The sequence below is a fragment of the Coenobita brevimanus genome, chromosome 39 (assembly GCF_032717465.1).
Source record: "Coenobita brevimanus isolate Jiangsu-jjx chromosome 39, ASM3271746v2, whole genome shotgun sequence".
Lineage (NCBI taxonomy): Eukaryota > Metazoa > Arthropoda > Malacostraca > Decapoda > Coenobitidae > Coenobita > Coenobita brevimanus.
The window spans coordinates 3,653,254-3,725,342 of NC_136992.1; the positions used below are offsets into that span (position 1 = coordinate 3,653,254).

Sequence of the window (72,089 nt, forward strand, 5' to 3'; positions counted from 1 at the left end):
ATCTCCATCATACTCTATTCTATCCCACCTACCAATTCTACCCAACTCCTCCCCACTCAACCCCACCACTATCCTTTTCCACTCCTCATATCCCCACCATATTCAAGCCTAAATAACCTGTTTTATCCCACTCCTCCCAGAATAGTCCCACCATTATCCTACTCCCTCCAGTCTAACCCCTTATTTTCTACCTCACCTAATAACCCCCTTCCTAATCTGTCAATCTTAACACATTTCTCACTCCTTCCCACCAAATATTACCATCACCCCACTCCAACATAACACCACGACGCTCTACCTTACCTCACCTGTCAGCTTAACCCCTAAATCCTCCCCTCCCATCCCCACTATTACCCCATTACACCTCACTCAACCCCATCATACTCCACCCTGCCTCACCTAGCAGTGTTACCGCACTTCATCCCACTCAACCCCTCCTTTACCCTATGCCATCGCAACCAACCCCAACATACTCTACTCTGTCTAACATGTTAATTTCACCTCACTCCTCCCCACTCAACTCCCACATTTACTCAGTATATCTCTATCCAGCCCCACCTACTCTCTGTACCCTACCTTAGCTCTTAGTATTACCCTACTCCCTCCCCAGTCAACCCCATCATTACTCCATAAAATCCCACCAAACCCCACCATCTTCAAACCTACCTCACCTCTCAGTTTTATCCAACTTTTCCACATTCAACCACACGATTTCCCCACCCCTGCCCAGACATCACAACCATACACAGCCCCAACTCACATCCCACTAGCCGCATCACAACATGGTTTTAGGCCGCTACACTCCACAAACACTCTTCTTACAGACCTTACACAAAGGGTTTGTTGATGGCATCAATTCAGCTAGGCCACACACAGACCACTCGAAGTCACGCTAGACATCAGCAAAGCTTTTGATGCCACAACATCACAAACAAAATATTCAACACAAACATGCAAAATAACACAAAAAGATGGCTGGCAAACTATTTAGCAGGTAGATGTGCACATGTAATATTTGCTGGTCAGTCATCGATCATCAGAATCTTCACAAACGGCGTCCCTCAAGGATCTGTTTTGTCCCTTACACTCTTTAACCTATACATGCACGACTTACCCTCACCCCACACACCACAAATACACATAGTTTCTTATGCAGACGACATAACACTTACATGTACACACCAAAAGGCAAACACAGCCGCACACATCCTCCAACCTTGCCTCAACACACTATACGAGTGGTTCACCACAAACAGATTCACAACAGTCCCAGCCAAAGCTATAGTGACCCCTCTCACAAACTGGACAGCAGAAACACTTCCCTACTACACACACACACACACACACACATACTATACACGACACACAAGCACTCAAAGATAATTTACCATAGTTAGTCATCTAAAACAATTTTCTTTGATAACTAAGAATTACCTTTTCTTTTTGTTAGAATGGGAAACAATGACTTATACCACTGTCCATATTGCCACACACAATCCAACTATTATTCCACTCCAGCCCACCCATTCCCCCCACCATACACTATTTCACTCTACCTGTCAGTATTACCTCTATCCTTTCCAGTTAACCCCAGCATTACCCTCCTCCAACCCACCCAACCCCACCACACTCTACTCAGCGACACTTGTCAATTTTACCTAATTTCTTTCCAATTAACCCCACTATTTTACCTCTCTGAACTACCCATCTCCAACATACTCTACTCTATCCCACCTGCCAATTCTACCCAACTCCTCCCCACTCAACCCCACCACTATCCTTTTCCACTCCTCATATCCCCACCATATTCAGGCCTAAATAACCTATTTTATCCCACTCCTCCCCAAATAGTCCCACCATTATCCTACTCCCTCCAGCCTAACCCCTTATTTTCTACCTCACCTAATAACCCCCTTCCTAATCTGTCAATCTTAACACATTTCTCACTCTTTCCCACCAAATATTACCATCACCCCACTCCAACATAACACCACGACGCTCTACCTTACCTCACCTGTCAGCTTAACCCCTAAATCCTCCCCTCCCATCCCCACTATTACCCCATTACACCTCACTCAACCCCATCATACTCCACCCTGCCTCACCTAGCAGTGTTACCGCACGTCATCCCACCCAACCCCTCCTTTATCCTATGCCATCGCAACCAACCCCAACATACTCTACTCTATCTAACATGTTAATTTCATCTCACTCCTCCCCACTCAATCCCACCTTTACTCAGTAGATCTCTATCCAGCCCCACCTACTCTCTGTACCCTACCTCAGCTCTCAGTATTACCCTACTCCCTCCCCAGTCAACCCCATCATTACTCCATAAAATCCCACCCAACCCCACCACCTTCAAACCTACCTCACCTGTCAGTTTTATCCAACTTTTCCACATTCAATCACACGATTTCCCCACCCCTGCCCAGACATCACCACCATACACAGCCCCAACTCACATCCCCCTAGCCGCATCACAACATGGTTTTAGGCCGCTACACTCCACAAACACTCTTCCTACACACCTTACACAAAGGGTTTGTTGATGGTATCAATTTAGCTAGGCCACCACACAGACCACTCCAAGTCACGCTAGACATCAGCAAACCTTTTGATGCCATCCCCAGCCACAACATCACAAACTAAATATTGAACACAAACATGCACAATAACACAAAAAGATGGCTGGCAAACTACTTAGCAGGTAGATGTGCACATGTAACATTTGCTGGTCAGTCATCGATCATCAGTACAAACGGCGTCCCTCAATGATCTGTTTTGTCCCCTACACTCTTTAACCTATGCATGCACAACATACCCACACCCCACACACCACAAATACACATAGTTTCCTATGCAGACGACATAACACTTACATGTACACACCAAAAGGCAAACACAGCCTCACACATACTCCAACCTTGCCTCAACACACTACACGAGTGGTTCACAAGAGACAGATTCACAACAGTCCCAGCCAAATCTATAGTGACCCCTCTCACAAACTAGACAGCAGAACATAGTCATATTCCACACCTCACCATAAACACTTCCCTACTACACACACACACACACACACACACACACACACACACACACACACACACACACACACACACACACACACACACACACACACACACACACACAAAATCCTTGGTGTAACATACAGTCATCAATGTCATTTAAACAACACATCACAAACATTAAAAACAAATTAACACCCAAAGGTCACTTGCCCATACAACATTAGGACACAACAAAGAAACCACCACCACAGCATACAAACAATATATACGTTCACTGATGAGCTATACAAACCCAGCTTGGACTTCTAACCTCACTGAAACACACTACAACACCCTAAAGACTAAGGCCCTAATAATCATAGGCTGCACAGCTACTACACCTACAGACCACCTACACCAAGAAACCAAAGTGCTCAAAGTCAAGGATCATCTAGACATGAGAGGCACACAAATGCTTGCCGCAGCATCCACAAACCCACACATCCACTACATTACATGGCAGCACATCCACACACACCAAGGAACATCAAAACAACATTCAGCACACGATATCATACACAAATACCGGTACTGTTATCCCTCCTCCCTCGTCCGCTTCAAACTAACTTCCGGATGCATATCCATGCTTAAGTTATTAGCCGCTCCATTCAGTTACTCAAAGACAACACACAGTTGTATGCACGGCCTCCTGATTTTCATCTTTCTGCATCGTACCTCCCTCGTGAAGACAGGGTCCACCTGGCCAAGCTGAGATGTGGGCATCATCCAGCCCTCTTGAGTTATCAGAAGAGGTTGGATACTCCGTCGCTGATGCCTGTCCAGGATGCAACACAGCACCCCATACTATTAAGCACATTATAGAAGGCTGCAATGCGCATATTCGCCTGCGCCAACAACACAACGTACACTCCCTGGGAGCTCTGTGGGAAAGCCCGGTCTCAGCAGTTGCCTTCCTTAGGGACCCGGGACTGTTCAGTCAGACTGCCTAGGGAACAACAACAACAACAACAACTACTACTACTACTACTACTACCACCCCACCTCATCTGTCAGTTTAACCCCGCTACGTCCCATTCTACCCCAACATTACGCCATTATACCCAGCACAAACCCACCTCACTCCAACCTACCTCAGCTGTAAATTTATTCCCATTCAACCCCACCTTTTCGCCACTTTACCCCACCTAACCCTAGTATGTTCTACCGTCCCCCACCTGTCAATTTACTCCACTCTTCCCCACTCAAACCCACCGTTTCCCCATTCTACCCCACCGAGCCCTATCATACTCCACCCTACCTCAGCTGTCAGTTTTAGGCAAATTTTCCCCTCTCAACCCCACTACTACCCCAATCCACCGTACTCACACCCACCTTACTTTCTTTACCTCACCTGTCAGTTTTACCCCAGTCCTTCTCACTCAACCCCACTATTGCCTCTTTCCATCCCGCCCGACCCCATCAAACTCTTCATTAATTCACCCGTCAATTCTAATCCCGATCGTCCCCACCCAAATCCCACTGTTACCCAAGCCTATTTTACACCCATCTACACCATACTCGCCTCTACTCCACTCAATCTCTCCTGTCAATCAAACCCCAATCAACTCAACCATTACACCATTTCAACCCATCCAACCCCACCATAATGTACTCTTTCCTCACCTGCCCATTTTACCCCATTTCTCTCCACTCAGCCCCACGATTACACTCGTTCCACCCACCCCATCCCCAATTTACCCTACCTGATCTCACCTGTCAATTTTACCTCACTGAACCCCTCCAATACCTCATTCTTCACAACTCAACCCCAGCACATTCTACCTCAGATTTATCAATATTACTCCATTTCTCCCCACTCAACCCCATCATTACACCATTCCTCCCCACCCAGCCCCACCATCCTCTGTCTTACCACCTCACCTGTCAGTTTTACCCCACTTCTCCCTATTCAGCCCCACCATTACCCCACTTCACTCCTTGCAACCCCACCATACTCTGCCTTACCTCGTAATTTAATCCCACTCCTCCCTCTCAACCCCACTATTTTCCCACTCCACCTCACCCAACCCGGCCACACTGTACCCTGCCTCACCTGTTAATGTTGCTCCAGTGCTCCCTACTGAAACCCGACACTATCCCATTCTAACCCAGCCAACCCCACTATACGCGACACAACATCATTTGTCAGTATTACTCCACTCCAACCCCAACATTAACCATTTCCTCCCCACATAACCCCACCTTACTCTACCCCAATTCGCCTGCCTGTTTTTTTCCATACTCCATCCTACACAGCCCCACAATTTCCCCATTCCACTCAACCCAACCTCATCAATTTAATTCCACTTCTTCCCACTTAACCCCATCATTTTCTCACATCACCTCACCCATCCCTGCCATACTCAGCTGTGCGTAACCTGTCAAATACACTCCAGTACTCCTAACTCAACCCCACCATTTTTCCACTACACTCCACCTAGCTCCACCATACTCCACCCTGCCTCACCTATCAATTTTGCCCCTCTTCACCATTCAGATAGGCTGTTACTCCATTTCATCCCACCCAACCTCACCATACTCTATGCTACAGAAACTATCACTCATCACCAAAACGCCCATTCCACCCCACCCAACCCCACCAAACTCAACCTCACCCCACCCAGCCCTGCCATACTTTGCCCTACCCAAACTCTAAGTGTTATCCCATTCCTATGCATTCATTACCACCAAAACGCCCATCCTACACCACCCAACCCCATTCCACCCCACCAAACCCTGCAACACGCTGTCCAACATCACCTCTCAAATATACCCCATTCCTCCCCACTCACGCCCACCTTTACCCAATTCCACCCCACCAAAACTCACAACACTTTACCCAACCATATTCCACTCAACCTTACCTGTCCATTTTACTCCACTAACTGCCGTTCAACCCCACTATTTCCCTATTCCAAACACCCGATCCACATCAAACTGTACCCTACTTCAGCTGTCAGTTTTCCTTTCACTCCACCCCATTGACTCACACCGTCACCCCATTCCACCCCACGCAACCCCATAGTACTCCACCAAACCCCACCTGATAATTTTGTTTAACTCGCTCGCACTCAACCTCACCAATACTCTACTCCACACCACTGAACCCCACCATACTGTTACCTACCTTACCTGTCAATTTCACCCTAATCCTCCCTACTAAACCCCACCATTACCCAATTACACCTCACCGAACCCCACGATACCATATTCTGCCCTACCTCACCTGTCAATTGTAGTCCACTCCGCCATTCAACCCTACGTTTCCCCATTCCACCCCACTCATCTCTACCATACTTACCCTAAATCAACTGTCAATTTTACTTCACTCCTTCCCGTTCAACCCCATTATTATCCCATTGCACCCCACCCAACCTCACCGTGCACTGTCCTGTCTCACCTGTCAATTTTACCTCACTGTTCCAATTCAACCTCACCATTACCCCACTCCAACCCACCCAACCCCACTGTATTCTACCTGCCCGTATACCACACAGGTAAATACAAATAGGTAAACACACACACACACACACACACACACACACACACACACACACACACACACACACACACACACACACACACACACACACACACACACACACACACACACACACACACACACACACACACACACACACACACACACACACACACACACACACCTCCTTCTCCCATTTCCAAGCAAGTTTCACATCTATTCCTTGCATTCAAACCCACACTCACAGTGTTTCCTTGCTGCTCCTTTGCACACGTCTTCTCTCCCCCCTCACTTCAAGTCAACCTTCCACACATCTCCCGCCCTTAACACCCACACCTAGCTATATGTCACTGCTCCTGCTATCTCCCCCCCACCACCAACACTCACACCCACATACCCCATCACTCCCTTATCTTTCCCCCCTCCACCCACACCCACACCTCATCAACATTGCCCTCTCGAGTATAATCCCTCCCTCCTCTTATGCTCCCACTCCATACACCTCACCACGCCCTTCCCCCATTCGGACCACTCCAAGCCTGCCTGCCACACATCTTCAACTCTCTTCTAGACCTCGTCTACCATTGATTCCCGATCATTTTTCCTTTTGGCCCCAGTCATGCACTTTAAGCCATGACAAAAACTCCATTACATTTTTTTTTCTTTTTTACTGAGGTGGGAAGTAAAATGGAAAATTATGGGAATAATTACTGTGTCAGTAACGTATTACTGTACAATAACGAATGAGTGTACCGAGGCGGGTGTCTTGTCCCGTTTTCTATCAACAGATGGCAGGATCACCTTGTTTACATTCACGGAGCTGACTCGAGCCACAATATTATGATCATCCAACTTACTTTTTTTTTTTTTTCTTATCAAACCCATGTTAGACGACATTATGACGTCAGAAGATAAATATGATACTGGCCATTAATCACATAAAACCATTTTTTTTTTTAAATTTAAAAAACGTCTCTGAGTAAGCTTCATTATCCACATCCAGTACTGCAGTAGAGTACAAAACTTTGTAGCTGAGTAAAATGCTCACTATTTCTACACAAGCTTCTACTCATCTTTCTCATATTCATTAAAAAAGGAAGCACTTAAATTTTACACAACATATTTTCAGTGTAATGTTCAGATAAAAGTACATTAACTTACCAAAAGAAGATAAACAATCGGAGTACGTTTCCTACCACAGCACAACAAACGCCTCCAATAGCAGACTGACTACCAGCTAGGATGTTCAGGGTTGGTAGTTTGCTTCATGTTTGACGGATGCATTAGAATAAGTAGCAGGTACAAAACTCACCTGCTTATCAAGAGTATTTAATACCGCCTTCAAATTACCTTACATATGGGTTGGCTGTGTTTTTATATAGCCAAGAATCCAACAAATACTGGTTTCGAATAGTGTAAAATACAAGCTGGCACAATTGCAGATTCGAGATCTGACAGGTATTTGATTGCTTTGTGGGCCTGATGACCCCAAAGTGGACACAACTGAACTGGACCAGACCGGTCACGACAGGTCTGAACCGACCGAACATAACAGGACCAGACTGTATTGAACCAGATCAGTTAAAACCGAACCAGACAAGACCGGACAGGACCAGAATGGTCCAGACACAAAAAGACTAGTACACACTAGACAGGATTACACGTGCATGGAGTATACTGGACACGGCAAGACTTGACACGACATGACACGACCGGACCGACATGGCACAACCAGACTGGACTGGACCGAACACGACTAGACCAGACACTACAGGACTGGATCTAACTGGACAATACAGGAGTAAACGGACAGGACCAGACCGGACACAGCTGGAACGAAGCAGACCGGACTGGACCTGGCCAGACTGGACATGACTGGACTGGACCGGATACTACTCGACCTGACTGGACTAGACATAACTGGATCAAGCCGGACTGGACTGGATAGGACACAACCAGAATGAACGGGACTGGACCGGATCAGATTGGATATGCTTGAATGGACTGGGCTGTGCATGACAGGACCGGACAAGACAGGATCCTACTGGATATTACTGGATTGGACCACACACGACTGGACTGAACCGGACAATACTGGACTGGACATGACTGGACCAGACACGGCAGAACCGGACACGACATGAAATGACCAAACCGGACAGGACTGAACATGACTGGACCAGACACAACTAGACCGGACCAGACCGGACCGGACTGGACACAATCAAACCAAACCAGACCAGTCAGCACTGAATCGGACCAGACCAAACACGACCTGTCTTGACCGGACTGAACATGACAGGACAGGGTTGGACTAGACCAGTCACGATTCAACCAAATCTGGCCGGACCGGACATGACCGGACCGGATTAGATCGGACACGACCGGAACAGACACGTCTGGACTGGACCGGATACGACTGGACCTGACTGGATACGATCAGACAAGACTGAACTTGACTATACTGGACATGACTGGACCAATTCAGGCTGGAATGGACCAGACTGGAGCGAACTGGATATGGCCTGACTGGACTAAACCGGACCAGACTGGACTTGAAACCTACATGAATGGACCGGACCAGACTGGAGCGAACTGGATATGGCCTGACTGGACTAAACCGGACCAGACTGGACTTGAAACCTACATGAATGGACCGGACCAGACTGGACAAGTCAATACCTACCCAGACCAAACCAGACATGATTGGACCGGACCAGACACAATTGGACCAGTCACTTCAGCACTGGACCGGACCTGGCTAAAACTGACTGAAAAGACGGACCAAACCAGACAAGACTGGACCGAACACATGACACAATCAGACTGACACGACTGGACTGGACTGGACTGAACTGGACACGGCTGGACAAGACACGATCAGACAGGACCAGACTGGACACGACTGGGCTGGACCTGACTGGACAGGGCAAGAGACGACCAGACCGGACCGGACTAGACAAAACTAGACTGGAGCAGACCAAACCGAACATGACTGGACTGGACTTGACTAGACAGCACTGGATACAAAGAGACCAGACTGGACTAAACTTAACCGGATCAAATTGGACTGGACTGGGTAGGACACAATCAGACCAGACTGGACAATACAAGACCGAACCAAAGTGGACCAGACACAACCGGATCGGACCGGATCTGGTCGGACCGGACTGAGCACCACCAGACCAAACCGGACTGGACACATCTGAACCAGATCGTGCCGTTCTGGACAGACACAGACACGACTGGACCGGAGTGGACCGGACACTACCCAACCTAACCGGACTGAACGAGACAGAACACGACAGGACCAGACAGGATCGGACTGGACCGGACTGGACCAGACACAACAGGACCAGACTGGCCCAAACAGGATCAGACCTGACTGGACCGGACCAGGCCGGACTGGAACAGACACGACGGGACAAGATCGGACTTGATCGGAGCAGACACGACCGGACCGGAGCAGACATGACCGGACAGGACCGGACTGTACTTGAGCAGACACGACTGGGCAGGACCGAACCGGATCGGTTATGACCTGACTGGACGTCACTGGGCCGGATCGGATGGGACTAGACCCGACTGGATTGGACAAAACTGGACTGAACCAATTTTGACTGGATAGGACATAACCAGACACAAAGCGGACTGGACTGGATCTGATACGACTAAACCTGACTGGACTGGACATAACCTGATCAAACTGGACTGGACTGGACATAACCTAATCAAACCAGATTGGACTGGATAGGACACAACCAGACCGAACAAGACCAGACCGGATTGGACTGGATATGCCATATTGGACTGGACTGTGCATGACAGGACAGGACCAGACAAGATCGGACCAGACATTACTGGATCGGACCGGACACAACTGGACTGGACACGGCTGGACCGGACCGGACCAGACCGGACCTGATATGACCATCACGACTAGACCAAACCTGACCAGACACAACTGGACCAGACTGGACCAGACAAGATGAAACCTGACTGAACCGGTCCAAGCAGGACAGGACAGGGTCAGAGAGGACAGAAATAGATTGGGCCAGACACAACAGGACCAGACAGGACCGGGCTGGACAGGACTGGACCTAACCTGACCTGACCAGACACGACAGGATCGGACCCCACTGAACACGACCAAACCAACCGGACCAGACACCACTGAACCAGACCGAACATGACAGGACTGGATCGGATCAGACATGACTGGACCAGATCGGACAGGACTGGACACGGCTAGACCGGAACAGATGGGACACGACCGGACCAGGCACGACTGGACCGGACCAGACCGGAGCGAACTGGACCACGCACGATCGGACCATACCGGACCAGACACGACCGTACCGGACTGGACAGGATAGGAAACGACCGGATCAGACCAGACTAGACTGAGCTGGACCGGACCGGATGAATCAATCAATCAATCAGTCAGTTAGTATATCTATCTATCTATCTGTCTATCTGTCTATGAATAGATACTAGGTCTGCTCAGAAAGTATCAGACCTTAGGCTTTAAAAAATAAATAGCTAACCTGTTGATCTAGGACACTAATCTCCCTCAAAGTAGGCCCATTCTGACTTGAAACACGTAACCCAGCGTTCTTTCCACTGCCTGAAGCATTTTTGAAAGTTGATTTTCGGTATCTCCTGCAAGTACTTCGCCGCATTAGCCATGATCTCTTCCCTCGTCTGAAATTGGGAACCCTTCAACGGAGTTTTGAGCTTGGGGAATAACCAAAAGTCGCACGAAGTCGTGTCTGGTGAGCAGGGAGCCTGCCAGACTTGCGGGATGTTGTGCTTGGCCAAACATTCCTGAATCAGTTGAGAAGAATGGGCAGGGATGCTGTCATGGTGCAGCTTCTACCTTGCTGCTTTCCAAAGGTTTGGTTTCTTCCGCCGAACTGCGTCATGACGATGACGGATAACATCAAGGTAGTAATGTTCGTTGGCTGTCGACCTTCTGGTGCGTATTCGTGATGCACAACATCACGGTAGTCGAATGAAAACTACTATGTGAGTGCATTTCACCTTGCTACGTACCTGTCGTGTTTGTTTTGGCCGAGGCAACCCTGCATGCTTCCAGTGGGACGACTGTGCTTTGGTTTCTGGGACGTACCCGTACACTCACATCTGAATACCAGTGATAACAATCTTCAGAAAGTCTGGATCGCGATTTGCACACTGCAACATGTCTTGAGCAACGTTCATCTGAGTGAAGATATCATGACGAATGCGATGAAGCGCCTGCAGGAGATACCGAAAACCGACTTTGAAAAATGTCTCAGGCAGTGAAAAGATCGCTGGGCTGCGTGTGTCAAGTCAAGAGGGGCCCTTTGAGGGAGATTAGTGTCCTAGCTCAACGGGTTAGCTATTTATTTTTTTAGAGCCTAAGGTCCGATAACTTCTGAACAGACCTCGTAGATAAACAGACAGATAGAAAGATAGGTAGATAAAACTTAATTGTCAAACAACAGTGACAGATGTTACTGAAACAAACATGACTTAGCTTCATCAGGAAAGCAGAAGTGTCGACTATCTTTCTGGGTGGCTTTCTTTCTGACCTTCCTCCTGGCTGACTTTCTGGGTAACTGGCTTCCCGATTGGCTTTCTGTTGGCTTTCTGGGTGGTTGACTTTCTGGGTGGTTAGCTTTCTGTGTGGCTGGCTTTCTGTGTGGTTGGCTTTCTGTGGGGATGGCTTTCTGTGCGGCTGGCTTTCTGTGTGGCTGGCTTTCTGAGTAAACACACTAAAATAAACGACATTCTTAAACTGGATAAAATCGTTGTTGACAGCATGAATAAATGAGATAAAGACACGGAATTAAATTGCTTCAATCGATAACACTTCTTTGTGACAAGCGCCATACTCCATTGCGAATTTCTTGGTACAGCTAATCATTCAAGATGGAGAGATGGCAATTTTAGGTCAAACTGAAATGGATAGACTACTGTATGGGATAGTGTACGTGAATGAGGTGGAGGGAGAGAGAGGGAGAGGGAGAGAGAGGATGACATGAAGGAAAGGGACGGTGAGACGTGTGTGTGTGTGTGTGTGTGTGTGTGTGTGTGTGTGTGTAGAGAGAGAGAGAGAGAGAGAGAGAGAGAGAGAGAGAGAGAGAGAGAGAGAGAGAGAGAGAGAGAGAGTTGAAGGGATGGGACGGGGAGGTATATAAGTGAGTAGGGTGAGAGGGAGAGAGAGACAGAATGAGGTAGAGGGACAGGGTGAATAGGTATATGAATGCCAGTGGTGTGGGATGGAGGGAGGGCAGTCTGATGGTGGAGGGTAGGGCGACGTGGATGCGATGTCTGTGGCCACCCCTTACGAGATTAAGGCATCTGGCTATAGACAGGTGGATATAAGGAACACCTGTGATTACTGGGTGTCATCAGTCTGCATTCCATGTTTAGACTGGGACCGTTTCTGTGATTTTGGCTTAGTTTGAGAGTGGTAGGAAAGTGCGAGACAAAGTTTATACAATAAATCTTTCTGAAGGATTTGGCTATAATGAATTCATTATTGCCATTTGCAAAAAACAGTTTTGCACTGTTCACGGGGTATTATTAATTATTCAACATGGCTACCGGACAAACAAACAGACCATGCTGTTTGCTGTATAAATGAAAATTGTCTTTTTATTTTATAACTTTTAATCATCAATAATATTTTTTACATCAAAACATGATTTTACTTGTATGATACACACACTAGGTCATCAAAAAAGGAAAAAACAAAAAAATGGAAGATCAATAAATTCAACGCAACATGTTCATGTAGTGCATTAATCATCACACAGTAGTTTTATCTTCGTCAGCCAAGACACTTTCATCTTTCATATCTTTCCCTTATGCTACAATTACATGCAACAGTACATGGCAGCTTATTCTTCTTGTATTTGCAGTTACCACTTCTGCAATTCATGGTGCAGTTGCGGCTGATTAATTCTCAGCAGGACTCGGGCACTGGGCACAGGGACATTAAGGTAGGGACTAGAGCATCCCTCGTAAGTCTCCATTCCATAGTCCCGGTGAGAACAGTACAGGATGCTGCTTGTCAGCCTGTTCCCGTACCGCTGCTTGATAGTGTGCCCGCTTGATGTGGAAGAACAAAGCATCATGTGTTGGTGGCAGCGTCTCCAAGAGGTTGAACCTGAGCAATGAGGGCTGACCTAGGGCTGTCCACAGATGTACTTGTGTTGCCTTTGTAGACTTTGCAGATGAAGACTTCTGCATCAGCACAAGCTTGGTCAGTGAGATCACCTTTGCCCTGGGTTGACAGGAGGTCGTGATGTTCCATGAAGATGTTCCAGCAGGATTTCTTGGTATGGACAGCTAGGAAAGAAGTTGTCAGAGCCTGTTAATGAATGAAAGACTGGCAAGGTGCTAAGAACACGGTTGTTAAAGTGCATTACAACTGAGTGAATCGGAATGTATTTCGGTGTCTTGGATGTGCCCAATTTCATCCAGACCCTTGAACATGACACTTTTGCAAAGTGAGCCAGCAGGAGAACCAGCACATCAGTGTCCCGAGCAGCAACTATAATGCTGGAAGCTTGGCATTTACTATCTATCTATCTATTGCCAGACGCCTCAATCCCGTTCGGGGTGGCCACAAACAAATCGCCTCTATGTAGCCCTGTCCCTCGCCATTTCACTGCCCTGCTCCCAACTCACACACCCCTCTCTCATATACCTCTCCACTCCATCCCTCCATCTCATCCTCGACCTCTCCCTCCCTCTCCCCCCCTCCACCTCACTCACATACACTCTCTTCGTCAGTCTTTCACCCTCCATCCTCCCCACATGGCCAAACCACCTCAGTGTATTCCTTCTAACGCTTCCTATCACATCCACATCCACACCACAACGCTCCTTTATATCTTCATTTGTCAGTCTGTCTCTCCATGTGACTCCAGAGGCTCCTCTTAAATAACTCATTTCCACTGCTCTCACTCTTGACTTGTGTCCTTCCAACAACGTCCAAGCTTCACTTCCATACGTTAGAGTTGGTATCACAATACTGTCATGCAGTAACTTTTTCACTTCCATGCTCACTTCCCTGTTTTTTATCACTTCTTTCAAGGAGCCAGTAACCTTTCTTTCCTGCTGTACCCTTTCAAGCACTTCACCCTCCAAACCTCCATCCTTACTCATCACACTACCCAAGTACTTAAACGTACCCACATTTTCCAATTCCTCACCATCCAACCTCGCTGTACATTATACGAGTGTCAGCTTCCTCGTGGAGTGCTTCCAGCTCTTCGGTGTTGATGTCAGGGATAGAGGACTCGACCTGCTCTTCATTGTTAAGGCCCCCAGTAGCAACAGTGGTCTTTTTCCTTGGTGCCTGTACGATCAGCTGCTGCGATAAGAACCTTGCCAGATCTACTTTGTTTTCTTCAAGCATGATGAAATTGCCCCATGTTTGGGGAAAAGGAACATTTCTGTCTTGCATATCTCTTGCAGGCATTACTTGGCTTCCCTGTCTCCCTCTTGTGCCACTCTTAATTGACAGCTCATAGTACCTGTCAAAGACAACATCTATCGGGCTGAATGCAGCGCCACTCTGTAGCACAGATGCAACAAATGTGTCGGCCAGATCCCCAAAGGTCTTAGCCTTAGGTGGTTTTCCAATAGCCATCACGCGTGCCTGGCCATCGATGGTGAGGGTGGCTTCCACACCAAGGTCTGCTGCTTGCAGGCTCTTGGGGGAAGGTGTGTTATCAATCAATGCCTCTGACAGGAGTGACTTTGAACCTGATCGGAGATCACCGTTCATTTCAACAGCTGTAGTAGCTTGTGTTTCTCCCACTATCACTTTTGCAGACACAATTTCTTCCATTACATCAGGGACATCATGACTGGTTTTCTTTGAGGGTATCATCACAACCATATCTATGTCTGCTTCAAGGCCTCCTTGCCACGCTGCTACTTGTGTGACATGAAAGCTGTTTTTGTGATCAAAGTTCAAATCGTTCATGTCAGTATTGTCACACGTGAAGTGAACAAACTGGTTGGCCACAAATTTTGGTGGTGTCACAGCGCCTGTTTCAGGGTCCATTTCATTCAGGGTGCTTTCTGCTAAGGCTGTGTCTAGTTGCAGAATATTGCTGTAGCTGATGATGTATCTAGCACTGTGGAAAAGTTTCACAAGTTCTTTGGATCTTGTTGTCTGATGCAGTGCACTTCCAAGACTAAGGTGCTTCGGTGTCCAACGTTTGCCGCCACTGAGGTTGTACACAGTGTCTTGTGCTATGCTGAGTATCCTTGTCTGGGTACTGGTTTGTTTCTGGCTTGGGTCCTCACTGTCAGGATATTCATCTGGGTCCTCTTCCAGTATATTCTGGCTGCCAGACATGAGTCTCAGGAACGTAATCAGGCTTCCAGAAACGGGAGAGATCATTTTTTCCTCGTTAACGACAAATCCTTTACAGATAGGATTGGAGAGGATGTCAGATCTGAGTTTCAGTGCCACGTCTACCATCTCAAGAAATTCCTAGCTGGGCTGGTACTGAGGTATGTGTAAGGGTTCTTCTTCATTAAACACTAATTTCGAAAATGGATTGTTTCCATACTCTATGGGAACAAGCAGAACCTGCCTTTCTGGTGGTTGCAATATGATGCAATCATAAAAGTCACTAATCGGATGCTGAGGCTTGACTTTGAAAGTTCTTCTCCTCCTGAGAAATGACCGGGATATACTTTTGCTGGCAGTTCACACAGTAGTGTTACACTTTCGACAAATCAAGTGCTTGTGCTTTTTTGGCTGTTTCCTTGAGCTCCATAACCAACACTGTCTTTTTCACATATCTATTGCTAATTTATTGTCTTTCTCATGCATTACCTTTAACACTGTCCTTTTCACACATCTGCATTTTTTACTCCTACTCATTCATGCACTAGCTATCGTTTACACTCTTTCTCACATATTATTTGTAGTTACTTTTACTCATATACACTGACTTTCGGACTGACCCACTTATACTACAACACACACACACACACACACACACATACACACACACACACACACACACACACACACACACACACACACACACACACACACACATATACTATGTATATACAAACATACCCCTCCCTCATACACATGAGGGCCCTATGAGGTCATCGTGGGTGGTGACATACCATACTCTCAGAGCAACATCATCATCATCATCATCATCATCATCATCATCACCATCATCATCATCATCACCACCACCACCACCATAACCATCATCGCCACCACCATCACCATCATCACCACCACCACCGCAACCACTACCACCATCATCACCATCACCACAACCATCATCATCATCATCATCATCATCAATCCAGCCACCCAGAATAGAACCTTACATGAGCCTTTCTTACAGGATGTAGAAAATAAAAACAAACATTGAATATTATCGCTTATACCTTGGGATATTCCCAGGTAAACATCTCACACCTGGTCTGTTATCTGGTGTTGACGTTTTCTTTCGTGCTTGGAAGAAGACGGAGAGGAAAAGAATGAAGAAGAAAAAAAAGATGATGAAAACAATAATAATAATGATAATATTATAATAGTAATGATGATGATAATGATGATAAAGAGGAGATGGAGAATAAGAATAGGTGAAGAAGATGAAGAAGAAAGAAGATAAACATGAAAAAGAAGAAGAAAGAGAGAGAGAGAGAGAGAGAGAGAGAGAGAGAGAGAGAGAGAGAGAGAGAGAGAGAGAGAGAGAGAGAGAGAGAGAGTGGTAATAGGATCTCATTAATCCTTTAGTAGTTGGGATAATTATTTTCTTTTCCTGGTTAATGACAGACGATTTTATTCAGCTGGGAGTGGGTCATAGCAGCCTGAGTCTTAACATTACGGCAGGTCCGTATATAACGCTCCTCTTTATATCCTCCATGCGAATTCTCGTGTGTTGCGGGGACGGATCTGTCAGTGTTACTAGTGTCTACACTACACTACATCATTACCCGTCCCCGCCCCGGAGAGGCTCGGGAACGGGTATTGTTTTCACTTGGTTTGTCTATTTGTTTGTCTGTCTATCTGTCTGTTGACAACTTTACGCGAAAAATATTAGTGCGATTTTGACTAAAATTACAGGCATTATGGGCTATGACCTTCTGATCACCTGATGATATTTTGGCCTAAACTGGGCCAAGGTCCAGGCTGTAGGCCCAAAAATGTAGGAAATAAAAAAATATTTTTTTCGCCATAACTCCTTTCAAATTTCGTCATATCGACATGAAACCAAAACATAAAGGTGCATCTTTCAAACCTGCATCCTATAACATGCCTCATTACATCAGGGGGGTCACCCCCTAGATAGCGGTAGGGGGGTCAATGTCAGGTGGGTCGAGCCTAAAATTTCAAATGGGTATAAAATCTTCAATTTTCACCCGATTTACTCCAAATTTGGTATGTGACATCATTGACTAGATATCCTGTTGTGTTTAGACGTCATCACTAAAATGACTACCGGGGACTGGTCTGCTTTGCTTTGGCACCACTTCTTGTTTGCTAATTTATTGCTCCGACTGCCACACTTACTCCCATACCGGCAGACTGAGCCGTCCTCACAACATATAAGATACCATCATCGGGGTTTGTGGTGGACTGCTATGCTACACTATACTGTGTCAAATCTAGAGAGAGAGAGAGAGAGAGATCAAGGGGGGATTAATCCCCGAGCTAGACCTCATCAGATCATGTAGCCCTGCTAGGGTTAGCAGAGAGCGCTACCCCTCCCAGCACAGCAGCCACCGGACGGGGCGCGAACTCGCAACCTCACGATTACGAGCCCGACACCATACCACCGAGCTACCGCGCTCCCCAGAGAGAGAGAGAGAGAGAGAGAGAGTCAATGCCTTTCCCTATTAACCTTTCCAGTCTAATGATATTTCTACTCGAATCATTGTACAGGCGTACGCAAAAGGTGGCTAATAATCCCTTACCATCACTTCCTCATATTCCTCATTCCTCCCTAATCGAACGAGAGTAGCCTTCCATCTCATACTCTTACCGTGTGCCTCATAGTGCTGCCACATAAACATAATTCCCCTAACACCCTCCATTGCCACAACCGTCGAAAAAGTATCCACTAACTTTTGCCCATATCTGTACGACGATTTTATTCAGCTTTGGAGGGGTTAGACACAACCTTCATTAACCCTTTCACCTCAACATATCATTATTAGGTTGTGTAAAATCGTCTGGTGGTAGATTAAGTAGAGGAAATGCGTCATCGGGCTAAAGGAGTTGTCTCGTTAACAAAGAAATGCAGAAGAAAAAATATAAAAGAAAAAACTAAGCAAAGAAGTAACATTTGGTGCCTGTGCGTGAAGGCGTCCCCCTCCAACACCGCAGGGGATGGTGAAGCCTACGTCCATCCCATCCTGTTCCAAAAATATCTCCTGGGCTGAGTAAAACCGTCTGAAGGCAGCAAGAATAAAGGGAATGAAAAACCACGACTTGGCAACCCTTCCCCTCCCCCTTTCCCCCAAGGCCTTAGGTTATATAAAGGATGAGGTCTGGGTTGGTCCTTCAGTTCTCCTTCAGCTTCATCATAAGTCGCTTGGTACAGTCCAGTCCTCCTGCCTCCCCCATACGAATAAGTCTGTCCACCGTCAGCCAGCATGAGGAGCTACTCGGCCCTCTGCTCCTCCTGCCTCCTCCTCCTCCTCCTCCCCCTTAGTAAGTACAGTCATAAGCAAATGTTTGGTTACACATACAGTCGTGTTCACAAATTTGTACAGCCATATATCAAAACGTTGTATTTTACCCAGTATCACATTCACATATTTATACAGTCGTGCTCAATAGTTCTCTTACACATACAGTTGTACTCAACAGTTCCCTAACACATACAGTCGTGTTCAATAGTTCCCTAGCACATACAGTAGTGTTCAATAGTTCCTTTATACATACAGTCGTGTTCAATAGTTCCTTTATACATACAGTCGTGTTCGATAGTTCCCTCAAACATACATTTGTGTTCAACAGTTCCCTTACACATACAGTCATGTTCAGTAGATGCTATACAATAGCCATGTTCAGTAATTGCTTTTCACATACAGTCGTGTTCAATAGTTTCTTTACACATACAGTCATGCTCAATAATTCCCTTACATTAATAATCGTATTTTTTTTTTTTTTAAGTTTGCACACACAGTCGTGTTCAATATATATATATATATATATATATATATTATATATATATATATATATATATATATATATATATATATATATATATATATATATATATATATATTTGCAATGAGACAGATAGCGGAGAAGGCTTGTAGGAAGGACCATAAGGTGTTTAAGGCATTCGAGGATCTGGAATAAGCATATGACAAAGTGAGAGGACACACAAGGATTGTGGAAAGTTTTGCGCATGTACGGTGTAGATTGTAAGCCGCAACTCAGTTTTTTTAATCGAGGAGAAGATGCACTTGACAGATTGGTGATTATTGGCTGAATGCAACATTACTTCATAATCTAGCATTATTAACTGACAACAAATATCTGGGAGGGAAATTTGGGTTAGTAAATATTTTTTGGACATGTTGCATTCAGCCAATCATCATCAACCCGTCAAGTGCATCTTCGCCTCAATAAAAAAAAAAAAACGGAGTATAGGTGCCGTCATGAGTTTTTATGAAGGTAGTGAAGCATATGTAAAGGTTAATGGGCATCTAAGTGAATTGTTCACGATCGGTGTGGGCGTGCGACAAGGTTGTGTGATGTCCCCATGGTTGTTCAATATATATTTGGATGGGGTGATGAGAGATGTAAAAACACGAGTAATGGACAGGTAATGAATGGTGATGGATGGAATATCTCAAATTTGCTGTATACTGATGATGCTGTACAACTTGCAAATACCGGACAAGAACTTGGTAGATTAGTGCAGAGTTTTGCTGATGTCTGTGAGAGTCGTACCTTGAAAGTAAATACCGAAAAGAGTAAAGTGATGGTTATTGAGAGAGAACGTGACTCCCAGTGCAATGTTGCAGCGAATGGCGATTGACTGGAATTGGTTAGATAGTTCAAATACCTGGGTGCAGTGATAGAAAAGAGAAGAAAAGTTGCAAAAGAAGTGGCAAGTAGAGTGACACAAAGAAGGAAAGTAGCTGGTGTCGTGAAGGCCTTGATAAGGAAAGGAGGCTTGAGTGTTGCAGCTGAGCGAGGCTTACATGAAGGAGTGTTAGTGCCATCTTTAACATATGGATGTAAAACAATGGTGTGGCATGAAAATGAAAAGTCAAGCGTGAGAGCAGTGGAGATGGGACAACTGAGGAATGTATGTAGAATAAAGAGTGGATGGGATACGAAATAATGTGATTCGTGAAAGATGTGGAGTGAGGAAGTCAGTGGACACCAGAATCGAGGAAAGTGTATTGAGATGGTATGGTCATGGGAAGATAATGGAGAACAATAGAGTGGTGAAAAAGGTATATCTGAGCGAATTTCAAGGAGGGAGAAGGCGAGGTAGGCCAAGGAGAATGTGGAGAGATATGGTGGATGAGTGTGTGAGGAAGAGAGGTTGGAAGTCGGTGAGGCTAGGGAACTGACAAGAGATCGAGCTGGCTGGATGAATATTGTGAGGAGAAGTGTATGATCAGGGATTTGGCACTCCTTTTAACGTGACAGCGTCCGGATTGACTCTATCGGATACGTTTATATGAACCTACAGAACGTGGTGAATGTTTTTGGCGTATCTGATTGAGCCAGGATTCCGGAGGCTTGAATGATGAGTGAATGGAAGCGTGACCCACTGGATCGGCAAATTTGTGCTGACTGGACATTGCTACTCCTCACCCTGCCCTACAGTGGGAAAGGAAGTCCGGATGATGATATATATATATATATATATCGCAGTGTGGATTGGCCATATCTTGTTAGTTCGAGGTCAAGAAGGTGGAAAAAGGACCTCATTTTCTTAAGGACGTGTAGGGATAACGGCCAAGTGCCTAATTTCATTAGAATAAAAAAAACAATATATATATATATATATATATATATATATATATATATATATATATATATATATATATATATATATATATATATTCTATCATCACCGTTTTTATTAATTAAGTGGTGATTGGTGTAGGACTCTCAGCAAAGAAAGAACTTTTATTGGAAAATAAAAAGGAAAACTGTGTAGTGAAGGTAGACACACAGTTCAGACATCACTCACTCACTCATACTCATTTACTCACTCGGGACGAAAGCTGCAGGACTCATAGCCTCATTTAACCTCCGACTTACCCAAGAGAGTCCCTCCTTGCAAGCTCACAAGCAGTGATTCTTCACCCCCCTTCCCTCCAGTACCTCCTAACAGGAAAGATTGACTTGCTGCAGCCATGAGTTTTACGGCCTTCCCTATGGTCTCATCCCCAGGTTGACTTATTCAAACATCCTACAAGCAAGATCAACCTCAGGGAAACGAGCAGCGTGCCTATATAATTGGCGGTGCCATCTTCATATTATGCGGGTAATAGGCCTTGAGTCAGTCGTACACAATGCTCACTCGTTACGCACCCAGTCATACCAAAAATATTACATGATCCTGCAGTGGCAGCCTACTTAGTACCAAACGAGTCTTCTGGCGCTCCAAGGCACTTTATGTCCTTACCTCACAGCCATGATGTAAGACGGGGACCATTAGCGCCTTCAATATGCGGATTATCATAAAACACAAATACTGACAACTCCAGATTTATGCGACGATCTGATATCATCATATGATATACCGTTGTTATATATATATATATATATATATATATATATATATATATATATATATATATATATATATATATATATATATATATATACATATATATATATATATATATATATATATATATGTATATATATATATATATATATATATATATATATATATACAGTATCTCTCTCTCTCTCTCTCTCTCTCTCTCTCTCTCTCTCAACATATACATACCTCTTCGAGAAATCTATTCCAAGGTTAATAAATTGTCTAGCTATAAAGATGTATGGGAAGATGAAGTGGGTGGGGGGTGTGGATGAGGGAGGAGTGGGGTGAGGGAGGAGTTGAGATAAGAAGGGGTGGCGGTGAGGTAGGGGAGGGATGTGGTGAGGGAGGGTTGAGTTTAGGGAGAGGCTGAGTTAGGGAAGAGTGAAAAGAGGTGAGGATAGGGAAGGATGGGGGTGAGGGTAAGGAAGAATGCGGGTGAGACTGGGCTGAGATGGAGGAAAGTGGGATTGGGGTATGGATAGATTGGGGTGTGGGAGGTGTGCCGTGAGGAGAGGACCCAACAGTGAATCCTGTGGCACTCCATACATAATTTCCTGCCGGATTAATTTTTACACTGTGATTTTAACCCTTTCTGTTAGGACTCACTGTTAAAGTCACGTAAACCAATAGTCCACACCTGAGAGCACCGTCATTGAAACCATGCGCCTTAGTTTTTACAGGAATTTTCTGTTAGGAACTTTACTGAATGTGTTTTGAATATCGAGAAGCGCAGTCTCATCGAATTTGGTCTCGTAGATAATCAGTATATTGTTAAAAGAATCTAAGATACTCATGAGGTAAGGAGTGATCGTCTTGAAGTCTCTGTAAAGAATCTTTTATGAGATAATTTGTTTTTAAGTGTCAGGCAAAATTTTCTCCGAGAATGGCTCCAGCAACTTGCAAACCAAAGCTATGAAGCTAATTATATGTCAGTTTCCTGGCTGAGATCTGTTGCCGTTTTTAAGTGTCTGAGTTTCGTTTGGTGTCTTGCCACTCCTTAATACACTCAAAATTACCTCTTAAAGACTGTGATATTTCGTTCTATTTTTCCAGTAATACTCGCAGAGATATTTTACTTGTCCAAGGTATTTTGTCGAGCCAGTGCCAGTATCTCTCTGTCTATATCTAGGGATCATGGGGAAGCTCCAAGACAGAGTAAAATATTAATAACTCTCTCTCTCTCTCTGCGTCCATCTCTAGGCGTGGTGGAGGGGTACCCAGGAGGGGTGGAGTACCAGTTTCGCTACAACAGTCGTGCAGTGACGGGGCTGCCGTCCATCAAGCAGCAGTACGCGGCGATGGGACTGCAGGCTGACCTCACCATGCAGGTCACGGAGCGAGGCGAAATTATCCTGAAGGTAAATCCACTACACACATACAAAGGCAATATGGCCCTAGTGTGAGTGGAGTGTGACCCTAGTGTGTGCAGTGTGACCCTATACTCAGTTTTTTTTATCGAGGCGAAGATGCACTTGACAGATTGATGATTATTGGCTGAATGCAACATTACTTCATAATCTAGCATTATTAACTGACAACAAATATCTGAGGGGGAAATTTGGGTTAGTAAATATTTTTTGGACATGTTGCATTCAGCCAATCATCATCAACCCGTCAAGTGCATCTTCGCCTCAATAAAAAAAATGGAGTATAGTGTGTGCAGTGTGACCTTAGTGTGTGCAGTGTGACCCTAGTGTGTGCCGTGTGATTCTAGTGTGTGGAGTGTGACCCTAGTGCGTGGAGTGTGACCCTAGTGTGTGCAGTGCGACCCTAGTGTGTGCAGTGTGACCCTAGTGTCTTGTGTGACAATAGTATGTGCAGTATGACCTAAATGTGTGCAATGTGGCTCTGGTGTGTGAAGTATGACCCTAGTGTTTGCAGTATGACCCTAGTGTGTGCAGTATCATTTAGCGCTTGCAGATAGCTAAGGAATAATCAGTTTGACTACCCGTATCCTGGGTTTCCTCTAACTTGGCCTAAAATTTCCATTTCTCCATCTTGACTGCTGAGTGATGACCAGGTTAACTCGAAACTATAATGCTAGTTACGAAGTGCTATGGCAGGTATGTAGAGCCATGGCATTATGATTTTCTCCCATCCAGCTATATGAAATAAACTGTAAAAGGACAAAAATTTGTGCCAAGTTAAAGTGAAAATTGGTATAGCAAAATAATATAGCGTTACTCTGACGTTGACAGATGAGCAACGTTGGTATTGGGTATTTCAATGACGAGCTGCACTGCGACCTCAGCGCCCCAATACCCATCCAGTACCACCCCCTGAACAACGAGGACATCACCAAAGCCTTCACTCTGCACCTCAATGGAACAAAGGTACACAATGGGTGGGCGTATTATGAAGGATAAATTATACTGTTTGCTTTTCCTTTTTTTTTTTTTTTTTTTTGCAATAAATAAATCCCCATAACAGTGAATTGTTTGTAATCAGATGGAATTTTGCTTGTTCATATTTTTTTCCTTCATTTTTAATCACTAGCTTGATTGCATAGTTGTTTGGCTTTATGGGGAAGATGTAAAAAAAGAAATAAGCAAGCAAGGTTACAGACATGTACAGTTCAAGAAGTTATATGAATACGAAACATTACTAGAGGTATTCATAAAAGATCTTAACCCATTTTTAGCTGATCAAAATCCGTTGCAGTGATTTTTTTTGTTTCTTAGATCCGATGTATTTCATATCCACTGTGTGCAGATGACGCTGTGTTGCTTGCTTATAATGAACAAGATCTTTGGATATGACACGCGGCTTTGTGAATATGTAAATGGTATTATCTTAAAGCAAATGTTGATAAGAGAAAAGTGATGGTTATTGTAAGAGAAGATGCTTAAAAGTGTGGCGTGGTAATGAAAGGAGAGAGATAAGAATTGGCGAATTACTTTATGTAAAGGGCCTCGGTACAAATATAAAAATGAAAGACGGATGAGTAAAGGAGGAGGAGAGTAGAGAGGATCGAGGATGTAAGGTGACCAACGCACTGAAAGCCTTGTGACGAAACTGACTCTGTAGGGTCTCAGAGGCTCGTATGAAGCCATAGTTATGCTTAGTTTAACATATGGGTGTGAAACTTATTTATGGTGTAGCAAAAGTAAAAAATGGGAGGTGAGAGCAGTGGAAATGGGGCTGTTAAGGAACGTTCGTAGAGTGTGCACAGTAGAAAGGAAAAGAAAGTCATGAAAGACGTGGGATAAGGAAGTCCATGGATAACGGAGTAGAAGAGAGGTGCATAGATGGAATGGCCATATAGAGAGAACTGCAATAAACAGGGTGGTTAAAAGGATAAATGTGAGTGAATCTGGGAATCTGTGAGTTAGTCTGAAGGTTGGGAGGAAGTACAGTAGGCAAAAAAGAGGTGGATGGATGTGGTAAATACGCTTGAAAGAAAACGGGGAGTATAAACTGAAGAAACGAACTGATAAGGGAATCCCCACCTCCTCACCATCACTCTTACAATTACTGGCATCACTGTCGTTGTTATCATGACCACCATTAACTGTGCACGTAACCCGCCTTCACATGCCACAGCTTAGACACATGGGCACGCCCGTAGAGCCAGCCTGGGTCATCAACATCAGGAAAGCAGTGGCCAACATCGTCAGTATCCCTCCGCTGCTGGTTAGTTACACGCAAATACAACTTCTTTATTTGATTCTTCTGTGTTTTCCTCTGTTTACTAACTTCCATTCTCTTCTTCTCTCTTCTTCCCTCCTCTCCCCTCTTTTCTCTTCCCTTTTCTACTCTCCATCGTCTAGATCTCTCAGCTAGTAACATTCTAATTTATTCTTATTCTTGCTCTCCTGTCCTTTCCTTTCGTCATGTCTCTTTGTTTCTCCTCTCTAGTTTGTCCTCTCTTCTCCTCTCCTCCCCTCTCTCTTTTACTCTTCTCAGCATCAAGATTCCTCCTCTGCATGTTAGCAATACAGTCCTACGGTCTCTTGTTTCTATTCTTATTCTCTTCTTATTCTCATTATATATTTAAGTTAATTTTCATTCTACTTCTGTTTTTATAATTATTTTATATGTTTAATCTCAGTTCTTATGCTAATAATAAAAATTGTAATTATAAATCTCATCCTTCCCTCCTTTCCTCGCTCCTCTCATATCATCTTGTCTCATCTCCACCAACTCTGTTCTTTTTTCTCTTCTTTTCTCTTCTCTTCCCTTCTCCTCTCTATTAGGAATGATGACGATGATAATGATGATGATGATGATGATGATGATGATGATGATGATGATGATGATGATGACGTATTTGCTTTCCAGGGCTACAAGACCAACCAATTTTCCTTCATGTTAAAGGAAGACACGATGGGTGGAGAATGTGAGACATGGTAAGGCATGGAAAAGATATTTGTACAATAAACACACACACACACACACACACACACACACACACACACACACACACACACACACACACACACACACACACACACACACACTCAACTATTTTCCAAGATCCGTCTGAAGAAAATAAACAGCTGGCAAAACACAGTGGGATCTTTACTATACTCCCGTCACCTTAACTTGGCCCAGATTTTCGTCCTGTTGCAGTTTATTTCACTTAGTTCAGTGGATGAAAATGACAGTATTGCGGCTCCACATCCTCTCCATAGCACTTCCTCATGACTAGCATCGTATTCTAGAGTTAATCCATTGCTATAACTCAGCATTCAAGATGGAGAGAGGGCAACTTTAGGCCAAGTTAGAGTAAAAGGAGTATATATGTGTGTCTCGGTTCAGATTTACCCATGTATGTAAGTTCGTCAAATGATGCCTCTCTCTTTCTCTCTCTCTCTCTCTCTCACTGCATCCTTAATATTATCCCTTCAGTCCGAGGACATGTTTTTAAAAGTAGTGAATGGTGCTGACAGACGATTTTACTCAGCTTGGGAGAGGCTTTAATGAACCGCTAATCCTGCCAGAGCTAAATAAAACCGTCTGTTGGCTGAATGCAGTCGTCTTTTTGGTCCCTCCTAAGCTGAATAAAATCGTCTGTTTGGTCTCTCTTAAGCTGAATAAAATCGTCTGTTTGGTCTCTCTTAAGCTGAATAAAATCGTCTGTTTGGTCTCTCTTAAGCTGAATAAAATCGTCTGTTTGGTCTCTCTTAAGCTGAATAAAATCGTCTGTCTGGTCTATTCTTTGTTAAATAAAATCATCTGTTTGGTCTTTCCCAAGTTGAATAAAATTGTCTGTTTGGTCTCCTCTAAGCTGAATAAAATCGTCTGTTTGGTCCCCTAAACTGAAAAAAAAATCGTCTGTTTAGTCTCTCTTAAGCTGAATAAAATCGTCTGTCGTTTCTTCTCGGCTGAATAAAATCGTCCGTTTGGTCTCTCGTACTCCAAATAGAATCCCATGTTTGGTCTAAGCCTAATAAAATCGTCCGGTTGGCCTCTCCTAAGCCGAATAAAACCTCTAAGCTGAATATAACAGTCTATTTTGGTTTCTAATCTGTATAAAACCGTCTGTCTGGTCTCTCGTAAGATGAATAAAATCGTCCGTGGTCTCTCCTAAGCTAAATAGTATCGTCTGTTTGATCTCTTTGTTAAATAAAATAATCTCTTTGGTGTCTTCAAGGCTGATTAAAAGCTCCTTTAAGTCTCTGTTTGGCTGTATGAAATCGTCTATTTTGCCCTCCCTAGGCTGAATAAAATCGTCTGTTTGGCCTCTTCTTTGTTAAATAAAATCAACTGTTCGGTCTCTTTTAAGATAAATAAAACCGTCTGTTCGGTCTCTCTCCTAGCCTGAAAAAAATAGTCTGGTATCTTCAAAGCTGAATAAAATAGTTTGTTCGGTCTCTCCTAAGCTGAATGAATACGTCTGGTCTCCCTTAACCTAAATAAAATCGTCTGTTTGGTGTCCCTAAAGCTGAATAAAATCGTCTGTCTGGTCTCTCTTAAGTTGTACAAAATCTCCTGCCTGGTCTAAGCTGAATAAAATCGCCTGTCTGTTCTCTCTTAAGTTGAATAAAATCGTCTGTTCGGCCTCTCCAAAGGTGAATTTAATCATCTGTTGACTGCATATAATCCCTCCTTAGATCAATCACAGGTTAAATAAACGTCCCCTTAAAATCGTCTGACTCCCCTTCCTCTTACAGGTAAATAAAAATCGTAAGAAAATCGTCTGACTCCCCTTCCTCCTACAGGTACTCGCTCCTGAAGCTGTCGGGGTACCAGGCGATTTTGGAAAACCGGAGGCAGGAGGCGACCATAGAGGAGGATGCGCAGGCGACGGCACAGGCGGGAAGGTGGGTGACGGATGGATGGATGGATAGATGGATGGATGGATGGATGGATGGATGGATGGATAGATTATAAGAGTGACAGGTGGCTGGCTGGATGGATGGATGGGGAGATATACTGATAATTGGACAGATAGACATACATATGGATAGACAGACTGTTTGGATGGATGGATTGATGGACAGATAGACAGAGGTAGATGGATGGGTTGATGGACAGATGGATGGATGGATGGATAGATAGATAGGAAGATATATAACAGATAGATAGAAATACCGACTGACTGATTGACTGATAGGTAAGTAGATGGAGAGATACACAGATGAATAGAATCTGATTAATTGACTGGTCGAGAGATTGATGTATGGATAGATGAGTGGATGGACTGATGGTTAGATTATATACAGATTGATAGACAAATTGATAGGTAGGTGAATGGTTAGAGAGTCATATTAACTAAATGGGTGGATGGACTGATGGTTGGATGAATGGGTGGATGGACTGATGGTTGGATGAATGGGTGGATGGACTGAGGGTTGGATGAATGGGTGGATGGATTGATGGTTGGATGAATGGGTGGATGGACTGATGGTTGGATGAATGGGTGAACGGACTGATGGTTGGATGAATGAGTGTTTTGACTGAAGGATGGATAGTTGGATGAATGCGTGGAAAGATTGATGGATGAATGGTTGAATGAATGGGTGGATGGGCTGATGGATGGATGGTTAGATGAATGGGTGGAAGGATTGATGGATGGATAGTTGGATGAATGGGTGGGTGGACTGATGGTTGGATGAATGGGTGGGTGGACTGATGGTTGGATGAATGGGCGGATGAATTGATGGATGGATAATAGATTGAGAGATAGATAAAATGATGAATTACAAGTCTGATTCACTGACAGATTGACAGATATGTGTTGAATGGAAGGTTGATGGATGGACTGCAGATAGATTGATAGATAGATAGATGGATAGAGAGAGAGAGAGAGAGAGAGAGAGAGAGAGAGAGAGAGAGAGAGAGAGAGAGAGAGAGACAGACAGACAGATCACAGATATAAACACCTATAGATAGGTTGACAGGGACAGAAAGACAGATGGACAGATAAATAGATAGACTTATAGATAGATAGCTAGATAGATTAACAGAAACAGATAGATAGACAGACAGACATATAGACAAACAGATAGACAGATTGATAGATAGATAGATAAAAAGACAGACGAACAGATATGAGTAAACAGATACATAGGTAGACAGAAGACAGACAGGCAGATAGATAGATAGAGATAGACAGATGGTGGGTAGATAGGTAGACAGGCAGATAAACAGACGGACAGATAGAAGGATAGATGGTCTGACTCACTGACTGATTGACAGCTGGATGTTTGGGTGGATGATGGGATGGACTGATAGGTGGGCTATAGATAGATCAATATAAAAATAGACAGATGGATAGACATTTTGATTCAGTGACTACAAGATGGACAGGAGGAAGGATAGTGACTGGATTGCTGGATAGACTGTAGATAAATAAGTGAAGACATGGATCAGGGACAAATATAGGGATGCTGAATAGTAGGCTACACTATTTGTTGTTTATGGATGGTACGGCAATAATTTTCCAAGCAATAAGGCAACTTCAACAGCCATACTCTTTTTTCTTTAACTTGGTATCAGTTCACATCTCCCCATCTTGACTACCGAGTTGTAACATTAGCTGAACACTTTAATATGATGTCAATCATGAAGACGTGCTATGGGAAAAAAAGGTAGAGTCGTAGCATTGTCTTTTTTCTGTCACTTAGCTACGCGAGAGAGACTGGCAAAAGGACGGATATTTTGGCAACGTTAAGGTGAAAAGAGTATAATATCTAAGTCTGGAAGAGTTTGTGCGAGGAGGAAATCGAATATGAATGCAAGAGACAGAAAGGTGGTGAGATGTATCAGAGAGATAGAACACAACGGAATGAGAATAAACCGGAATAGGAGGAAAGTAGGAGACAGTGAAATGCTTTATAGATATGATAGTGGAAAGAGCATCAAATGGAACTCGGTATCTGATCTGAAAAGGGACAGAATTATTAGGGCGTTGAGAAGTGTGTGGAAGGAAAGAGGGTGTTTGTTCAAGTGATGATGGATATTTTTAAAGGAACAGTGGTGATGACGGTGTTGTATCCGTATGAGGCAGGGGTCCTGAATGTTAGATACCGAGAAAGGGTGGAACTGTGGCAAATAAAGTACGTGTCTAAATGGTGGAAGTGTCGAAAATAAAGTCCTTGTCTAAAGTTTATATGTGGGGTGAAGTGGTCTGACAGGGTGTGAAATGACACTGTAAGAGAGAGCTGTGGAAACAGACACAGTATGATGGATAGGACAGATCAGGGTGGGTGAAAATGGTATGGCCGTGTGAAGCGAATGGGAAATGAAAGACTGATAAGGAAGATACAAAGATAAGATGTAGAGGGAGTGAGAGAAGAGGGCGACCGAGGAAAATTAGGAAGAATGACATGAAAGAGTATTTTCTAATTAACAGAGAACTGGCCATCCATGAGGGTGAGAGAAGTGTGAAAAAGTTGAAACAGAGGATATTGGAATGAAGTAGTGAATGCAGGGATAATAGGCAGGAACTGAAGCGACTTTATTTAACCGAAAATCAGTAGAGCTTGGCTGGGATTGGCTTAGAACTGATCTGGTGCAGGCCAGTGCAATAGACAAGTGATAAAACGAGTGTATATAAGTAAATAAAGATGCTTGCTCCTCTTTCTACCGCCACCCCGCAGGAAAGGGTAACAGTATCTTTATTTATTTGTCTGTTTATTTACGTATGTGCTTTTCATTTAGTTATTTTCTCTCTATTCCAGTTACACCTCCTCCAAAACCAGCAGCGGAGGTGTGAAGCAGCGTCCCGGCTCCAAAACCTCCTCCAAAACTTCTGCCCCCCTGACCTCACCTGTGGCCGGCATCAAGCGCGATTTGTGGACGATGACCAGATCTGTTAATTATGAGTCCTGTCGTGGCGGCTTCTCCTTGAGGGTTAGTAAAAGAGAGAGAGAGAGAGAGAGAGAGAGAGAGTAGTACCATAAGTAGTTGTAAAAGTTTTCCGTAACGCTCCCAGTTGTTATGGTATATCGTTCTGTTATCCAGGGTGGTCCGTAAATAGCACTCCACTGGAAACTCACCCGGCGGAATCTCCTGTGCTGCGGGAACGGTTCAGTCTGCTGGTGTGGACGTGGGTGTGGCAGTGGGAGTAGGAAACGAAAAAATGATACAGGATAGACATTGATGACGCTGACTGAACCTACCTGCATCCCTCAGTTTGTTGATGTGGGCGCGGGTGTGGCAGTGGGAGTTGGAAATGAATAAATAATGCAAGATAGATATCGATAACGCTAAATGAGCAGTTCCCGCAACACACGAGAAATGGCTTAACGGAGTGGAAGAGGGCGTTATATGTGAATCAAACTGTATAATCTGTCTCCCCAGATCCACGGCAACAAGGCTGCGGGCGAGTCCATAGAGCAGAGTTCAACGTCACAGTACCTGGTGAGGGGGGAGGTGGGGGAGTTCAGGCTGGAGAGGGCGGTGGTCACAGGAAGCATTACAGTGTTCCCAGACCCACGTGACCAAACACACTTCATCACAGCCATCACTAACCAGGTATGTATAGCACACTAACTTAATTAACCCCCTAATGATTGGGAGAACTCTAGTGTCTTATTCAAGCTAAAAACAGACAGTTATCTTCAACTAACAATGTGTGTGTGTGTGTGTGTGTGTGTGTGTGTGTGTGTGTGTGTGTGTGTGTGTGTGTGTGTGTGTGTGTGTGTGCAATTACAACAGCAAAATATTGTAACTTTTCTCATCATCATCCTCGGCCATACTAATTATCTCATGTTGAGTCTTTTACTAATGACGTGGCCTAAAACTACCATCTTCTCTATCTTATGGTGCTGGAAGGGGACGCCTTCACTTGATGGCACCAAGTTAACCAAACGGCTCCTCTGCCTAATTGCATAAACAGTCTTCAACTCCCTACTTCTGATCGGAGGATGGTGGATGCAAGAGGACAGCTTTACCCCTCACTTCACTGGGTTCACATTCAGATGGGCCTAAGGTTGATGCTGCTACTACCTATCATTCTGAGTGTTCACCTGTAACAAGAGATTAACACTAGAATATATTGCTAGTCAAGAAGAAGCGCTGTGGAAAGGATGTAAGGACGGCCTTACATTGTCACTGAGCTGTAACAAGAGATTCGAACTATATTATGCTCTTAGTCACGGAGAAGCACAATTGAAAGACTATAAAGATACTGTAGTCTACTGTCTTATTCTGCCACTGAACTTCAACAAGAGATTAACTCTCGAATACACGTATTATGGTGTTAGCTAGGAAGCAGGGTTATGGAAAGGATTTAGTGCCAAATTACTGTACTATATTACCATCGAAAAGCAGCGGAAAATATGCTGAAGAGAAATGAATATCATCCCGAGTTAGGCCATGTCCACATCAAATGCTTACTGACGCGGGTGGGGGTGGGCGAGAACATCTATGGGTTACAGTGAGGCAGAAATCCCGCCCGCACCAGCAAGCTTTTGGTGTGGACTCGACCATAGGTTAGACGAACTGTAATTGATATGCTGTGTTCTTGTGACAGACACTGGAGTTGGTGGCCGTCAGACCCCTGCGAAATGAGATCCGCCTCGGCTACAAGCGAGCTGCAAGGTTTAACACCTACTTCTCTCCTCAATACCTGCCTGACGGGGTAAGTACAACTCCTTCTCGGCCCGTATTCTCTGCCCCTATTCCATATCAGTTACTTAATATTCTCGTAGGCTTGGAAGGCTGTCTACCAACTATTCCCCAACAGTTTACTTAATATTCTCGTTGGCTTGGGAGGCTGTCTACCACCTATTCCTTGCCAGTTTATTTAATATTCTCGTAGTCTTAGAAGGCTGTCTTCCACCTATTCCTTCCCAGTTTATATCTGCCTCTGTCACGTTAGTATTTACTTTAATATCATTCATACGATGTCGACAGCAAAATTATAGAAGGAGCACACACCACAAAAAACTAAGCGTCTGCCTTCTTGACCCCCGTGCTGGGAATAAAGGGTTAAGTTATACAGGGCAGAGGAGGAGGATAGGGCAGATATAGGGCACGGGAGGTGAAATAAAAGATAGTGACAGCAGACAGAGGAATGGTGTAGATCAGAAGAAGGATATGAAGTATAATACAAAGACGGCAAAACAGAAGAAAGTGTTAGTTAGGCAGTATGGTGTAGGTTAGGAGGAGGCTAGAGCAAACACAAGGCACAGACGATGCAACAGAAGACAGTGGTAGTTGACAGTGGCGTGGTGTGCATTAGGAAGAGGGTACGATAAATGTAAGGTACAGACGATGCAACAGAGAACAGTGGTAGTTGACATTGGTGTGTAAGTTAGGATGAGGGTACGATAGATTCAAGGCACATACGGTGAATTCAGTAGTAGGGTGTAGATTAGAAGAAGGTTAGGAGAGACACAAATCACTGACGGTGAAGCAGAAGATAGTAATAGTAGGCAGTGACATGGTGTAAGTTAGTAGGGTAGAACAGACACAGAACACAGACGATGAAACAGAACACGAAGAGTAGACAATGGTCAGCTTTAGGTTTGCTTATTTCAATTTTGTGGACAGGATTTGATCTGTGTGTCCACCCCACAGACTCAGTGGCAGTCAGTGGGCCTCGGATCCGTATTTTAGGTAACATAGGAGGCTTCGTGGCACCTCTTCCTTACTGATTTATTTTCCATCTTTATCGTTTTAATATTGGCACGGTTTGGATCAATAAATTATAAGAGAATATTGAAGTGTCATGTGTTGAATAACTCATGAAGGAAGAGGTGTTACGGGATTTCCAAGTGCTGCGTAGAGTACGACCCTTGAATAAGCCCTTTGAGGATATCTATTAAAACAAAAGTAATATATTTTTACAGTATTGAGAGCACACCAGCTAATTTTGCTCACTGTATTATTTTTTCTCTCTGTGTCTTTTCTCTTTTGTGTTATTTTTCTCTTTTCTGCCTTTCTGTCTCTTCTTTTTTTCCTTCTTTCCTTTTGCCACTAAAATACATACTCTAATTATATTGTGAAAAACTTGATAATTGCATGAGTAGTGGGAGCAGCTGCAACCCCAGGCACATAAGTACGTGAACCCAGTGGACTGCAGGCTGGAGTTATCATTTTCCTGCAGTCCATGAGTCTCTTCTGGAGGGACAGGGAAGGAAATAGTGGACGTTTGTATAACTAGGCAGTGGGGCCACCTGGTCATATCGGTGCCACCACGTGAAGGCGTCCCTCTCTAGCACCAACTGCATGAGTGAAGACAATGTATAATTCATAAGGAGATTCTAAGCTACAGTAACTTTATACACATAACCCCTGAGTTTTTACAGACAAGACATAATGTAAACTTTGTCCTTCCTCTTATTCACGCCTTCTCGGGCCGGTCAGACTGGCGTACTCAGTTTGTTTCCTCCTTGTCCCTGTTCACCATGCAACACAACCGCAGGCAGACTGAATCTGATAGTGTTGTGCTTTGCCAGTATAGATTCTTTAATAACTCTCGTGCAGTTGATAGCCAGAAAATCCAAGCCCGTATTCTCGTCGGTTAAGGAAGCTCCCAAACACCTCTTCCTAAGCGACTTATTTGCTTATTACAGCTTACTGTGCTCCGTGATTCATAAATCATTCTAATATCGCCGTACTCTGCCAAGATAACGGGCAAAAGGATAGTAACTAGACGTATCCAAAACTAAATCGCTAAGGAAGAGATCCTTGGGAGCCTTCTTAACTGATGAGGATACGGGTAAATTCTTCTTCTTGACCTTGACCTCTGACCCATAGGAACCCGGACGGAGACCCAGTTTGACAGAAGCGCTAACAGGTGTACCCTTGACGCAGGAGACGCTCAGTAACGCCCAGGTAAGATTATATTGTGTGAAGGTAAGGCGTATCCAGGAGAGAGGGAGGAAGAGTCGTTGCTGAGTAGGGATAATCCTTAAAAGTGGAAAATAAGCGTCACTACTAGGTTAAGTCTTTGAGGGTCGTGGGAAGGCAGGTTGTTACTGAGTAGGGACAAGTATGGAGATAGGATAATAGGCAGTGATGCTTGGGTAAGTCTCTCATAATCCAAAGTAAGGTTGTGGGGAGGGGTGTCGTTACTGAGCAGGGACAGAAGCACCCACAGATGTCTTAAGATATTGATGCTCAGGTAAGATTCCAGTAAGGTGCTCAAGTACAAAGACAAAATGCATGAGGGTAGGTGGGAAGAGGAGTCGTTACTGAGTAGGGACAACTAATATGCCAGGAGGAGACTGAGGAGCGCAGGATATAATATGGTGAAGGAAGAGTACATCTGGCACAAGATCAAGATGCATGAATGTGGATGGTGCGTAGCGGCAAGAGGGGTCGTTACTGAGTAGGGACAGAAATACATTGAAGAGTTTATGAGGATGTTAATAATAATAATAATAATAATAATATTAAAACTAATAATAACTAATAAAAAACAATTACAATAATAATAATAATAATAATAATAATAATAATAATTATTATTATTATTATTATTATAATACCTTCACTAAAGCTTCGTATCTTTAATTTTCTTCTTGCTTCTGTCTTACAAATTGTTAATCTCAGGAGAGTTCTCTAGTGCTGAAAGAATTAATGAAGGTTATATAAGATGTCTCACAAGATTTTGGAGACTCTTAAGGAGGTTATTCTAGGCCCATGTCAACAGAGGTCATGGAAAAGCATTATATTTAGGTGAGGCACATAACTTTTTAGACCGGCAGTGGCAAGGTGGGTTCGAGTTCCACGCAGATTAGGGTGCATTACGGTACGGTGCTATTACAACCTGTCTTTGATATGTCTGTGTATGTATGTATGTATGTATCAGTCACTCAATCACTCAGTCAGTCAGTCAGTCAGTCAGTCTGTCTGTCTGTCTATCTATCCATCTATCTGTCTATGTACTAATACTCTACCACCACAACCACAACCACCACCACCACGACCTCCACCACTACTACTACTACTACAACGACTACTACTACAACAACTACTACTACTTCTACTACCACTACTGCTACTACTACTACTACTACTACTGCTACCACTACTACTCCTTCTGCTACTACCACTACCATTGCAGGATCTGGTAGTGTCCTATGTGAAACTCCTAGCGCAGTCTCCGATTGAGGAGGCCCCCGCTACACATACCCTGGTGGGCTATGCAAGGAAGGCGGTGGACATCCTAGCAGACTTTACACAGGAGGAGATCGACGTGGTGGAGTCCAAACTACCCAAGGATGGCGAGCGGACCGACCCTCATATGCTGTGAGTATGCGGGAAATATGTTGAGGTTATATTCTACTATACTACGACTATGAGGGAAATGAATCGATGTTATGTTCTGTTTACTCTTAGCTTGGCCTAAAATTGCCCTCTCTTCATCTCGAATGAGGAGTAACAGTAGTTTAAAAGTAGAATACGATGCTATACCCCTCTTTCTCTAACTTGGCCTAAATTTGCCCTCTGTTCATCATCACTGCTGAGTTGTAGCAATAGATTAGCACTAGAATAGGATGACAGTCATGAAAAAGTGCCACGGAAAGAATACAGAGCCGTAACAGTCTTTTTCCACCACTGAACTACGTGAAAGAAGCTGTAAAATGACGGAAATCTGTACCAGGTTTAAATAATTATAGTCACGAAGAAGTTATATGGAATGGATGTAGAGTCATAGTATTGCTTTTATCTGTCAAAATAAGTTGTGAATAGAAGGGGAAATGTTGATATTAGGGTTTTTTTTTGTCATCTGAGGGAACTGGGTCACTACTACAATTCAAATACTAAGTCGTAGTTGCAAGAAATTCCATGAGCTTTTGTTATGAGGTAGGAATGAGTCTCCTTGGTTACCAGCGAAATCTACCCTCCAATCTAATGACGCTCGGCCATCAACTGAACAATTAAAGGTTGGATTATTTATTTTTCATTTTTTTTTTGTTAGAGTCATTACTCTACAGTAATCTAAAATGCGAATATGACTGACCTGAAGGAGTTACACACATCTCTCTCTCTCTCTCTCTCTCTCTCTCTCTCTCTCTCTCTCTCTCTCAAAATCGTTCCCTCAAAAGCAACTGAGGACAAATCCTGAAAGCTTGTGCATATAATTAAACCTTATAGTAAAAGAAATTTTTTGACCCTGGAAGGCAGAGGTATCTGGGTTAAGGTCAGCCACGATGTTGAAGTCATGCGCATCCACACAAGATGCGAACGGTTGCGGGTGGAAGCTTTACATTGCTGAATCTAATGCATGTGACCGCACTGGAGGATGGCGGGTGCGGGCGGGAACTTGAATGCGTCGCAGTGATGTAGAATTATCCTCCGCAACCACCCGTGTCAGCAAGCAATTGCTGTGGATGCAGCCTTAAAAGAAAGTCATAAAAACGATTTCCTACAGAGCCACATGACTGAGTTTCCTGTCAAAAATATCCTTATATGCAGGCCAAGTCAAACGCCAAGGCCCCCCCAAAATAAGAGGCCATCCATACACTGTGATATGTGTTCAGTTGCGTGCTCACCAACTCCAGCTAATTCCTTGAAGGGGGTAATAATTGGAAACTGTTATGTGTGGAGTCTTTCATGAATCGTCAGGGTGAGGCAGTTTTGGCAGTTATACCCCTTTTATGTATACTTAGCCCAAAATTGCCATCACTCCATCATGACTACTTAGCTGTAACAATAGTTGAACGCTAGAATATGGTGCTGTTTGCTAAGAAGTGCCATGGAAAGTATGCTGAGTCGTACCATCGTCTTTTTCCACACTTCACCTACGTGAATTAAGATGGAAAAGGACGAAAAAGGGCCAGGGTGAAGTAAGGCAAGTGTAGTGTTACCGATGACCAGATCAGAACAGTGACCTTGATTACCTACTAAGGTCATGGTAAAAATTTATTCTTCTGTGCAGAAGTTGTAGCAGCCGTGGCTCAGTGGGTCAGAGCGCTCCGCTCTGACCGAAGGGTCGGAGGATCGAATCCACCCAAGGGTCATTGGTAGACACACAGTGTAGAGATTTGAGTCTCTACACTGTGGGTAGACATGAGGAAGTGCATCCGGTCATAAAATGCTACACGCTCCAACCCTACCCAGGGGCAACGCCTTAGCCCTTCGGGAATGCCTGGTGTAAAACCAAATTCTTCTTCTTGGTGGAGAAGTATATGAAAGAGGGAGCTGTGAGCTGCAAAGAGGGCAGTCAGATGGCAGAGAACAGGATTATATGGACGCAGTTCGTTTATGGCCACTTCATACAGGATTAAAACATCTGATGATTATCTCTCTCTCTCTCTCTCTCTCTCCTTTATATATATATATATATATATATATATATATATATATATATATATATATATATATATATTACACAGTGTCCCCGGAGTTAAGGCAAAAAACTTTAGGAAATGATAGATGGTGGAATTCTAAGCAAAAAATGTTATATGAACATGTGTCCAAATCTTAACCGTTAGGGAGCTACAATTACTGATGTCCCTATGGGCAAATTATGATGGAGACCATTTTCGCCCATAAGGTCATCAGTAATTGTAGCTCCGTCACGGCTGAGATTTGGACACGTGTTCATTAACATTTTTTGTTTAGAACTGCCTCAGCTATCATTTCCCAAAGTTTTCGCTTTAACTCCAGGGACACCCTGTATATATATATATATGTATATATATATATATATATATATATATATATATATATATATATATATATATATATATATATATATATATATATATATATATATACTCATATTAACGCGATAATGTGTAAATGTTGAATGTGTAAATGCTGAATGTGTTAATGCTGCGCGTGTTCATCCTGACTGTGTTAAATGTTGTTCTCTGCACCCAGGTTCATTCTGCAGCACCTTGTCATAGGGACGGGCACTGAAGCGGGTGTTAATTACATCTTGAACAAGCTGGAGAAGAGAGATACCTTCAGTATTGACGTCTACCATATTTTGTACCTGGATGCTGTCACTACCATCAAGAATCCTGCCATCATACCACGGTTACTTGTACGTACATGTGAGAGAGAGAGAGAGAGAGAGAGAGAGAGAGAGAGAGAGAGAGAGAGAGAGAGAGAGAGAGAGAGAGAGAGAGAGAGAGACCCAAGTTGAATGAAACTGTCTGGTTACGGCAATGGATTAGCTTTTGATCCTGTTTATCTATTAATAATTAATCAATTAATTAATTAATTATTCAATAAAGCTTTGGAGTGGCTTGTCATCCTCACAGGGGCAGCCTGACTTTCCTGTCTAAAATTTTTCATAAAAGTTCGGCTAATATTTCATCTCCTGTACTTCTCACTCTCCTCTGTCAGCGAATATTCGTAAGGTAGAATACACTTGCTATGAGTCTGTACCCATAGATGCTGCTCATTGATGTGATATATCAGGGAGAAAATGAGAGACATGCTCCAAGAGTGAGGCAGAGGCATCGAATTTTTAGACAAAATTTTGTCCCTGGCTATAAGTGTGAGCAAGCCTTTTGGTGTTCTGTGACCTTGTCCTTACTGGTCGTGAGAGTGACGAACAATCCTTAAGTGTGACGCAGACGCAGTGAAATAACAGACGAAATATTGTACCTGACTGTTTAATCCTGTGCTAAGAGAGACCTGGGATGCTTCTCTACCTATACATGATTCAGAATCGGTATATAATGAGCCGAGGAGGACAGTGACAGATGCTCTAAGTACTGTATATCATCAAGCAGACACAGTGGAATAGCCTAAGTTCAGATAGAATTGATATATTTCACTGTCCATAAATGATTCTCTTTGATATGATGTGACAGGGTGGAAAGTGACGGACATGTCGTGGGTATCAAGGAGTAACGCCGGAATAATAGGGTAATTCTGCCTTGTCGATATACAGTAATCCTATTCTGAGAGGGGCTTGATACGATTCTCTGTAAAGTATTTTATTTACTATAATGTGTCTGAGAGGATACTGACATAATAAAAGGCGATCTTTTCTCCTTGACTGTGTTTCATAAGCTGGGAGAGGCTTGATATGTTTCTCTGTCCAAAGCTAATTTATGTGTTAGGAAGGAAAGTGACTGATGTGCCTAAGGCATCAGGCAGATGCAGTGATGTAATAGCCAAACTTACGTATTCAAGAAGATGTGATGTGTTTTTCTGCCCATAAATAATTCTCTTTGATATGATGCGTTGGGGAATAAAGTGATGGCTATTGGCTAAATTTCAAGTAGATGCAGTGGAGAAATTTTGTCTCGCACCGTATATTGCAGGACCTGATTGTGAAGCCGCCCAACACCACAGGAAGTGCGCGGATTGATGACCCTTTTGCGGCGATGAACATAGCCAAGTTGGTCCATGATCTGTGCCTCAGCCCAGACAAGGAAGAGTCCATCACCTACACCCCCTGCGACACCCACCACACTTGTGACGCAAAACTTGTCCTCAGTACTTTCCTCCCGGCGCTCAGAGAAGACTTGCAGGTACGTCAAAGAAGGAGGCAGAGAACGAGATGGAGGGGTAAGGTACTGTCGGCATCAGTACCAGCCCTATCACCTCTCCTGTTCTTCTCCCCAAGCACTTTGAAAATCAGTCTAGTGAATCCTCAACAACAGACACTGATGAATTCATTTGTCCTCAGATAGGCGTCATAAGCGTCGTTTGCTGCAGGTTCACCACACTGATTTTCAGAGCCTGTGGAAAGAGAGAGAGAGAGAGAGAGAGAGAGAGAGAGAGAGAGAGAGAGAGAGTATATAATGCAAGGGAGGAGCACGAACACCTGCGACACACACACACACACACACACACACACACACACACACACACACACACACACACACACACACACACACACACACGTTCTGTCCTCACTACTCTCAAAGGGTCTTAATCTAGTTCTGTTAATTTATCCATAACCAGATTCCTTAATCCCGTAATGGGTGACTGCAGACAAATCGCCTCCATGCCGTCCTGTTCTCTGCCATTTGGCTGCCCCTCTCTCCAAGTCAACTCCCCCCCCTCCCCTTTCTCATATATCGCTCCACTCCGTCTCGTCCTTCGCCTACCCCCCATCTAATTCCCTTCCACCTCACTCACATGTATTCTCCTAGTCAGTCTCTCATTCGTCATCCTCTCCACATAGGCAAACCACCTCAGAGTATTTCTCTTAACGCTTTCAGTCATATTCACATCAATACTACATCGCCCATTTATTCCCCATTTGTCTCCATGTAACTCCACATGCTTCTCTTAAACAACTCATTTCCTCTGCCCTCACACTTGACTTGTGTCCTTCCAACAGAGTCCAGGCTTTATTTCCGTAATCTACTTGTGGAATGGGAATCACAGTAGTGTCATGCAGCGACTTTTGTGTGTATGTTTTTGTTACATCCATGTCAATTTCCTATTACTTACCAGTGATTTCAGTGAATAATCAACCTTTCTCCCCTGTTGTTCTCCTTCAAGCACTTGCTCCTCTGAGATTCCACCCATGCTTATTACACTACCCTAGTTTTTGAATGCACTCACATTCTCCATTTCCTCGCCATCCATCCTCCTTGTGCATTCTGTGATATCATTTCTCTCAAAGACCATAACATTACGCTTAACTACATTCACTTTTAATGTTCCGTTTCGTACATACACTCCCAGATTCATTCACCAAGACTTGCAGCTCACATTCAGCATCACTTAACAATACAATTTCGTCAGCAAACAACAGCACAGGAAACATCCAGTCACTACCTTCTTTCACTTGGGACATTCCAACATACACTGCCCTACCTCGTATCTCTTTAAAACTCCATCCATATACAGACTGAACAACCACGGACACATGACACACTCCTGTTTGGTTCAACACTCAGATAAATTAGAAGCTCCCCCAAGGGGGGACTCACAACATCCGCGAGCCGTTACATATCTAGCGCTGCTCGGAATATGACCGTGACGTTGACCTACTTTCACCAGTTTCGAACTCGTAGATTTTCATCCCTACTACACACCTGTAAAATTTTGTGATGATATCTTGAGCGGTTGCGAAATTATTGTGGTAACAAACACACAGACCTTGACCTATTTTCACCAATTTCGAAATATTGATCGATTTTTTTTCCCTACTTCATACCTATAAAATTTTGTGATGATATCTTGAGTGGTTGCGAATTTATCACGTTCACAGAAACACGGACAGATGGAAGAAAGACGGATAGACGGACACTTTGAAAACAATTCCAGCTTCGCTATAGCGGCTGGTAAAAAACTCAATGCATTTTCTACACGCCATGCAGCTCAGGCTTCCTCATACATATTCTTCACATAATTCAGCAACTTCCCATCTACTGTATTTATTATACATGCCTTCCATATTCCTTGTCTATCTACTCTGTCATATGTTTTTCCCAGATACATGGAGGCAACATATAACGTCTTTTCCTTCTCTAGGTATTTTTCCGCTCAGCATCTTAGAACGAACATCTGACCTACGCATTTCTTCCCTTCCTAAAACCACTTTGTTTTTCTCTGACTACTTCCTCGATTATTTCCCTGACTCAATCGATTAGTAACCTACCATATATTTTTCCTATTATACTGAGAAGACAAATGCGTTACCAAGCCAATCTACACGTCTTCCATATCCATTCTATCATCATCTCTCCCCGCATTCCAACATCTCGCCACACTCCATCACTTCCTGGGGCTTTCTCCATTTCGACTTTCTTCATTGCTTCAGCTACTTCCATCCTACTGATCTCTTCCTCCCTACTCGCCCCACTGTTCCCAAGCATTCCCTTAACTACTTATACTTCCGCAACTTTAATTCTCCATATTCAGCAGTTCCGTAAAGTGTTCTCTCCATCTGCACACTTTTTTCTCCCCCCTCCGCCAACATTCTTTTTTAACTTTAACTCCTTTACTGCTTCCCTTAACACCCTGTCTTATTTTCTTGACCTCCTTTCAAAGCAGTTACGTACATCCCCTTCATATTACTTAGATATTTCTTCCAAACTCCTCATCCACTCTTTTCTTACGCTCTCTTACTAGTCTTTTCGCCTCTGTCCTCTTCTCTGTATACAGCTCTCTTTTCCGTCTCATTCTCCATCTCTCTTCTTTCCATCAAGTCACTATATGCTTTCGTCTTCTCTGCCACAGCTCGTTTCACTTCATCCTTCCACCACGCTGTTCCTTTCACCCCCTTACGCCTTCTCTTCACCCCACACACTACCTCACATGCTAGACATACTGTACATCTTACACACTCCTTCCTCCTCCTCCATCTGCTCCAAATCATACCTAACCACTCTCTCCTCCACTCCCCTCTTGTATTCCGTTTTTTTTTTTTTTTTTTTTTATTCTTCTGGAGCCTCTCTTTTGAAACCGTAAGAAATTTCGTGGCAACCGGTTTTTTGTGATTTATTACGTATATCCATGTGTTTCAATTTTTACACATTTTTAGTACAGACATTGCTTCAGCCACAGTCAGGAGGATTTAAAAAAAAAAGTGCAAAAAGCATAATGAATCTATAAGAACAAGGTGTTACGAAGCCATAAAATTCAATTCAAATACAACCAACTTTCTGACACAAACCGTCCGAGTGTGTGCGTCGAGGTAGAAGTGAAAAGGATACACACTGTTTCAATAGGCCACGTTCTGCGCACACCTAGCCACCACAGCCATCCAAAGCCTGTAGCCAAACAGCGTGCTCCAAGAACCACCACCAGACATACACCCCTCAGAAACGTCATTACCCAAAGAGACACGAGTACACCTAGCCAGACTGTGATACTCCGCTCAGAAACTTTCCTTCACAGAGAGACACAAGTACACATAGCCAGACTGCGATACACCCGTCAGAAACGTCACTAACTAGAGAGCCCTGAGTACACCTATAGGCAGACTGCGATATGGCTACCACCCTTCCCTGCCACAATACTAACACAAAATACAACTCACAGAAATCCATTTTCTCCACACTTTAATGCAGACCTAACACAACGCAATTACCCACACTTACGGTACATAGCACATATACCACACTGTCACAAAAAAAAAATCCCTCAACAAAAAACAATTCCTCACCATAGCGTCAATAAATGACTCTGGGAGCGACCGGTCGAAGTCGCCGATTTCCTCAAGACACTGGGTTCACAGCGAGATGCGGCTGGAATTACAACAACAACAACAACAACTACAACAACAACTACAAACTTATGTGCATTCCTTTTTCAGTGCCTGATATGTTGTGCTGTACGTGACAGTGAGAAAGAAAATGCTTGGAAGACGGCATTATGAAAGTGTTTTTTTTTCTTCTTCCGACTTACAAGATCATAAAATTTGTGCTCAGATATGGCTGTAGTCCGTTCACCTTTACCTGGCAAAGATTTTCGTCCCATTGCAACTTATTTCACGTAGTTCAGTGGCAGAAAACAAGAAGATAACAAAGAGATGACTTCTACATCCTATCCATAACACTTCTTCGTGACTAATACCATATTCTAGTGCTCATCTATTGTTATATCTCTGTAGTCAAGATTAAGAGACGGGGCTTTTAAGACAAGTTAAAGTAAAATGTGTATAGTATTCTAATTAGGAATGGAGGCTTCATAGCGATTTATTATGCCAAATACACGTTGATCTTTCCTTAATGTTTCTTATATATATATTTTTAGAATCGATATAGTTTGCCTCAGAAAGGTTCAGTCAGATACAAAAGTCTATTCACCTCTCCTGTCTCTCTCATTGTTGGAGTCACAGATGCTGGAAAGCTGTAGTGGACAAAAGTACAGAATTTATTACTAGAGCTGATTCACTTAAACTTGGCCCGAATTTTGTCGTTTTGTGGCATATTTCTTGTAACTCAGTGGCAGAAAAAGACAAGACCGTGGCTCTATATACTTTCTGTAGCACTTCTTCGTGACTAGTACAAGTTTCTGGTACTAATAGACTGTTTAAACTCAACATTCGACATGGAGGGATGGCAATTTTCCCAAGGTAAAGTGAACAGAGTGCATCCATGAATGACTGATAATTTGCCTCTCAGTACATCACATTCAAAAGATTATAAATCCAATGATAAACAGAGGCAGGGAAGCAGAACGAGGTTTAGTTACGAGCGAGCGAGCGCGGCGGACAAAGCGATGTTTACATTCAGCTGAGAAATGAGCGGCCCGACACGACCCGGCCAGGCCCGACCGCGCTCGTGTACAGAGGCTAATAACTTCTGTACTATGTGAGATCGAGATGGGATTTTATCAGGAGGAAGTGGATACATTCAAGAAATTTTGTTTTTAACTATATATTTACTTATGAAACCAAAGAACCCACTTGGAATCTCAGGTTTCTAAGGGAATGTACCCAGGACTTGACATACTTCTCTAGGAAATCGATATAAAGCACTATGAAAGTGGCACATGCATGGTATGAGTTGTTTTTCATTGTCATATGTTGATTTCTCTCTCTCTCTCTCTCTCGCTCGCTCGCTCGCTCGCGCGCGCGCGTGTGCGTGTGTGTGTGTGTGTGTGTGTGTGTGTGTGTGTGTGTGTGTGTGTGTGTGTGAGGGAAAACGTGAGAAAGTAAATATTTTAGCTCAGTTATTCTTATGTTACTGTTCAACTACGTCACTAGAAATATTGACAGTTTACACCTAAATGAAATTATGAGGATAGGCGTATGTACAAACGCTCGCTTGCTCGTCACGCGCTCACAAAGCTTACTTCACTGGTATTAGACTGTACTGGAGATAAAACGCTGTAACATGCAAAATGAATCGCTAAGGAAGAGGTGCCAAGAAGCCTATGCCGCCATTCAATTTCAATCTCCGTGTGACCGCAAGTTAGCACGTCCAAACCTATTATCTAGTGGGAAATAGGATGATGATGATAATTATAATGATGATGATGATGACAATGATGATGATGATGGTAATGGTAACAGTGATAATGATGATAATGGAAAAGTTAATGATGATGATGATAATCTAGGTAACAATGATGACAATGGTAATGATGATGACGATGATAATGATAACGGTAATGATGGTTATAATTAAGGAGATGCATAATATTAATGCTAATAATCGTAATAATGATGATGATCTAGATGACACCCACCCAAATTATTCTTTCTCAGCATAACCATCTCTCCTTTAGAATGTGGAATTGGAGGAGCGTAGGCGCGTGACCATATTGCAAGCCTTATGCAACCTTGGCACTCCGACTGCAATTGATATCTTGCAAGACGTCATTCTGGGCATCACCGGGGACGTAACAACACGCATGAGAATCCACGCTCTCTACTGTCTCGATGCCCACCACATGCCCACCATAGCGAGGACAACGGTGAGTTATTGAGAGGACAACGGAGAGTTACTGAGAGGACAACGGTGTATTACTGGTAGAGTGAATATTAACCCACAGTAGCTAGGACAACGGTGAATTACGGATGAAGGGGACAACGGTAAATTACTGGCGGAGTAAATATTAGCCCACAACAACGAGGACAACGGTAAATTACCGAGGACAACGGTAAATTACCGAGGACAACGGTAAATTACCGAGGACAACGGTAAGTTACTGAGGACAACGGTAAATTACTGATGACAATGATAAATTACTGATGGAGAGGACAACGGTAAATTACTGATAGAATGAATACTACAAATAAGATGGCTTAATTATACAGGGTGGTCCGTAAACAGAGCTCTGGGTATCTCATTTATCAGGGGAACGGCTCATCCTGCTGGTGTGGGCTTGGGTGTGATAGTGTGGTGAGAGAGAGAGAGAGAGAGAGAGAGAGAGAGAGAGATAACGCTAACTGAGCCGTCTCCACAACACGAGAAATCGCTTAGTAGGGTGCTATAAATGGACCTTCCTGTGCTTTTCCAACTTAGTCTTTCTACCTACAGACGATTTTTTTTTTGGTGTAATCCCGCTACCTACAGATGAATTTTTTTAGTTTAATTTTGCAACCTCCAGACGATTACCTAATGTAATCTTGCTACCTACAGATGATTTTCTAGCTTAATCCCGCTACCTACAGCTGATTTTTAAATATAGTTTTGCTACCTCCAGACGATTGACAAATGTAATCTTGCTGCCTACAGACGATTTTTTAGTTTCCTCTTGCTACCTACAGACGATTAACTAATGTAATCTTTCTGCCTACAGACGCTTTCTTGTTTAATCTTGCTACCTACAGGCGATTTTTTTAGTTTCATCTGCTACCTACAGACGATTTTCTAGTAAGATTGCTTGTTTGTAAGTTACTCTACTCTTTTCACTCTAATCTGGCGAGAGGGATGGGGAGTCCGAGGATGAGATGAAGGGGTGGAGGGATGGGGTGGAGAGGTATATGAGGGGAGGAGTGAACTGGAGAGAGGGCACTGTGATGGCAGAGGACAGGGTGACGCTTGAGAGAGAGAGAGAGAGAGAGAGAGAGAGAGAGAGAGAGAGAGAGAGAGAGAGAGAGATTACATCACTGTTATCGTTTTCTACTGATACCCTGCATTACAAGAGTATTTACTGTTAAGCGCGTCCACACCAAATGCTTCCTGGCGCTGGAGGGTGCGGGCGGGTGTGGGTAAGAATACAGTGATGCAGACCTCCTCTCTCTCTCTCTCTCTCTCTCTCTCTCTCTCTCTATCATTCTATTTCTCTTTCCCCAGATCCTAAGCTTCCTGACACCCATCATAGACAACATCCGTGAAGTTCCTGAGGTCCGCAGCCTTGCCTTCCTGACGATGGCCACGTGGAAACCAGGTATTGCTTTATTTTACTTTACTAAACTTCTTTGTTACTATCTTCACTCTTACTAACACTTCACAGCCAGAGAGAAGAGTGAACAACCCTGACTTCTTTCCATAGCACTTCCTCGTGACTAGCATCATGGACCTTAACTTGGGAGAGATTTTCGTCCCTCTGCAGCCTATTTCCCGTAGCTCATTGACAGAATAAGGCAATACTATAGCCCTGACTCCTTTCCTTTACACCTCTTCGTGACTAGCATCATGTCTTAGTTTTAACCTTTTGTTATACTGAAGCATTAAAAAACACAGATTGCAATTTTACAGCTAATGAAGTAGGGTGTAGACTTCATAAGATTATTTGCCTGTTTTTTAAATCACCAGTCACAAGTGGTCATTTACAAGTTTTGGGCTACAGGAAGCCGAAAATTTCGACGTTAATAATTTTCGAAGTATTAGCATAAATCACCTTTAAAATAGGAAAAAATGCCGTGTGCAGATAACACTGGCATAACATGAAGTACTTGCTGGACAATGGTATGCATCGATTTAGCCGTGTACAAGGAAAGCAGCATATCAAAGACCGGCCATCGTTTCCCAGTGTTTGAGAAAATGCATATTCGTTTCCTTATGAACGACTAAATCAAAGGTTTACTTTGTTCAGCAAGTGTTTGATATTATGTCAAAGCTATTTTCACACGGTACTTCTCTATTCTGAACCCGATTTATGATGATACTAAGATTATGTCGATATTTTGAATTCCCTTGTAGCCTAAAATTCGGAAGCGGCGACTTGTCCACACTGTTCACTTTAAGTAAGCGTGAAGTTGTCATCTCACCATCTTTAGTCTTGTGATGCAATAAAAGATTAGCACTAAAAATATGGTGCTAGTTACGAAGAAGTGCTATGCAACAAACCGAGGGGGCTGACCTGCCTAGCTAAACAACCGTCTCCCATTTACTTTCCTATCGCCCGAAATGATGATGGTGGACTGCAGAAGAGAACTTAGCCCTGCAGTCCTCCTGGTTCACATTCAGATGAGCCTGGGGTTGCTATTACTATACCCTACTTGATTGACCTGTGCAGCTGAGATGTACAGGGAGAGTAGGGTGTGTTTGATTCGCGGCTGCTGATTAGCCGCCAACGATGTAAATCTACAGCTTTTCTCTGGTGGTGACCCTAGCTCAGACGTTGTCGGGTGTGGAGGTCTGGCCGTTCTGTCTCGAGATTTCGACTCTGTTCGATTTGCTCTTGAAGAATTTCGTCCAGTTTACTCACTTTTGCCAGTTTGGGGACTTAGTCTCTGGTACTGAGGAAGATTTTTGAACGTTTTTCCAGGTTTTTCTGGGACTCTGTCTCAGATTGCCTGGGTGTGACTGAGAGAGAGTGTGTGTGTGTGTGTGTGTGTGTGTGTGTGTGTGTGTGTGTGTGTGTGTGTGTGTGTGTGTGTGTGTGTGAGTTTGTGCTTTTTTTTTTTTTTTTTTTTTTTTTCGGCCGCCGTTAGTGTCTCTCTGCGTGGTACGAAGCCGAACCCTGAAGGGGTGCCGTTAGGGCACTTCCATGAGGGGGGCCCATTAGGGGCTGGTTATAGGAAGCGCAGAGAGCGGCTCTGATAGAATAGGGAAGACCCGAAAGGGGCAGTGGCGGGGCCTCCTACGTCGCCCTTTAGAGGGCGGGGAGCATAGGTTGCCCGTCACTGTAGGGACTTGGCCGTTTTTTTTTTTTTTTTTTTTTTTTTTGAGTGATTGTGTGTGTGTGTGTGTGTGTGTTAGTGTGTGTGTAGTCTGTTTCTTGGGGAGTTTGCTTGCCTCAGTGCTATGGAGGCACCTCTTAGTACCCGATCTTCGGGTCCCTCACGCATCCCACGACCTCAGCCCCAGCGCTCAGGTTTATCTAGGCCTTCCAGTGCTAAGGGAAGTAAGAGGGAGAGACGCTCCTCCACGTCCAGCTCACAGTCCTCTGCTCCCATAGATCCCTGTCCCTCCCTAGCTACTGCCTTGGCTCCTGCCTCGGGCCCATTGCCTCGTCCTGCCACCTGTGCTTCCCCTTCTACAACTCGACCAGCTAAATCAGCTCGCCACCATGAGCAGATGACCGTGGATGCTGCCCTTCCTGCTGCCTCATTTGCTCCTTCTGATGCTGATCCTGCCCGTACTGATGACGACGGTTTCTCGCTGGTCAGTAGTAAAAGATCTAGACGGCGAGAGCAGGGAAACTACGCCACTCCGGCACCACGCTCTGGGGCTCCTCGCAAGCCTCCTCTTACCGCTCGACCTTCAGTAATGGTGGCGGTGCCCCCTCCACCTCGCTCATCATTCCCGGCCTTTCGTGTTACTCGCCAGGACGGGCACGAAACAAGCTACGATGCAGTCGCAGCTTTGGAACACCGCCTGCCGGAACTGAGGACCACCAACATTATCGGCAAAGACGGGAGCTCCGTCCTAGTCCCGAAAGACGAGGTCTCTTACAACCTTCTCAAGGCAGCAGCCCAGGACGTGGCCAACCCCATCAAGCTCGTGGAGCTCACTCCAGGGCTGAGATCGACCAAGGCTATTGTCATGGGGTATCCCATGAGAATGCCGGTCGATCTCCTTTTGCGTCACCCACAGGTGGAAGAAGCCACGCGCTGTCAGAGGCAGCGTACCAGGGAGGAGACTCGCCAGGTCCTCATCACTTTACGAGGTCCTCTACTACCCTCTCTCGATCTTGGGAACTGGGGGACTTACTATCTGCGCCCATATACCCCGGAGCCTCTCCGTTGCTATCGGTGTCAGAGGTATGGACACCACAGAGCCACATGCAACAGGCCTGTCGTTTGCGGGATCTGCAGCGGCCCACACGATACGGAGCGCTGCCTGGCAAGATTCAAGGCCAAGGAGGCAATCACCTCCCGCTGCCCCAACTGCTCTGGCCCACACCATGCGTGGCACCCCAACTGCCCCATCAGAGCTGCACATGTCTTGCAGGGCCGGGAACGCCAGGTAGCCTGGGTTCAGCAGCAGCAAGCCACCAGCTCCACGCCTGCACCTCCAGGGACCTTTGTCTGGGGCCAACAGCGTCAAATAATAGCTGTGCCTTCTCCTCCTCCTCCTCTCGATGCCAGCGCCTTTCCCCCTCTGCAGTCTGCTCCCCCTCGTCAGACTGTGGCAGTGGAGGTTCACCACCCACCTCCTACCACACTCCCACCACCGTTCGATGCATCTCTCCCCGTACCACCTCATGCTCCGAGCTCTCCCCAGATTCTCTTCATCATACAGGACCTGCAATTAATTGGGAAAGAGATTGCTCTAAGCTTTGCTCAGTTACTGGAATCGATGCTTGGCAAGAAAGTCGATACTGCTCCCCTCGTGGCTACTATCGACAAAATCGTCGAGGATGTGGTGGAGGCAAAGCGTCAGCTTCGTCCCTCTCCACCTACACGTCAGATGTCGTCTCCCGACCTGTCGGCAACACCCCAGCCACCTCATGTCCCTACACGCCGTCGTCGACATCGCGGCCCATCCACCCGCTCGCCAGGACCAACTGCAGCCTCAGCAGTGCCCAAGGCCAGATGCCGCTCTCGCAGCCCAATTACCACCTTACCAGGGCCACCACAAACCTCAGCAAGGGTAGGGGCAGAATGCCGACCTCGCGGCCCAGCCTCCAACTCTCTGGCACCGACTCCAGCCTCAGCAGTGGTAGAGGCAGATCACCTGCCCGGCAACCTGCCTATCAATCCATCAGGGCCTGTTCCAGCCTCAGCAGCAGTAGAGGCAGAGGGAGAAACTCTCGGACTTCTGCGAGAGACTGCTTACCCTCCACGGTCCCAGACAACGCTGATTGCCTCCGAGTCCTGCAGTGGAACTGCATAGGAGCTTGGAGTAAGCTCCCTCACCTCCAGGAGGTGGCTTTCCAGGAGAATATTCATGTCTTCCTTCTGCATGAGACACTCCTACCCCACGGCTCCCCTTTTCGGCTCCGAGGATACAATGGCTTCTTCCTCCCTAGGGTCCCTGGTAATTCGCAGGGGTGTGCCATCCTGGCTCGGGATCACATCCCTTGCAAAGAATGTAGCCCTCCTATTCACTGCGGTGAGGGTGTTGAGGTTCAAGGAGTCATCTTGCAGCTCGCCACGACCTCCTTAACCGTCTATAACATTTATAAGAGCCATGCTGGGACTCTAGACATTGGCGAGCTCCTCCATCAGGCTGCAGCTGAGTCCACCCTCATTGGGGGGGACTTCAATGCCCACCATCCTGTCCTATTCTCACCCCACCCGGCGAATGAGGCTGGGCGACATGTTGCCATTGCCCTCGAGGAAACTGCGGGGGTCTCCTTACTCAATGACTTGTCCAAGTCTACCCATGTCCGTGGTGGGAGGCTTGACCTCTCCCTAGTCTCTGCACCTCTTGCCGATGTGTCTACGTGGTCCTTGCACCCAATCCTCACCAGTGATCATTTCGCTGTGGTGATGGAATTGCCTGCGGCTCCTCTTCCACCCCCACCACCACCTCCGCCTCGCTGGGACTTACGATGTGCACATTGGCCTGAGTATGCACAGACAGTTGACATCGCCTTGGACAAGGCTGTTCCCCAGCATTCCCTAGAGGACCACGCGGAGCAGGTTGCCCGTGCCTTACGTCATGCTGCTGCTGCCTGTATTCCCCTCACCAAGCGCCCCACGGTCTTTCTTAAGGACTACTGGTTTTATGACGAGCGGGTTCAGGAGCTGAACCATCGGCTAAACTCCGCTCGTAAGGCCTACCGTCGGCGACCTTCCTCTCCAACTAGGAGATATCTGGCTGCAGTGGTACGACATGTTTCGCAGGAAAAGCGCCGCATCCGGGACGAGGCTTGGATGAGGTGGTGTAGGTCGCTTGATTCACGTTCCACACTTGGGGAGATGTGGGCGAGAATCAAGTCGGTCTCTTCTCCCCGACCAGCTAGGCCACCATCACATCCTGACCCTGCAGGTGAGGCAGATCGCCTTGCTGCCCATTTCGCTGCTCGTACTGCCACAACGAACCTCCCACAGTCTGTCAGTGACCTACAAGCTCGCCTTGCAGGACCCCGCAGGGGCGCTGTTAATGCTGCTTGCTCTCGTCCTGATGCTGCAGACCACCCCTTTACTGTGGAAGAGCTAGAGCGAGTGTTGTGCAGCAGAAAGGATACGGCTCCGGGCCCTGATTGCCTTGTATACTCCCTCCTGGCTCGCACAAGCCAGGGAGGGAAGGCGCGTGTCCTGGACCTGTTCAATCGCTCATGGCTTGAAAAGCGTCTCCCTGGATTGTGGAAGACAGCCATTATTCACCCCATCCCCAAACCACGAGACCCGACTACCATGAGGCCGATCTCCCTCCTCAGTTGCATTGCCAAGACCGCTGAGAGGCTTGTCCTCTCTCGACTTGTCTGGAGGTTGGGGCCGCTCCATCCCCGGCTATTTGCTTACCTCCCTGGCAGGAGCGCTCAACATTGCCTAGCCTCCTTTCTTGGTGAGCTGAGGAGTGGTTGTGGCATGGCTGTCTTCCTCGATCTTGAGAAGGCATTCGAACTTGCCAACCCAGACGCAGTACTTGTGGCGCTCGCAGCGAAGGGCTTGGGTGGTCGCCTCCTCTCCTGGGTGAGGGACTTCTTCCACGGCCGTGCTGCTTGTGTTCGATTTCAGGGCAGAGTATCCCCTTCCTACTCGCATGTCAATGGCACACCCCAGGGCAGTGTGCTGAGTCCTCTTTTATTTAATGTCTTAGTTGAGGACCTGCTTACAGTCGACTATGGCCAAGGGGTTACTCTGTTCTGCTATGCAGATGACTTGGCACTGGTTTTCTCTAGACGGGACTGCTACACTCAGGCACCAACTGCGCTTTCCCGTCTACATGCCAAATGCTGTGAGCTTGGCCTTAAAATCAATTTCCAAAAAACTAAATGTCTGCCTTTTGGTCTCCGCCACCCTGACCGTCCCCTTCTTCTTGGGGGTAATAGCCTTGATGTTGTTCGCTGTCACCAGTACCTGGGTGTATGGTTCGACAGCCGTCTGACATTTGCCACTCATATCCGCTATATACGGGAGCGAGCAGCTACCCGCATTACTGCCCTAAAAGCCCTTTCTCACCGCAACCTGGGTGCCTCGTACAGCGTCCTACGGACTTTTTATTCACAAGCTATCCGTTCCATTGTGGATTACGGGGCTCTATGTCTTATCGGAGTGTCTGAGTCACTCCGTCTCTCTTTGGAAGTCCTGCAGAACACTGCTCTGCGTATATTGCTTGGTGCACCTCCTTGGACACGCTTGGTCAACCTTCGGGCTGAGAGCAGTTTTTCCTCTCTGCAGCACCGCATTTGGGCACGAACAACAGCTGTCGTTGCTCAGCTCTGTCGGCATCGGCCCCACCTTCCGGTGTCTGTACTCCTCCAGCGTACCCTTTCTCGGCCCCCAAATCCGCACCCTGGACGTGATTGGATTCTGCTTGCTGCGGACATAGTTCGCAAGCTTGACGCCGCTGATGCCATTGGTGGTGGTCCTGACTTGCCCAATCCTGCATATGCCCCTGCTCCTCCTTGGCTCCCACCTGTGATCAAATATGTCGAGCCTAATATAGCAGTTCCCAGGTCCTCTTTTCCTGCTGTTCTTCGCCAGGATGCTCTCAGTCGTGTGGCAGCTTTCTTCACTCCAGATACTGCAGTCTACTATACTGACGGGTCTGTTGGTGATGACGGGTCTGCGGGTGCTGCTTTTGTTTGTGATGAGGGGGTTGAGTCCTGGCGTGTCACCTCCGGTGTTTCAGCCTACCAGACTGAGCTCGTTGCCATTCTCTGCGCCCTTCGCCATGCTGATCAACACCTCCATCGGCGTATTATTATCCATACGGACTCGCTTTCCTCTATACGTGGCCTCCAAAAGCACTGCTACTCTGACAATAAATATCTCCTTACGTCCATCATAGCTGTTGCAACTTCCATCACAGGTCGGGGGGGTGAGGTTCACCTTCACTGGCTTCCTGGGCATGTCGGTATTGCAGGCAATGAGCGTGCTGCTGCTGCTGCTCGCCATGCTGGCACGTTACCTGTTACCACATTTCAGCTGCGTCCTAGTCTATCCCTTCTCTTGCGACACGTGGCTGATGCCGTCTGCCGACTTTCGCAGGAGGATCATCAGTTTCAGGTGTGGGAGGGCTCCCGTTCTGCTACGTGGTATGCCAGAGCTACAGAGTACTCACCTGTGTCTGTTCCCCATGGCACACCTAACCACCTACTGGTTCCACTTCGCCGCTTACGCCTGGGGTTCCCGTGCTACAGCCAGGTGACTAACAGCAACCCAGAGCCATGCCCTCACTGCTTTGAGGTCAGTGAGCAGCCCCTGCTCCATTATGTTCTGGACTGTCCTGCAACATCTCGACTTCGGTGTAATATTGGGACGCAGCTTCATGTTGGGGCTGACGACTTTCAACTGGCAGCAGAGCTTATTGCAAGGACACCCACGTCTGCTCTTTTGGGGGTTGTGGCCATGTACCCACCCCCACGCTAGTATATAATCCTAGTTTTATTAACAGAATTTCACTGACGGGCTTTTGTTTTGCCCGTGTCCTCCCTTTTTAGGAGGCGAATCTAAACCAACCAACCAACCATCTGGTGGTGAACAGACAAGGAAAGTAAGCTCCCAAACATTCCCCCGGAATACGGCACGCAACCGTCGATTTTACATCCGGGTACCTATTTTTAGTTCTAGGTACGAACAGGCTAGGGCAAAGGAGACCGTGCCTAACTTTCCTTTCCTTTCCCTAGATTTCCTGCACCCGTAGTGCAGGCCGGGCCATATATTAGCCCAGTCAGTGATAAAATCGTTAGCGGTGGTCCAGGGGAAACTGCTTGGTAAGGTTGTCAAACAACACCATGTTCCGGCTAAGCCGGATGTGCTGTAGGGCATTGGAGACCAAGGTGTCGGCGTTGTTGGAGATGTAGTTGCCAATCTCGTCAATGTCGCAGGTCTTGGGAGCAACGTCGATGTTAGGGTCACCTGTCTGTGGCGACGATCCTGAAGTGGTTGCCTGGGAGGTGTCTGCTTCAGATGCCTTACGCTTCCTCTGTGATCTCCTGGGTGTCAGTGGAGAAGCACAGGGCTGCGTGGTGGTAGTTTGGTGGTGTGGCTGGTCGGCTGCGCGCTGGGGCGGGGGTGTAGAAGGCTCCCCATGGTTGTCAGCGTTGCCAGAGGTGTCCATAGGCTGAGCAGGGTTGGTGGCGATAGAGGCAGTCTTGTTGTTCAAGGGAGCATCGAGCTGCAGCCTCTTCCGCGGTGTTGTGCGGGGTAGGGAGGGCTGCAGCTTAGGGGCACGATGCTCCTGACGAGGGGCTGGCCGTGCACCACGGGCGAAGCTCTGGGGGATGACAAGGCGCGGAAGGCCATTCTCCTCAAAGATCTTGGGGAGGAGAAAAAGCAACGCATCCTTGTCACCGCCACAGAAAACACTCGCCGTCGCGATGCACATGCTGACGATGGTGTCAATCTCCCCAGTACATCGACGATCCTTGGGCCGGCGCCCCCGGGCCGTGGGGCGCCGCCGTGCATGGGCAGAGCCCTGCACGGCCGCACCTCCCGGCCCGGTGACGTCCTTGGCCTCAGGACCCTTCGGTGTCTGGTGGAGAGTGAACACCACCGTCTCGCCCTCGCCTAACGAGCGCTGAAGACGTGGTGAAGCAGGTGCAACGATCCCCAGGCGGTGCACGAATACATCGGCGCCGGTGTCCTGGCGCCGGATGAACCCGTACCCCGCCTTCACATTGTACCACTTCACAGTCCCCGTGATGGTAACGGCTCGTGGTGACTGCTCCCTGCCTGTGGTGGCCCCCCTCAACGGGTCGAAAGCCGAGGCGGGTGTAGGAGGCGTGGAGAGAACAGGTGTTGCTGCCATCGCTGCTCTGGAGGAAGTGACCGTGCCTAAAGGTCTCGTTGTCGACCCGGGAATCGAACCCGGGAACTCTCGCTTGCGAGGCGAGTGTGCTACCGTTACACCATCGTCCACCCCCAAACAGCGTTTGTAATATTAACACATATATTTATATTTTTAAATAACCTGCAATATAAGCCGCCAGTTTAAATATGGAATAATACACGAAGCTAAACAGGTCAAAATTAGTTTTAAAAGTATACTGTTATCAAAGAAAATTAAAGATGATTATAAAGTTTTATAAAACGATGAATGACGTTTGAGGTAAATTTATTATCCTCCCAAGGTGTACACCCACGTCCGCATGTTGCACTGCATCCACCCACGGTGTACACCCACGTCCGCATGTTGCACTGCATCCACTCACTGTGTACACCTACGTCCGCATGTTGCACTGCATCCACCCGCGGTGTACACCCACGTCCGCATTTTGCACTGCATTCACCCACGGTGTACACCCACGTCCGCGTGTTGCACTGCATCCACCCACGGTGTACTCCCACGTCCGCATGTTGCACTGCATCCACCCACGGTGTACACCCACGTCCGCATGTTGTACTGCATCCACTCACGGTGTACACCCACGTCCGCATGTTGCACTGCATCCACCCACGGTGTACACCCACGTCCGCATTTTGCACTGCATTCACCCACGGTGTACACCCACCTCCGCATGTTGCACTGCGTCCACCCACGGTGTACACCCACGTCCGCATGTTTCACTGCATCCACCCACGGTGTACACCTACGTCCGCATGTTGCACTGCATGCACCCACGGTGTACACCCACGTCCGCATGTTGCACTGCATCCACCCACGGTGTACACGCACGTCTGCATGTTGCACTTTGTCCACTCACGGTGTACACCTACGTCCGCATGTTGCATTGCATCCACCCACGGGGTACACCCACGTCCGCATGTTGCACTGCATCCACCCACGGTGTACACCCACGTCCGCATGTTGCACTGCATCCACCCACGGTGTACATCTACGTTTGCATGTTGCACTGCATCCACCCACGGGGTACACCCACGTCCGCATGATGCACTGCATCCACCCACGGTGTACACCCACGTCCGTATGTTGCACTGCATCCACTCACGGTGTACACCTACGTCCGCATGTTGCAGTATAATATCCACCCACTGTGTATACCTACGTCCGCATGTTGCAGTATAATATCCACCCACGGTGTACACCTACGTCCGCATGTTGCAGTATAATATCCACCCACGGTGTACACCTACGTCCGCATGTTGCAGTATAATATCCACCCACGGTGTACACGTACGTCTGCATGTTGCACTGCATCCACTCACGGTGTACATCTACGTCTGCATGTTGCATTACAATACATGCCTGAATTTACTTCACTGACATCATCGGCGGCCAATCAGCAGCCGTGAATCAAACACACCCTACTTGGCCCATGCATTTCAGGTGCACAGCTCAATGACTATACTACTACTACTACGAGTACTACTTTATGAACACTTCTGCCCCCAGACGTGACGTGGTGGCACCGCATGGCACTCTCCACCTGGCACGAACCCTCTGCTCAGGTGGCATCCTTCATCAGTTCCACCTTCGCCTCCCTGGCCCGCGGCACTGGTCCACTGTAGGTGCCATCACATAGTACCACCATTGCCACCACCACCTCGGTTATCTGCCATTACTGCCACCACCACCCTTACTGTACAATCTGTCACCATTACAGTCAGTACCACTGCCATCTGCCACTACTGCCACCACCATCATCCCCGCCATCTGCTACCACCACCCTTCGCATCTGCTGCCATTGCTATTTCCATCCCAGCCATCCGCCATTACAGTCACCACCACCCCTGCCATCTGTCACCATTTCCACCACCACCTCAGTCATCTGTCACCATTTCCACCACCACCCCTGCCATCTGCCACCATTTCCACCACCACCCCTGCCATCTGCCACCATTTTCACCACCACCCCTGTCATCTGCTACCATTTTCACCACCACCCCTGCCATCTGCCACCTTTGCCACCACCACCCCTGCCATCTGCCACCATTTTCACCACCACCCCTGCCATCTGCCACCTTTGCCACCACCACCCCTGCCACCTTCCATCACCAGTCCTGCCATCTGCCACCACCACCCTTGCCATCTGTCACCGCTGCCACCGTGACTTGTTATGTTTTCATTATGGTCGTCCTTGGGGTGAAAGTTAATGATTATGATGATGATAGTGGTGGTTTTGTTGATTACATTAATAATAATAATAATAATGATAATGATAATAATAATAATAATAATAAAAATGATGATGATGATGATGATGATGATGATGATGACGATGATGATGATGATAATAATAATAATCATTATTATAATGATAAATAATAATAACAATAATAATAATAATAATAATAATAATAATAATAATAGTAATAAAAAAAATAATAATAGTAATAACAATAATAAAAATAATAATAATAAAAATAATAATAATAATAATAATGATGATAATAATAATACCTCCGCCAAAGGAAATTGGGGGAGGTTATTTATTCACCCCCGTTTGTCTGTTTCCACAAAATTTCTCAAAAAGTTATTGATGGATTTCAGTTAAATTTTGTGGATATATGCGTCCTGTGCCGAGGAGGAGTGGAATTAATTTTGGTGGTGATCTGAGTTCGAATCACGTTCAGTTTTTTTACCTGTTTTGTTTGTTTGTTTGTCCACATGATATCTCAAAAACGTATTAATGGATTTCAATAAAGTTTTGTAGATATGTGTGTCATGGGCTAAGAAATAGTTGATAATATTTTGGTGGCAATCTGAGTTGTCTGGTTTAGGCGCTGGCGGAGGTGTGCGTCCCCTTAGTGCAGTCTGCCAGTTATTATTATTACTATTATCATTATTATGATTATTGTTATTGTTGTCATTATTATTATTGTTATTATTATTATTATTATTATTAATTATTATTATTATTATTATTATTATTATTATTATTATTATCATTATTATCACTCATTATTACCATTATCATTATTATTTTTATTATTATTATTATTATTATTATTTTATTATTATTATTATTATTATTATTATTTTATTATTATTATTATTATTATTTTTATTATTATTATTATTGTTGTTGTAGTTATTGTTGTTGTTGCTGTTATTATTATTATTATTATTGCTGTTGTTATAATAATAATAATAATAATGATAATAATAATTAAAATTATTATTATTATTATATTATTATCATCATTATTATTATTATTAATATTATTATTGTTGTTGTTGTAGTTATTGTTGTTGTTGCTGTTGTTATTATTATTATTATTATTGCTGTTGTTATAATAATAATAATAATAAATAATAATAATAATAATAATAATAATAATAATTATTATTATTATTATTCAAGTAGATGTGTAGTTTCTTCCTGTATATTCAGACTGAACTTGGAAACTGTATATGCAATCCTGCAATATGTATGCCTATTTTAAAGAACTACAAAATAGTAGTAGTAGTAGTAGTAGTAGTCGCAGTAGTAGTAGTAGTAGTAGTTGTAGTTGTTGTAGTAGTAGTAGAAGTACTGGTAGTAGCAGTAGTAATGGTAGTACAGGTAGCAGTAGTAGTGGCAGTAGAAGTAATAAGAGGATATGAACCCATTCTACATGTTCTAAGATATGGAAGAGATATATCTTCTCATCTTGTTTTGTACCGCTTCGGTATTTATTTATTTATTTATTTTTTGTGGGGCTAACTCTTTTAAAACAATGGTCGAAAATGTTATATAGTGGAAGACATTATCAAGGAACCAGACGAACTGACCCGAGAAGTGTCGTTAAAACCCATGTGCTCCTTTTCCCTTATTTCTGATTTTTTTTTTTTTTTTTTGAGCGGAGGCTGACCCTTCGAAGAATCGCTGGAGGGGTCACGCTCGCCTATTGTGGCAATGCGGATAGAAGTCCATGGTACAATATATACTAAGATATCAAAGCAATATCAGCCCACCTTCATTTCTGAGAATTTTTAACTTGGTGAAGGGGGCTGACCCCCTAAAATTTATGATTGGAGAATTGTATGTAATGGAAAACCTTGAGAGTAACCAGGCGAACTCACCTGGAAAGTTTCATTCAGATCCATTAAATAGCCTAGGAGGAGTTAAGGTACAGACACTTGCTGGAAATTATAACATCCTGCTGCACAGGACTGATGATGATGATGATGATGGTGGTGATGATGATGAAGATGATGATGATGAAATAATAATAATAATAATAATAATAATAATAATAATAATAATAACAGTAATAATAATAATAATAATAATAATAATAATAATAATAATAATAATAACAGTAATAATAATAATAACAGTAATGATAATAATAATAATAATAATAATAATAACAGTAATAATAATAATAATAATAATAATAATAATAATAATAATAATAATAATAATAATAACATACTGTTATTTTTATTATTATTATTAGTGTTAGTGTCATGATGAAGAATATAATGTTCATGAGGATTATTATGATGATGGCTCTGTCCTGTGATGGCAGGTCAGAGCTGGCGGGTCGTTCTGTGCATCTGGCCAAGCCTTCGGTCCCCGCCTCTTTCACCCACTCCACCTTCCTGTTCCTTCAGGAAGTTGTACGCAAGTGTGAGGTAAGTACACGAGTTACCACGTAAACCTTGAGTCGTATTACGCTGGAGGTTAAACGCAAGTGTGAGGTAAGTGTGAGGTATGTCCACCATATACCCTGAACAGCTTGCATCGTATTAGGTTTCAGGGTGTATGCAAGTGTGAGTCAGTTTCTCTGTGTACACCCTACATCCTGTGTTTTAATCACAATGCCGTCAGTACACTGGACCGATTTACTCAAACAAACTTTTCGTCCCTTCCATTTCGTAGTTTAGGCTTGTTTTTTAACCGGAGAACATGAGACAACGTGTATTCTAAAGCGTGATTGACTACTCTGAGGTCCTAGAATAATTTTTATATTTTGTTATTAATGAACCTATTTAAGTGAAATCTGGCACAGCATTACAGTTTATCCACAGGTTTTGAAAGTGGTCTCCTTCAGTGTTTAAACTTCATTAAAACTATTATTCCACAGTACCATATTTTCAGTACAGTCTCACGGCAGTATCACTAGATCAATGCAGTTGATGATGATGATGATGATGATGATGATGATGATGGTTATATTGCCAGGGCGGTGTGAGTATGGACCTGGCGTGGCTGGCGTCATCGCAAGAAATGCTCCCGATCCACGTTCTCCTTCGACTCCTCTACTCAACGCCGGAATTTGGGGAACAACAGCAAGACGAGGTAAGTCTCCCTCCACATGTTCTTGATCTTGAGTTGTGCAGGAAATTGACTTCTGGTGCTGATTGTTTTACTCGTGTGCTTTTATCTTTCTTGTGTGGAAGCGTGTTTTTGTGTTGATTTTCCTTCGCCCTCGCTCTCGCTCGGACAACTTATATCAGCCGAAATTCACTTAAGAGTGTTAAGAAATGTTCAGCTTGGGGTGTAAAAAAGTAGTCCTCACCATCTGGAGAGATTTCTGAGGGCTATTATCGCCAACTGGGGAGAGCTCTAACAGCATTAAGGTGTGAAGTATGTGTCAAAATTTGCACCGGTGGTAGTAGTAGTAGTAGTAGTAGTAGTAGTTATAGAAAACAGACGTCCACACTGAAGATGTGGAAGGTGCCCGAGCTCGCCGGTGCGATTTTTGACACATACAGTTAATATTTCACACTTAATGCTGTTAGAGATCTCCCCAAATAGCGATAGAATAGTAGTAGTAGAAGTAGTAGAAAGTAGTAGTAGTAGTAGTAGTAGAAGTAGTAGTGGCAGTAGTAGTAACAGTAGTAGTAGTAGTAGTGACAGTAGTAGTAACAGTAGTAGTAGTAGTAGTGACAGTAGTAGTAACAGTAGTAGTAATAGTAGTGGCAGTAGTAGTAATAGTAGTGGCAGTAGTAGTAATAGTAGTGGCAGTAGTAGTAGTAGTAGATCAACCGCAATCAGTCTGAACGAGCAGACCCATTAACTGCAGGCAAGGAATAGTCCCTGCAAGGCTATCCCGTGCATTGAAACGATGATCCCTTGCGGCGGACACCGCCTCGCTGTGAAGAGGCGTGGGGAAGACTGTGGAGGTGTGGTTCCTGGATGGTCGCCGCGTTTGAGGCTCTCCACACAGTTAACACGGGGACAACAGTAGGCTCTCGTTATTTGGTTATATGGTTACCACCCAACGCAGTAAATTGTTTCCTTGGTTGCAGACAACCATTAGGCTTGCGACTCAATGCAACGTCACCAAAAGAAGAGGCAGGCAGCACTACATGAAGTGAGTGAATAGTAGTCGCCACCACCTTCCACTTGCTTTTATATTGGTTATGTAGAGGACTGATAGTTTTTATGATTTTATCTCAGTTACGTAGAGCCAGGATTCCGGTGGCTTGAACTGTGAGTGAATGGGAGTTCGATCTTTTCAACTGGGTAAACAATGGTTAATATTTTATTCAATTAAATTCTTTTTAACTCTGGGCCCTTCCTTACTCCGTCGTGGGATGGGAAAGGAAGTCTGGATGACGATGATGATGATGATGATGGTGATGATGATTGTTTTTATGGTTTTATCTTTTTTTTTTTTTCTGTTTTTATTTTCATAGCGCCGGTGTCATTCATAAACGTTCATAAGTAGGGAATTAAATGATCCGTTGATGCTTATACGATATTCATAACCTTTCTTCAGCTGAAGTCCTATGTGATTCCTTATACCTATATCTGACACCAGTAGACTGTATTAGAGAGAGAGAGAGAGAGAGAGAGAGAGAGAGAGAGAGAGAGAGAGAGAGAGAGAGAGAGAGAGAGAGAGAGAGAGAGAGAGAAGAATAACTTATTTTTTTAACATTTTCCAGGTCCTGATTTATCAGAGAAGACGTATTCTTTCTCCAGCGCCTCCCCCATCAGGGATAAGATACCATGATAAAATACTTGTTCAGGATGAGCTGAAGAGACTGATGGTAAGTGAGAGAGAGAGAGAGAGAGAGAGAGAGAGAGAGAGAGAGAGAGGTGACGATGTTGTTGAAAGCAAGTGTGATGATGATAACGATGATGATGATGATGATAATGGTAACTATGTTGCTGTAGATGATGATGATGATGGTGATGATAATTGTGATGATGATGAAGAAAGTGGTGGCGATGATGATAGAAATGTACCTAATGACGATGACAATGATGATGATGATGATGATGAAGATGATGATGATGATGATGATGATGATGATGATGATGATAGTGAAAATGATGATAGTGATGAAGATGGTGATGATAATGACAGTGATGAAGATGGTGGTGATGATGACGATGAAAGTGTTGTTTCTGCTGCTGACAGTGATGATAATGATGATGATTGTGATAATGATGGTAGTGATTAAGATGATAATGATGACAGTGATGACGATGAGAAGTGTCACTGATGATAATAATGACAGTGATATTGATGATGATGATGATGATGGTGATAATGATGGTAATGATGATGATGATGATGATGAAGATGATACTGATAATGATTACAGTGATGAAAATGATGGTAGTGATAATACTGATGATGATGGCGATGATAATGATGATGGTGATGAAAATGATGATAGTAATGAAGACGGTGCAAGGATGGCAGTGGTGATGATGATGTTGCTGATGATTATAGTGAAAGTGATAATAATAATGATAATGATGATAATGTGTTACTGATGATTATAATGAAAGTGATGATGATGATGATGATGGTGATGATGTGTTGCTGGTGATTATAATGAAAGTGATGATGATGATGATGATGATGATGATGATGATGATGATTCTTACCCCTCCTCCAGGACACCCTTGAAGTCAATCTCACAACAGCTGCTTATCGTTACTTCAGTGCCATATGGAACGACATTGAAGTCTCCCATCTACTAGAAGCCAGGACGGGAAGTAAGGAACAATTTATTTCGCATTTTAAAGAATTTTCGAGTTTCTTTTTTTCTTTTCTTTTTTAGTTGCCTCTCCACATTTTTCCCTTTTTTTTCCTCTCGATTTTTTATTAGTTCCTTTTCCACCTTTTCTTGGTTTTTAAGTTTTTCCTTTTGAGCTCCCTACTTTTTAGCTCCTGCTACATTTTTTTTCTATTTTTTTTTAGTGTGTGAAAAGTATTTAGCGAAAGGCAAGAATGTGTTTTGGGCATTCATATATTTAGAGAAACGTATGATAGAATTGATAGGGAGGCTTTGTGGACTGGTTTAAGATTGTATGGACTTGATGGTAGGTTACTAAAAGGGGTGCAAAGTTTTTATGTAAATAGAAGAGCATGTGTAAGAGTGGGAAATACTGTGAGTGACTGGTTTCCCGTGAGAGTGGGGCTGCGGTTGGGTTGTGTGATGTTGCCTTGGTTGTTTAATATTTATATGGATGGTGTTGTAAAGGAGGTGAATGCAAGAGTTTTAGGTGGAGGTCTGAATCTGGTGAATGTTGATGGTAGAGAGTGGAATTTGAAGCAGCTGCTGTTTGAAGATGATACTGCACTGGTGGCTGATTCAGAGGACAGATTGAGACAGTTGGTAGAGGAGTTTGGAAGGGTGTGTGAAACGAGGAAATTGAAAGTAAATGAGAATAAGAGTAAAGTGATGAAGTGTACGAGGTTGGTTGATGATAGGAGGATGAATATAGTTTTGAATGGTGAGTTGCTTGAGGAGGTAGAGTGTTTAAGTATTTAGCGTCACATGTTGCTGTGGATGGAAGAATAGACGCAGAAGTGAAGTTTAGAATAAATGAAGTAGGAAAGGTGCTGGGAGGAATGAAAAAAGTGTTTAGATGTCGTTCGCTTAGAAGGGATGTAAAGAGAAGGTCGTATAAGGGTGTTGGGGTACCGACTGCGTTATATGGGGCTGAAACATGGAGTATGGGTGTAGTAGAGAGGAAAAGTTTGAATGTAATGGAGATGAGGTGTCTGAGGTGTATGTGTGGAGTGACGCGTATGGATCGAGTGAGAAATGATGTGCGAAGAACTGGAGTTGTTCGGGAGATGACTGATCGAGTTGAGCAGAGGGTGTTGCGATAGTTTTGGCATATGGAGAGAAAGGATAATGAGTGATTGGAGAAAAAGATAACTAGATCTGATGTGAGAGGTGTAAGGCCGAGAGGGAGACTACGAATAGGATGAATGGACACTGTGAAGAGAGCATTGGATGCGAGAGGGATGTCTGTTGAGCAAGGAGGAGTGGCTGTGCGTGACAGAAATAAACAGAGAGAAATTGTGAACGAATAAATGATGACGCAGCCCTGAGGGGATATTCTCCCTCATTTGGTCTGATCAGCTGATCAGGTCAGGTGCGGGTAAGGGGATGGGTCTATTATGATGTGGCAGGGGTAAACCAGCTCTGCTGTCGGGCCCTGCTGCAGATGTCACTGATTGCACTGCGCAGTTGACCCTCGTGCGGTGTGGTGCGGTGAGGATCTGTCCCCTCTCCCCTTTGGGGCTAAGATGCGAATGAATGTGTTTGAGTGGATGAGTAAATTGGGATTGTGTCGTCCTGTCTCGGCTATCTCCCTTTCCCTGGGGGGAAGCAGCCTAGGTATATAGATAGATTTTAGTTTTTCCTTTAGAAATCTTTAATTTTTAGTTCCTTTTCCACCTTTATTCAATTTCTTTTTAAATTTTTCTTCCTTCTTCTTTTCTCTATTTTCTTTTTATTTTTCCTTTTTTTTAATTTGCCTGTTCCTATTCCAATTTCTTTCCTATTTCTTTTCAGTTTTTACTTCTCCTCATTTTTTTTTTCCCAAATTCAGCTTCTCGTTATATTTTTCCTGTTTTTCCATTTTTTAATTCCCCTTTTTCAAATTTTTTGTGTATTTTTTCCCCATTTTTTTACTTCCTCCTTTCAGTTTTTCTTTTGTTTTTCCTTTGTATTCATTTTAGTTTCTTCTCGATTTTTTTGTATTTTTTTTCTTTCCCTCAACTTTCCCCCCTTTTCAACTTTGCCTTTTTTTCCTCTTCCCTCCTTCTTTCTGCTTTTCTTGCTCTTTTCTTTCCCTCAGCTGTTTCCCCCTTCTCAGTTTTTCCTGTCGTTTTTCATTTTCCATTTTTTTCATTTACACCTTTTTTTCTTGTATTTTTTTTTTATTCCCTCACGTTTTTGTTTTCTTCTTTCAGCTTTTCCCTTGACGGACCTTTTTTATTTGTATTTAACATTCTGCGTTTTCCTGTTTTTCTTTTGGTCTTCCTTTTCCTCAGTTTTTTTTTTTTTCAGCTTTTCCTTTTTTTGCTTCCTTTACCAGTTTTTCAGTTTTTCGTTTTTCTTATTATTTTTCATTTTCTTCGTTTTTCATATTTTTTCAGTTTTCGTCTCTTATTATTTTTTGTTTCCCATTTTCTTTTCCATTCGTTTTTTTTATCATTTTTCTTTTCCTCTTTTCTTTTTCCTTCTCTCGGTTTTTCTTTTGTCTTATAATTTTTCAGTTTTGTTTTTTGCTCATCCCCTATTTCACATCCATTTTCACTTTTCCCTCTTCTTCGTATTTCTTTCGTTTTTTTTGTATATTCACTCTCATCTTAAATGTCAGGAACAACTTGCCTAGCCCCGGGCTCCTACGCTCCTCACTGGGCCTTGATGGATGGATGGATAAATATATTTTCTTGTTTTTTTCTTTTTATTTTATATGCACGTATGACTCACTTAAGACTAAAACAGTCGAAATGAACTGGAAAAAATACTAAAATATTTTCGACCATAAAGTAATGCTTACTCCCCGTTTTATTTATTTATATTAATTTCTCTTTTTGTAGTTTTTTTTTTTTTTGCCTTTTTAGCTTTTTCATCTTGTTTCCTTTTCTCAGATTTTCATTCTTGCAGTTTGTTTACTTTTTCTTACATTGTTTCGTGTTTCCTTTTTTCCATGATATTCCTTCTCCCTTTTTTAAAGTTCCTTTTCCTTTTTCGACTTTCCATTCTTATACTGTATATTTATTTTCCAATGTTCCTTTTTTTAACCTCTCCTTTTATTGTTTTCTTACTTAAAATTTTCCCTTTTCAGATACAGTATTCCTTTCCTCAGTTTTCCCTTTCAGATTACTTAGTACAAGGTCTCATTTTTCAGGCTCCCCCTTCATTTCTTTTTCCTTCCTTCCGTTTTAGTTTTTCAGGCTTTTTTTCATTTTTTTCCCTCTTTCACTGTGATATTTTCTCTAGTTTTTCTTTCATTCAGTTTTCATTTCCCCCCTTTTCTTTACCTTTCTCCCTTCTTCCAGTGTTATATTTTTCTCCTTTTTGCCCTTCCCCTTCCCTCGGTTTTCATTTCTAGGCCTTTTTCATTTTTCCCTTCTTTCAGTTTTTTTTTTTTTATCCCTTTTAATATTTCCTTCCCTCAGAGTTTATTTTTATTTTTTCCCTTTTTTGGTGTTCATATTTTTAATTTTCCTTCCCTCAGTTTTCATTTTCATATTTTCCCCTTTTTTTGGTGTTCATTTTTTTATATTCCCTTCCCACAGTTTTCTTCATCGTACTTATTCTTTTCAGTCCATGTTTTCTATTTATCCCTTCTCTCAATGTTTATTTTTCAGGATCGTTTTTCATTTCTCCCTTTCATTTTTTTTTTTTTTTTTTTTTGGTTCTTCCAGAAATCTTAAAAATGGGACTCGGTAGAATGACTCGACGCCCTTGGTACGTCTCGGCGGACAGGCTGAGGTGGACCACGTTTGCCTTGCCTACGGATATCGGTGTGCCACTGGTTGTCAAGGTGAACCGTCAATACTGAATCATTTGTTAAGTCGCTGACCTGTTTATACTCATTCATGGTAGGGCAGTCTCATTCAGGGCCTGTGTGTGTGTGTGTGTGTGTGTGTGTGTGTGTGTGTGTGTGTGTGTGTGTTAGTCACATTGCCTGGTGCATATCTCTTCAATACGAAACTTTGTAGAGGAATGGGCCTTGGGCCAGAATAGACTCTATCAAATTTCGGTGGGGATCCGGATAAAGGTGCGGATCCAGGATTTTTTTTGTTTTGTTTTTCAGTTTCTTTAACATTGCCAGATAGGGCGTTTTTGGACATTTTCGTAAAATTTTCAGTGAATATTGCATGGATCTTGATGAAAAAAGTCAGGCATATTTAAGATGTTGGTATCTACGAATGTGTACCGTTTGGCGCGGATCCATATAAAAATCCGGATCTAGCAGATTTAAATATAAGGAACTGCATGTTGGGCCTTGGCGGAGGTATGCGCTCTACTGAGCGCCATTCTAGTTCTTGATACAACCAGTCGATGTTACTAAATTCAATAAAGGTCCCTAATAGTGAAGGAAACTATGCTGTTATCTAAATCTTTCCCATTTCGAAAAGTCTGTCTTAAGGTGAATAGATTTGTTTGGAAATAACAGAAATAAAATAGTGATGCAATAAAAAGAAAGTGAAAAAAATGAAAATATAAAAATCGACAAAACAATGAGTTATAAAAGAATAAAGATAAAATAAATATTGGTTAAAACTGAATAAAGATAAAAAATCAATAAGATAAAATAGACCGATAAAAAAAGAAAAAGAAGTAAAAATAAAAGTACAAAAAATTGAATAAGAGATTAAAATATATCAAAACAGATAAAATACAAAAATAGATAAAACAAAATAAAAATTAGATAAAAATAAAATACAGATAAAATAACAGATAAAAATGGACAGATAAAATAAAAATAGATAAAACTTAAACTTGGATAAAACATGAAAAAAATATGAATAGAATAAAAATGAAAATAGATAAGAATAAAAAAAACATACCATTTCCCTCCAGCCCAATGGTTCCCAAACTGAAGATCTTGAAGCATTTCTCGAGAGGTCTTGGAGAAATCTCAACCCTTTCAGTTCAATGACGTCTAGTTTAATCTTGCTACCCTCAGACGATTTTCTTCAGCTTACGAGAGACTTTCCTATTTGAAGGGGTTAGATACAGGCCCGTAATTTCGTTGTACAAGTAAGCCCCCTAACACCTCTTCCTAAGTGATTTATTTTGCTTGGTACTCCTTCCTAGCCTCTTCTGTATCACCTGCATCATTCAAATACCACCATATTCTGCATACATAATATTCAGAAGGATATTAACCAGCCGTATCCAAAATAAGTCGCTAAGAAAGAGATGCTAGGGCTTCCTTAACCCGACGAGATTGCTGGGCACAGCCGTCACCAGCACCTTCAGTGTCTCCCTCAAGCTGAATAAAATCGTCCGGTGGTAGGAAGATGATAAAAATATGTCATCAGGCTGAAGGGGTAAGCATCGGGAGAGAGAGAGAGAGAGAGAGAGAGAGAGAGAGAGAGAGAGAGAGAGAGAGAGAGAGAGAGAGAGAGAGAGAGAGAGAGAGAGAATTTCATTGTGACTTCCCAGTGACAAGATTTTATGAGGAATCCTTCTGCCGTCAACCCTTTCAGTCCGATTTTTCACATTATTCTTGCTACATCAAGACGATTTTATCCAGCTCGAGGGAGGTCTTTTGCAGCCAAGAGACAACTCAAAGCCATATCTAACCTCTCCAATCACAAAAGTTTCTCCTAAGCTCAATAAACTATACTCTGTTCACTTTACCCTGGCCTAAACTTGTTATCCCTCAGCCTTCAATGATGAGTTGTGACTTGGCACTAGAATATGATGCTAGTCACGAAAAAGTGCTACAGAAATGATGTACAGCCACGGTATTGTCTTTTTTCCTGCCACTGAGCTAGGTGAAATAGGCTAAAAAAAGATGAAAGTCTGGACCAAGTTAAAGTGAATGAACCATAGTCTGGTGATAGGGAAATTAAAATAAAAACTCCTAGTAGGTCATCGGACTGAAGAAGCTAAGTGTCTTGCAGAGGATACTTGGCGTTGGTTAAGGAAGACCCCTAATACCTCTTCCTAAGCGATTTATTTTGCTTATTATTCCTTACTGACTGTCCTCTTCTGTATCACTTAAATCAAATACCGCAATACTCAGCTTAACTAACATACAAATTGATACTGACCAGCCGCAACCAAAACTAAACAGCTAAGGAAGAGGTGCTAGGGAGCTTCCTTGACCGACGAGAGGACAGAGCTCTGATGACAAGGAAGTTCAAATATCGGCACTGATAATTTTCGCAGTATTGATATAAATTGAGCCAGGTAGACGAAGGTGATGGTCATTATTTTTGTATGAAATGTATCTGTGTGTGTCTGTGTCGAAAGCTCAAATTTCAGAAAGTATTGATTGTAGAAGGAAAAGTTGTCAATGAAAGTTGTTGAGTCACAATTTGCGTTCGCATGTCAATCACCCAGCATTGGGAGTCATCCAGGATGGATACATAACAGTCAAGTTTTCATCTAACAGTATCATTATGGTTTACCTGGCTCACAGATGACGGATAATCTTGTTGTCTTTAAAGTTAAAAATTATCGTGTCAAAATAACTTTGACATAACATCAAGTACTTGCTTAGTAATATTATGCTTCGATTCAGCCATGATCAAGGAAAATACAGTCTCAAAGAACATCCATCTCTTCACAGTGTTTGACAGACTGCTTGCTATTTTCCTTATTTACAGCTAAATCAAAGCATAACACTGTTCAATAAGCACCTGATATTACCACAAGGCTGTCATCACACAAAACTCAACTAATTAAAAAGTCACTAATACTGATTCTACGAAAT

At 44.0% G+C, this 72,089-nt stretch overlaps 2 protein-coding genes across 2 annotated transcripts; both read left to right on the plus strand.

Moving 5' to 3' along the window:
* Positions 1–23,656: 23,656 nt before the first annotated feature.
* LOC145396717 (hemolymph clottable protein-like) lies at positions 23,657–49,834 on the plus strand. Its single transcript, XM_080270003.1, has 15 exons — positions 23,657–23,716; positions 24,557–24,691; positions 25,071–25,136; positions 25,902–26,002; positions 28,523–28,624; positions 31,487–31,658; positions 32,109–32,282; positions 33,283–33,390; positions 35,514–35,591; positions 36,826–37,010; positions 39,591–39,756; positions 40,991–41,200; positions 46,866–47,054; positions 48,380–48,473; positions 49,797–49,834. Exons 1-15 carry the CDS (start codon positions 23,657–23,659, stop codon positions 49,832–49,834), a joined length of 1,878 nt encoding a protein of 625 aa, XP_080126129.1.
* A 2,592-nt stretch (positions 49,835–52,426) lies between these two features.
* LOC145396718 (uncharacterized) lies at positions 52,427–55,959 on the plus strand. The gene is made up of 2 exons (XM_080270004.1): positions 52,427–52,528; positions 52,645–55,959. Exons 1-2 carry the CDS (start codon positions 52,427–52,429, stop codon positions 55,957–55,959), a joined length of 3,417 nt encoding a protein of 1,138 aa, XP_080126130.1.
* The last annotated feature ends 16,130 nt before the right edge of the window (positions 55,960–72,089 follow it).

Bases quoted from the DNA above. Each gene is read 5' to 3' on its own strand.
- LOC145396717 (XM_080270003.1), top strand. From the start codon at position 23,657: ATGGGACTGCAGGCTGACCTCACCATGCAGGTCACGGAGCGAGGCGAA. The intron at 26,003-28,522 runs GCAAATACAACT...TTCCTCCTACAG, and splicing joins CCGCTGCTGGTTAGTTACAC to GTACTCGCTCCTGAAGCTGT. The intron at 28,625-31,486 runs GTGGGTGACGGA...TCTCTATTCCAG, and splicing joins GCGACGGCACAGGCGGGAAG to TTACACCTCCTCCAAAACCA.
- LOC145396718 (XM_080270004.1), top strand. From the start codon at position 52,427: ATGGCTTCTTCCTCCCTAGGGTCCCTGGTAATTCGCAGGGGTGTGCCA. The intron at 52,529-52,644 runs GTGAGGGTGTTG...CTCCTCCATCAG, and splicing joins TAGCCCTCCTATTCACTGCG to GCTGCAGCTGAGTCCACCCT.